The sequence below is a fragment of the Schistocerca americana genome, chromosome 1 (assembly GCF_021461395.2).
Source record: "Schistocerca americana isolate TAMUIC-IGC-003095 chromosome 1, iqSchAmer2.1, whole genome shotgun sequence".
NCBI lineage: Eukaryota > Metazoa > Arthropoda > Insecta > Orthoptera > Acrididae > Schistocerca > Schistocerca americana.
This window is the reverse complement of record NC_060119.1, coordinates 204,272,804-204,344,892: the sequence shown is the minus strand read 5'-3', so window position 1 is coordinate 204,344,892 and position 72,089 is coordinate 204,272,804.

Sequence of the window (72,089 nt, the reverse complement as noted above, 5' to 3'; positions counted from 1 at the left end):
GACTGTGAGAAAATTTTAGCTTTTGACCAACATTGTATCAATAAGTGTGTGCATTTGATATCTTTGTTATTGTAATTATGAAAAATTTTATCGAATCATTATTGGCCACTGCCCAAAACAATTTGTAAAATTTTTGCAGGGAGCATGGGGGCTATGTAAGTAGGCTGTTTAGCTGTTTATGTTGGTAACGCCACGTAGCGCTCTGTATGAAAATCACTGGCTGTGCTGTGTGCAGTCTGTGGCTGGTTTGCATTGTTGTTCGCTATTGTAGTGTTGGGCAGTTGGATGTTAACAGTGCGTAGCGTTGCGCAGTTGGAGGTGAGCCGCGAGCAGTGGTGGATGTGGGGAAGTGAGATGGCGGATTTTTGAGAGCGGATGACCTGGACGTGTGTCCATCAGAAACAGTACATTTGTAAGAATGGATGTCATGAACTGCTATATATATTATGACTTTTGAACACTATTAAGGTAAATACATTGTTTGTTCCCTATCAAGATCTTTCATTTGCTAACTATGCCCATCAGTAGTTAATGCCTTCAGTAGTTTGAATCTTTTATTTAGCTGGCAGTATTGGCGCTCGCTGTATTGCAGTAGTTCGAGTAACAAAGATTTTTGTGAGGTAAGTGACTTGTGAAAGGTATAGGTTAATGTTAGTCAGAGCCATTCTTTTGTAGGGATCATTGAAAGTCAGATTGCGTTGCGCTAAAAAATATTGTGTGTCAGTTTAGTGTTGATCAGAATAGGTAAAGAGCGAAATGTCTGAGTACGTTCAGTTTTGCTCAGCTGTTTGAAAATCATATAACGTAAGGGGTTTACCAGCACAGTAATTCACTGATTTTTCTAAGGGGACGTTTCAAGGTCTTCAAAAGGTATAAATAAAGAATATAGAAATATAAAAACTGAAAATATGGAACACTATCGGATTTACTTACTTTGGAATACTTGGTTGGTGAAAATGCATCCCTGTGAATGGCGGTAATCCACTTACGACGAAGGTTTTCGTCGTTAGGAAACGAAAACACATGAACCTTAGGTCCATTTTGATAATTCCCGTTACAGCGAGGAACACAGCACTTTGACAGCATGGTGAAAACTCTCACTATAACTGCTGTAGTGGAAAAAACACAATAAGTAACACAAAAGGAACGGCACTGCACAACCAACACTCACGATCGTACGCCACGTGGCATACCTACCCGTTGTGAGGTCACTAACGACTGATGACGTAGCGCCAAGGCCTTCCTTTGAGTCGGTGTTGGCACGAGGCAGGCGAGATCGTCCGTCGACTTGGCGCCTACATGTATCTCATTTCAGGTCCAGAATGGTTGCAGCGTCGACATCACAATCGACATCACCACTGTCATGTGCGCCGTAATCTTTCTGTGTCTCTTACCCCCGATTCACGGATCCAGAGGACAGTGCGGCCACAGCAGCCGCCAGAGGGTGTCATCACGGCACCGCGGTACAATCCCATGGAGACGGAGCCTTCACCTCCTCCACCTCCTCTTGTCCTCCTGATGGAGCTGGACCTGCCCACGTCATACCGACCGATGCCGTTTAGATCTTGTTATGGGCCTCAGCAGGTGGACACGTACCCTTCTGAGCGTTTTCTGAGAGACGTTTCCACCAGAGCGATGGCTGGATGGCACAGCGACATCTTCTGGTCCATCAGAACGTCCACACTTCTGCCTCCTCACTCCTCGTTTTCGTGCTCCATATACGACGACGATCCATCACTTTGGGGGGGGGGGGGGGATGAATGAGCGGACCCTAGGTGAAGACGACGTAAGCGCGGCTCCCGACTGGTGGCTGCCCACTTCGATAGCAACTTCAAAGTTAGTCAAATCGTTAGCCGATGCTTCATAGCGTCTTCACTATCAATCTATACGTAGCAGTGTTAGAGATCAGCAGTCACTGCAGTTCAGCTGACGGACTTTTCTTAGAAGCCGTCGCTAGGACCAGAAGTGTTACTGGTGTTTGTCTATTCTGAAGACGACTTTTCTTGCGACACATCTGTGTAATTGCACTTGTGGGTTATCATATATAAAGGACTACAAGAATTCTAAGATCAAAGTTTAGTATTTGTTCTTTTCATGTTGTAATAGAACTCATTAATACGAATTGTTTGATTGCTTGTCTTGCGAACCGAGTATGCAGGTCTCCTAGACACAACATCAAGGAACACTCTGATACCTCTTGTAAGGAGAGGGTGGACCCCATGGAGAAACAAGGTATGACCGAAGGCCCAGCTTACTGCACTTCCATGTACAGACTTTGTTGCTGGCGTAAAGAAAAAGTTCCATCAAGAATGGTGACAGACGTGAGAGATCTCACAACAGCCCACAGGAAAACAATATGCCGCAATATAGCCGATATTCCGCAAAACACGTGGTCAAGCTATCTAGATGGCTTACTACTACGGCAACGAGCATCCGGCGGAGCACTGCTATTGTCCTTCACATCTGTATAATATGGAAGTTTAGCCATCTCCGTACTGAGACTTCAGACCTCCAAGATGCGATACTAGGGGTGGTCACGCTATGACGGACGGTGCGGCAAATTTCTTAAGGCCTTCACAGAGCAGGAGTTCCCCATGCCACATCTATGACTGACCGGATTCTGGAAGAAGCAGATATCCATTTATAAGGCAGACACAATGGAGCCAGCTTGAGACGTTTTGATATATGAACAGTGTTGAGCGTATGAGTGGACAAAGTGTACCATGAAGTTTACTTGGAATGAATGTAATTTCTAATACTTGTGCTGTATGTATAATACTGCATACCAAGCCTGTAGTTACTTCCCTGGCTAAATTGTTAATGACAGCGGCCACAATTAATAAAACCGACAAACTGAATGGACGGATTTCTGACTAGAAATGGTGGGAAAAAGGCGTTGTGAATATGTTTCCACAAATGCATCATTGCCATGGCAGATGGCCCTGACGAATGAAAGTCCCTTTGACCACGTACTGTGTGTTCCTTTCGTGTTGTAAGCTGTGTGATTGACGCAGCGTACCGTAAGCACAGAATGATTCGGTATTAACGTCAGGAACATACCGGTATGGTATTTGTCTACGGCCAAGCAGACGGAAACGGCAGTACAGCTATACCAAAACAAGTACCCTCAAAAACACCAACCACATTACACGCATTTCAAGCAATTTTTGGGCTCTTATGTGATCATGGGTCCTTTCAGACAGACGCACGTGCAGGGAAGTGGCGCACTGCACGTGCACGAGATTTGGAGAACCGGATTCTGCACGATATGCTGCGTCTCGACGGCTTTAATCTGCTTAGCCGTACATAAACATAATTTCGAGTTGTTCCCAAAGTGACTATATAAGACTATAATTTTAAGACTATAATTTCATATATATATATATATATATATATATATATATATATATATATAGAGTCATGCCAGACCTCGATCGTTTCGCTGGCAAATTCCGACTGTTGGAAAATGGCGGATGATGATGATGGTGCTGCTTTGTGGGGCGCTCAACATCGTGGTCATCAGTGCTCATAACAGTTGCAGGCTTTCTATTTCCAGTCTCGCCCCTACGCGAATGATTATGAGATGATGATGAGATGATCAGAGCAACACAAACAGCCAGTCCCCGGGCGGAGAAAATCCCCAGCCCGGGAACCCACGACACAGAAACAGCAACGCTAGCCACTAGACCACGAGCTATGGGCAAAATGGCGCAAAGTGACGATTAGGATGTGGACACAGAGAGAAACCAACCTGAAAGTCCTGAGGAGAGTCAACAGGAGAGAATATTATTAAAGAAAATGGGAAAGCAAAAAAAATAAATAAATAAATAAATAAAAAATAGAAAAAATAAAATAAAAAATAAAAAAATATTATTGGTCACGTCATCAGACACGTCTTTGTTAATAGTCTTGAAGGTAAAGTGCTGGGAGAGAAAGTAAAAAGAAAACGTAGGATAAAGTATCTGAAAGACAATGAGAAGTGGATATGACTGACAATAACATGGAACTGAAAAGAAGAGCCACTGACAGAAGAGAGTGGTTACACTGACAAGGCATTTGATTTTAAAATATGTGTGTTATGTATCCAAGGGAAGCAAATGATAAACTAAACTAAAAACACTTCACTTGAAACTTCTGGGCTGACAGACCGAGGTCGATGTGTACAACATAGCTAAATGAGACGTCTTCAGAGGTAAAGCGTCGAACTGCAGACATAACTTGAGGGTGCGCCGAATATATAGGCGGTATAGAATGCACCACAGTCTGTCACACGCCCCGGCTACGAGATAATCTCTGGTAATGCCAGCATTCTCGACTGAAAAAAACCAATCATCGTTCTAACGATGCAACGTAGACATCCAAATTTTATCTAATTCCACACCTACCTCTTTTCTGTCAAAATTATTGAGGTGTTTATAAACCTCAATAACCACTCTATACATGCGCCGATGACGATGTGATATTTTCGATATGATGCCTGTCTTACTGAATTTTATTTCATAATCACATTATTGGTAAATATGTTCCACTATGGGCGATTGCTCCTAATGTCCCAGGCGGCAGTTCTTCTTGTGTTCAACCAAACAGGTGTTAACATTTCTTTAAGTAGTACCAGTAGTACCAGTTTCAACCAGCCACAACCACAAGGGATTTTATATAAACCCTTTGTAACCAAAGGATGTTCTAACATGTGTTACGCTGGTTCTGATCTATCTTTCTACCAAACTTGCGCAAGGATCTCTGTGAATGTTTTAGGAATTTGCGTTGAACCTATGGCCGACAAGGTAGGAAGATATCAGCTCACCGCGAAGAGTTCAGAAGAGATCAGCAGTACGGATAGTGATGTAATCAGACAATGCTCTCAATGTCAGTTCCACTACACTCCTTGTAAAGGAAACGTTATCACTAACAGAAATTAGTGAATGAGTTTCACGCGCAACTATAACGTAGCAAAAATGAAAATGTTGGATTTTCGTTATTCAGGTTTATATTTTACTTCAAGTATGAATTTATGACATATCAATCATAATTTAAATATGTACAGGACTGTAAAATATTGATAATGGGTGCTCAAAACTGTGAAACATCTGCAGCTCGTGGTCTAGTGCCTAGTGTTACTGCCTCTGGATCTAGGGGTCCCGGGATCAATTCCCGGCCGAGTTGGGGATTTTCTCTGCCTGGGGACTGGGTGTCTGTGTTGTCCTCATTTCACTATCATCATCATCATTCGTGACACAGGCTAGATTGGACTCAGTACAAACTGGATTGTGTAAAAAGTGGGATTTTGTATGGGCGCTGATGACCACGCAGTTGAGTACCCCTCAAACCAAACAACATCATCATCACTACTGTGAAGAGAAATACCTAACCATTCTAAATTTCTTTAATAGTAAGATGGTTGATGACCATGTCTGGGGGCCGGTAACATACAAACAAATTAAATACAGAGGTATCAATTAAACTAAAATGCACAATGAAAATAACCACAAATGGATGGGGGTTGGAAAAGAGCAATCAAAAAGAAGAACACAATTAAAACAATTGAATAACTTCATAATATAAAGCACTCTACAGTTGCTGATCGTCTTTTCATTAAATCGGATATCTCGTGTTACTGTTCCAATTAAGCCTGACAATCGTGAATATGATTAACTACAGATCTTGGTTGAATGTGTGAAAAAAAGAGAGTTGGAGATGACTGCAGTTCATAGCGTCAATTTAATATCACTTGCTGGTGTAGTGGCGGCTGTCGACGCGAGCTGTGAACCTGAGAATCTATTCTAAATCTCTCTTGACTGTTAAACACCAGTGTGGTACATTACCTACGTCTTCGGTGAAGCCGAGACTCCTAATTGTTCCCTATCTAATTTAGTTGCTATGGTACACGCTATTTGCCTGGAATAGTGCGTACCTCTTTGCCCTTAAATCGCTCACAAGCGATAACTGTCGATGCAATTCTCCATACAAGGAGACTTTGCAGTTTAATTTCTTAAGAGTTAAGACGAGCCTGTGAAGAAGTATTCACATAATTACTCTCGCAATTGTCTCATCGTGGCGTAAGTGGCCTTGCTCAAACACTTCTACAAGAGAAGAGGGAATTTCTCTGTCTGCAGTTTGTCTATATCATAGCTGGTGGCCATGCTTTTTCTTTCTGGCCAGTCAGAGCGTTTGTACTTGTTGTAACTCTACCCACTAGAATTTCTGTAGCCTAACATAGATGTCGTTTGTTTCATAGGCCAGAGGTTAACTTGTGCTATGTTATACTGAGATTAACAGCTATTTCTTTCATGCAAGTCTTTACACAGGTGGCTACAGTGAGGCACCAATGCTTTGAGTTGGGTTTCTCCATACGCTTATCTTCCATCGCTGGCCGTGTTCCTGTAGAAAGGCTTTCCCAAGGGTTCCCATTAAAAGCAATGACAAGGGCAGCTTTTACCGGTGGCCTGGCTCCGGCGTTGCAGTGTGCCTGCTAGATATTACGCTATGAAGGTTTTGGCCAACATGGTGTGGGCATTGCTGTCATAAAATTCTTCTTCCCTCAGAAATGCATCTCATAGCTCAGATGTGGGAAATTACTTGCTTGCTTACTAATGTGACTGTTAGTGGTTTATATCTATGAAATTCCAGCTTGTTTATTCGATCTGCATGTCAATAAAATCTCCGCATTTTCATGTAACTATATCGTGTGACCTATCAATTTAACTGAAATTGTTTCCTTAATTCTATGTAAGGTGTTATTTGTTTGACAGCTTACAATGTCATATATCTTTTGCTGATCTGAAACATTCTTTTATCTTCCTGGTGAGACTGAAGATGTTCACGCACCTCTTGCTCAACATTTTCCACATGTGATCTGTAATCTTACTAACGGACGGACCAAAACTTTCCCACTGGATGGCTGTTGTTCTTCGTTGATCCTGATTCTCTCAATAGGGCGAAGTGCTGGATCTATCTCCCTGTTAGAATATACATTCTTCTTGAATGTCAGTCATAAATGTTCCAATCAGATGTTTTAAAAAAGTTTGTTCAGAACTTTTGTGCACTCTGGCTACCAAGATTTTAACCACTCCTCTTTTTTCTGAGGTGGGGGTTAAAATCTTAATGGATGTGCAATTAGTATGCGTAGCTTCTATATATACTCCATGGTCCAACGTCCTATTGTCTCGTTTGATCACAAATACATCTAAAAATTTAAGTTGACCAGTATTCTCCTTCTCCCAGTAAATGGGATTTTCAGACTGCTACTGTAGGGATGTGTCAGGAAAGCATCCAACTCCTCTGCAGCGTGTGTCCATACTAAGAAAGTGCCACCAAAATATTGGTACCACCTGACTGGTCCTTTACTGGCAGTCTGCAACGCCCGTTGTTCAAAGGTCTCCATAAAGAAATTGGCCACAAGTGTAGTAAGGGAACGCCCAAGGCTTTAACTGTCGGTGTAAATCTCCATACAAGGAGACGCTGTTAATCTCTTGATAAAAATCATTACTGTATTGCAAAATGGTTGTGGTGAGGCAGTGCCTAAATAATTCCCTGCTACTGGAAATATATCCATTATGGATGAGACAGCTTCGTTCACTGGAATCATGGTAAATAACGATACAGCACCAAAAGTGACACTATAGCACAAGTGCATTTCTTTGTCAGTGAAGTGATATGAATATTAATATGGTTGTCTGTTCCAGCAAAATAAGGTTGCAGCAACAAAGCAAGGTGTCTAGCAAACTAGTGGGTGGGAGACCCAACAGCATTAAGCTAAAAACGGTGTCAAACGCAATCATGTGAAGGTTCTAAAGGCAAAATTTTTACTGGAAAATATTCTACCACTCTGTTAAAAAAAAAAAAGCACTGTATTCTACGGTAGTGGAATGTGGCTGGTACATCATACACATTTACACTGAAAAGTAATACGCTCCAAGACACGTCATGTTATTTTTCCTAATGAAAGAGTGACTGTAGCAGAATTTTTACTGCAGTTTGGCTATGTATAAGAGAAATATGAAACGGAATTACATTAATGGTGTATATCAGTGGCGAAGTTGCCTGAAATTTCGGTGAAGGAAAAAGTAATAGCTCTTTCGTATGTAGCTAGTTTTATTCGCTGCAGCATTTCTAAGGACAGATTCTGACGCATTTCGACGGCGCCAGCGACGAAATACATGGAATTCCTTGGCTACGCAAGGGGTTCGCCTCGTGAATGGCTGCGGGGTGTGGCGCCGCCTTTCCATCAGCTGAGTGGCCTCCCGTGTTCCTTCCGCGCTCCCGGCACCTCGCCACCGGCGAATGGGTTCTTCCCGCAGGCGGGGCTTCGTCTGGTACATTCGCCCTCTGGCTGTCTGGAGCTACCGCCTGCTTCAACATACCTGCCGTTAGAATAAACTAGAAAATCTCTGGAGTCACAGTCCTCCCTGTCTCAAGAAAATAAAATACACTACTGGCCATTAAAATTGCTATATCACGAAGATGACATGCTGCAGACGCGAAATTTAACCGGCAGGGAGAAGATGCTGTGATATGCAAATGATTAGCTTTTCTGACCATTCACACAAGGTTGGCGCCGTTGGCGACACCTACAACGTGCTGACATGAGTAAAGTTTCCAACCGATTTCTCATTCACAAACAGCAGTTGACCGGCGTTGCCTGGTGAAACGTTGTTGTGATGCCTCGTGTAAGGAGGAAAAATTCATAGCATGTTCTGTTTACTGCATCAAGATGGTCGCATCCGTGTTTGGCGACATCGCGGTGAACGCACATTGGAAGCGTGTATTCGTCATCGCCATACTGGCGTATCACCCGGCGTGATGGTATAGGGTTTCATTGGTTACACGTCTCGGTCACCTCTTGTTCGCATTGACGGCACTTTGAACAGTGGACGCTACATTTCAGATGTGTTACGACCCATGGCTCTACGCTTCATTCGATCCCTGCGAAACACTGCATTTCAGCAGGATAATGCACGACCGCATGTTGCAGGTCCTGTTCGGGCCTTTGTGGATACAGAAAATGTTCGTCTGCTGCCTGGCCAGCACATTCTCCAGATCTCTGACCAATTGAAAACGTCTTGTCAATGGTGGCCGAGAAACTGGCTCGTCACAATACGCCAGTCACTACTCTTGATGAACTGTGGTATCGTGTTGAAGCTGCATGGGCAGCTGTACCTGTACAAGCCATACGAGCACTGTTTGACTCAATGCCCAGCCGTATCTAGGCCGTTATTACGGCCAGAGGTGGTTATTCTGGGAACTGATTTTTCAGGATCTATGCACCCGATTTGCGGGGAAATGTAATCATGTGTCAGTGCTAGTATAATATATTTGTCCAATGAATACCCGTTTATCATCTGCATTTCTTCTTGGTGTAGCAATTTTAGTGGGCAGTAGTGTAGGTTTCTATCAGAAAAATAAATAAACGCAAGCTGACATTCTGAGACATCCATCACTTTGACTATTCATAGACTGTTATGTAAAGAAGTTAAGAGGACGCAATGCAGGCTATTTTTTTTTTTTTTTCGTGGTAAGCTCCTATGGTACCAAACTGCTCAGGTCACCGGTCCCTATACTTACACACTACTTAATCTAACTTAAACTTACACTAAGGGCAACTCACACACCATGCCCGAGGGAGGACTCGAACCTCCGCCGGGGGAGAGACGCGAACTTTTTTTTGAAAGGCGTCGAGAAGGAATTGTTGACTAATTGTTCGAGGGTATAACGCTCGAAAATATTACGTGTGCTCTTCTTATTTATACTGTACCACTAAGCAAAACCTCTATGTGACTGATTTTCCGATCATTCCACTTACTTCATTGAGTATATATGTAAGAATCTTGTTAGATTGATCGGTAATTTGTCTTCAATCAATGACGTCTGAATCGCTTCTCTGGATTGACGTAGCATGCCTAGCCAAAATCAACAGGCGGGAACCTGAAACATTATGTGCATTCATAATTATCGCCTTTTAACAGCAATCATTAATGAAATTTACTTACAAATTTGGATCGGGATTGCCTCTTTGGATGCTTCTCTCGCTGGTCGCTGTATTAGAATATAACAAATATTTTAATATTCACACTTTATCCTTGTGGTGATTTACTGGAACAATTCTTATTTAAAATAGCTCAAGCTCGTTCTTGTTGTACGTTCAAGAAGGAAATTACTCAGTAATGTCCACAATTTCCCGGTACACTCGCTACGTCTCTTCATCGTCTGCTTGTGATGCTGGTGTATGTTCTTGAACTGCTACTATTCGTTGCCTTAGTGCACATGGTGATGAGAATAATCCTATCGCTGACCTGTTCACAGTAGTTCACCCTTTTCACTGCCTTCCTATCCATAACGACTCCTACTCTCGTTAAGCAATTTCTTTTTTTTTTTGTTTTCCTGCTGTTGGTGTTAGCCAACCAGATAAGTTGATTTTTTCTCTATTTAACTTTGTGTCCCTAATCAGTTGATGTAATCCCAAGTCTAAGGTAGCAAAAATGAAATTATTTTCTTGTGAACTGCTATACTGACCCTGCGTTCTAACTCAGCCAAAGTAGTTTGTTCCACATAAAAGCAATGATCCAAAAAATTATGAAATTATTCTATAATTGCATGAAAATTAGCTTCCCATAGACAAGGAGTATAAATACTTACCGGTAATACGATTTAATTTGCCTTCAAGGACATTAACTTACGAGAAAACACTACCTAAACCTAATCAAGTTGTTCATACAGGCAAAAGTGCAGCAAAACACATTTCCATCAGCTGTCAAGCCTGAGCGTAGCACCCATTGGTGCTATCAGCCAAAACGACACAAGTCAGAGATCATGATAGCTTTACGCTCGAATTCTACAATGACGAACAGCAGTTTTATTCCCTTTCAATTAATAAATATTTACCACACACAAAACGCAGCCTAGCAGTTTTGAAATCTGTAATCAATTATTTTAGTGCGTGTGTGCGTGTGTGTGTGTGTGTGTGAGAGTGTGTGTGTAGATCTATATCCTTATCACCAAAATTGTATGAAGCTAACGATACAAAATTTAAGTTTGTGTTGGTTTTCTCGGGGTTGTACGTAGTAATAATACCACTTATGACAGTAACCGGAATTAACCAGTAATAGTTTCGCAGTTATCTTTCAAACGAAACGGTTTTTAAATAATCGTTAAAACAATCTAACATTAATTTCAAGTACTTAACGATTTCTGCTATTCGTAGAATTATATACGTTTAACCCATCCCCATTCCTCCAAATTTAACGTTGGTCACTGTTAAATAACGGAAATAAGATAATTTTATTGCTAAACTGGTACTCTAAAAATAAGACAGTTTTATAGTTAAACTGGTACTATAAATTGAATGATTTACTGAAAAATTAGATAGGCTTCAGTAACAATTAATTAGTAAAGATTAAAGGAGGATAAATGATTTTTTTTTACTCACAATTCCAACGCCACTAATTTTAATGTATTACAAAACTGTCATTCAATTTTGAGTAAAGAGAGCATAGTAAGATATTTGCACATATGAAATCTTTCTTTCCTTAACAGTCTCTTGCAAAAGTCTCTGCATTATCCGCATATTACCTTGCCGATATCCTGTGACGACAATGGTTTCCGATCCTAAAATTCAGCGATTTTTAATTGAAGGTAATACCTTGAAATTCCTTACCCGTCTGTATCACATAGATTCCGTGCTCGTGGAAACGACTTGTCCAATCAGTTGGACGCCACAGCGCAAAGTTCGTGACAGTATAGTTCACACATGATTTTCAACAATATTTTCGGTCGCTACACCGAATCCATCATGCGTTCCAGCTCGAACTATCGGTAGCTCGTTCTCTGTTAATGTACAAGCTTTCATTAGAATGATAATTTCGCTATCCACCGAAAATTTATGATATAACGACGCATTTGTGGATAGTTCGAAACAGTGGTGTTCTGGGTACTCATTATAACAGAAAATAACAAACACTAAAAGAAAAAATATTTACGTACATTCCTCATAGCTTTTTCGTTACAAATGCTTCGACCTCGCTGATGGTAGTCCTTAAATATAATTAACCACTACTAATTCAGCTTTTAACTGACCCCTTTGGTTGGTAATGGGCTATGATAGTGTACCACCATTGTATGATTAGCTATGAGACTTACACTACTATTCTCACTGCTGTTCTAATGCGCTTGAACACCTCTGATGTACGCCGGAATACAGCCTGCGACTACTGATAATGACATAAATCACAGTGCCTCTTCTTCACTGTCAATAACAAGCAAAACAAGGAAATATGACTTGCTGTTACCAAATGTTTGTACATGAACACCCAGCAATGCTGTTGTTGAGCAGTCCATGTTGTAAATATCCATTAAAATGGCATGCCTTTAGCTTTCCTCAGTCTGCCAAAATATTTTAATGTTGTTCTCATGCTTCCGTTGGTTCTGTTCGCTACTAGCCTCGTTCCGACCTTGATCTAGTACTGGCGATGTAAGACGCATACACACATGTCCACTTACGTAGAAGACAACAAAAAAATAATATATATATATATATATATATATATATATATATATATATATATATATAAAATTTCTCATGTATATACGTCTACTTGAAAGAGGCAGTTTCTCTAGACAATGCGGAACCATGTTTTCTCTATAAGTTATCTAGTTAGCCTTACACGGTATGATGCGAAAATAGTGTAAAAAATGGAACTACTCATGTATACTGATTAATCCGTATCCTGCATAATATCATGAATGATGATAGTAATAAGAGGTGTGTGTCAAAATATTGGCTATATTTTCACTGGAGAAAAGTTACTGATGTATAAATAAATATGATTTCCTGAAATCTGTAAAACCACTTCCGTGGAAATACAAACATTAAGGCTGAAACAGGACATAGTACTGTAAAAGATTTACTACAAAATTTATATCAGATCCTGTGTTATTGTACAGTTTTAATCCTGTCCTCACTGCGTTAAGTGAACTTGATCTATTGCAAATCAACGTATTTGGAGACAAAACAAACAACGTAATCACAATGTTGTGTGTCGTAGCATCTGTTCATTGCAGTACTTTGCATTTAAGCACTAATGTTTTTGCAGTCAACCTACACCCATTGATTAACTTGATTTGATTCTATCCTTCTTTGGATTTTTTAAGTGCCTACGTGAGAATCCACAATGAGATAACATTTACTTGACTCAGAAACAGTATTTCGCCCTTCGACCATAGATACTAGTAGACTGGCCTTGCTGTGCAGAAGCTATGGGGCTAGTGTGGCTCCAACATAAACCACGTGACTGTTGGCAAAACGTGGCGGGATTTCAAATCAGCGGTCTGCCATCCTATGTTTGTATCGGATTTTCCCCACATTTCTCAATTGACTGCCAAACGCTTCCAACAAAAACTACTTTTTTATTTGTGAAAAATTATGCCAGAACTACATTTGACCTGGATTTGTTCAAAGTACCATTTATAAAATCTAACAAATACATCGAACGCCACTCTGGTGGGCAGCGGGACGAAATTACTATAAACTATCAATTATAGTAAAATATCGTTAAAATTCTTTTAAACAGTAAAAGTGGGCTCGTGTCAAAATTTTAAACATTGTACTCGCCACGTTTCGGGCTCTAGTCAAGTATAAAAGAAAATGGGCTATGGGAATTATGTCAACTATAGGTGTCAAAATTGTTTACTTTAGGAGCAGGTCCATTTTAGAGAATCAATTTTAGGTGCACTTCAAAGGTTCAGTTCCCACTATTTTTACAAAAGTTTAAGCTATCAGTTTAAAAAAAAATGATATTTTGGATGAAAGGTGAGACTTTGCAGTTTCAGAAAATAATTTTGGAGCCTAGGTTTAAAAATGACAGACACTGTAAATACAAATTATAGATATACATTGTAAATAATAACTAACCTATCAAAACACTTCTCCGCGAAGTGCTTCGAGCAAAGGCGCGTACGTGCAAACGGCTTAAAGTTTTTCCGTTTCAGGGCCTGTATCCAAAGCTGCCTTCAGTTTTCATCCTTACGGAACCTATGAGTAGGAACGAGAAACGATAATACTTACTTCTGTAACCGAATTATCACAGATACTTTCCAAAATGTAATATGAGTCTGACTTTACAGGCATCACTTTCAACACTTTAATTTACGTGATACTCTATTTCAAGTGTAAAAAACATATAAAAGTCACTTCAGCAGATTTCAATAAACGCATCTGCACTATAATAGAAACGCTTACACGTGAAATGTAATGCCATTTCCCCGACAAAACGCTGAGTACAGCCATAAGCGCAACACGAAACAACCATGTTTTGGCAATATTCACGTGACTTCAGCCCAGAGATGTTGGAGCCACGTAAATGACGTCAGGTCTAGTCTATTATATTTATGGCCGAAGATTTCGCCCCATAAATAGATCGTTGGAGTGTTCTTTTGTCTCGCCTGTTGCCACTGCTATTGTGGATGATGTCTGGTGCCTTGCAGATGTTTGACGATTCACAGGAACAAAAGAAGATGGCTCGAAGTATCTTGTTAATAAAATCTAATCCAGAAAAAAATACCACATTAATTTGGAGGCAAAGTTCTGATGCACAATCCACTCGAAGAAACTTTCACTGTTAAACGTTAGAACTATTTTAGGGCAGGATATGGGACCAGATTGTCCCGGGGTAACACGCAGACGCAGTTTTATATACGTTTAACAACTGACAGAATATGGGCACGATAATATGCAGACACGGTTTTTTATACGTTCAACAACTGATTGCCGTGTAACGATATATTTGATTGGTGATTCTTCACTTTATTAGCTCAAGTGTCGTACGCTTTGGCCCTCACGCGAATTAGATTAGCTTTAGCAAATTTACTCACAATTCAGTACATGGAACAATAGGCAACAGTCGCCCTTCACAACACAGTCCTTATTGCTGGTGTAATTCACCGTCTCTCCTCAAACTAAGCCAAACCGATAGCTGTTCGGTACCCTGCCACAGTGAAACTGCAACGTACAATGCCCAACAAAAATAAAGGATCACTTTCCCAAAAAACTGTAACTGTCGCCCATTGCGGTGCAAAAGGGTGTCGTCTTGCAACGCCATCCTCGAACTCGACGACGCTTTAATCAGCAATGTGCCGACACATGCGGAAAAAAAAGACCAGAGCTCAGAAATTCATGCGGCGTAATGCGGGTTGTTCATGATGTCCCAGTGGTTCCAAATCTGACCACAACTCTTCTCAGCGACGTTGTCGACGTGTCAGTCCATGAGAAGGTCGTCATACCCCAATTTTACGCACATTTCACCCCTTCCTTTGACTCCTCTACGATGGGGTTAGAGGCCGGCCGCTGTGGTCGTGCGGTTCTAGCCGCTACAGTCTGGAACCGCGCGGCCTCTACGGTCGCAGGTTCGAATCCTGCCTCGGGCGTGGGTGTGTGTGATGTCCTTAGGTTAGTTAGGTTTAAGTAGTTCTAAGTTCTAGGGGACTGGTAACCTAAGATGTTGAGTCTCATAGTGCTCAGAGCCATTTGAACCATTTGATGGGGTTAGAACGGTGACGACCAGCCTTGAAGTAACGCAGTTTTCTTATGAGCGGCCGAGGAGTATACAGTATTTCAAAAACATCACCGCTCACAATCAGCATGAATAATCCTTACGATGTGAACGAAACCACCCCTTTCTTTGGCACATTGATTCCCACACGTTTCACGCAGTTTTATTATGAGCGGCCGAGGAATATACGGTATTTCAGAAATATCACCGCTCCCAATAAACATGAATAGTCTTTACGATGGGAATGAAACCATCCCTTTCCTTGGGACATTGATTCCCACATGTTTCGCGGTCGAAAACGACAGTCTGGAATGTCATGAGTAACAAGACGTTCTTGACAATCTTTGATACTGCTGACGTCTCCTTGAGACTGGAACCCTTTTCTATGGACATTGTGGGCTAGCAACCCCTTTAGAGTCTAGTTCGACGACAATTCTTGTCTGGTGTGGGAATCAACGTCCCAAGGAAAGTGGTGCTTTCATTGACGCACTTTTGCCACCACTTGAGGCCTTCCCGCATCAGTAGTGAGCAGCAGTGCGTCTGAAATGTTTTCCTCGGCTACTCATGAGAAAATTGCGTGATTCCGGCTCTTGACGTCGCGGTTCTGAGCTCCGTCGTTGGGGCGTCAAACGAAGGAGCGTAAGAGGGGTTGCTACGACCTTTTCATCATATGGGACATCATTAGCCCACCTTACACGCCTCATGAACTTCTGAGCTCTGGCCATTTTTCCGCATGTGTCGACATATTAATGTTTGAAGCGCCGTCGAGCTCGAGGGTGACGTCACAGGACGCCACGTTTTTTTTACCGTTACAGGGAAGTTGTAGGCAGCTTTGAGCCAAATTTCAAATTTATGCGACGCAACGGGAGACAGTTACGCATTTTGGAAAAAGTGATCTTTTAATTCTATTGCGCCGTGTAATTGTATTTTAAATGAACCTACCTCTGAAACGTCCTGGCAGATTAAAACTTTGTGCCGGACCGAGACTCGAACTCGGGATGTTAGCCTTTCGCGGTCAAGTGCTCTACCATCTGAGCTACCCAAGCACGACTCACGTCCCGTCCTTACAGCTGTATTTCTGCCAGTATCTCGTCTCCTACCTTCCAAACTTCACAGAAGCTCTCCTGTGAACCTTGCAGAACTAGCGCTCCCGAAAGAATGTTTATAGCGGAGACATGGCTTAGCCACAGTCTGGGGGATCTTTACAGAATGAGATTTTCATTCTGCAGCGAAGTATGCGCTGATATGAAACTTCCTGGCAGATTAGAACTGCGTGTCGGACCGAGACTCGAACTCGGGACCTTTGCATTTCGCAGGCAAGGTAGGAGACGAGATACTGGCAGAAGTAAAGCTGTGAGGACGGGGCGTTAGTCGTGCTTGCGTTGCTCAGATGGTAGAGCACTTGCCCGCGAAAGGCAAAAGTCCCGAGTACGAGTCTCGGTCCGGCACACAGTTTTAATCTGCGAGGAAGTTTCATATCAGCGCACACTCCACCGCAGAGTGAAAATCTCATTCTGGAAACTACTCCTGGTTTTCTGCTTCTAGACATATTGTTGTCTTCTACGCTGATTTCTTGATATGTCTTCTGTCTTGGAAATTTTTTCTTACTATTCTTCTTTACTCCAAATCTATCCCTCTTGCGACTCCTCTCCTTCGACGAATTTGTAGAATCATATCTCTTCTCGAAAATTTCGTGTTTTATTGCAACAATGTCGAGGCAACAGTTTTCTGAAAACCTCTCGGTTCCGCCCATCTACACACGCATATACTGTCCTTCGTCGCAGTAAAATACTTCTCTTTTTCTCTAAAAGTCCTTATACTGCCACCACTACTCCTGCAAAATTATTGTCTACCGATTAATTAACGCCACATTCGTATCTCATCTGCCACCACGCGTTCCCTTCTCTGCATTACTCCTTCCATTCGTTACTACTAGTAAAACTCTTCTTCTTGTGAAAATACAACAGATTTTTCTGTTAACAATCGTACTGCTCCCTTCCGTCCACCTTCACACTTCTGAGCCTAGAGTGAGCTGTCCATATTCATTTGTCTTTCCCTTTCGCAAAATTATACAAATATAATGTTTCCTAGCGGACTAAAGCATTTTTAGATGAAGTATGTACAATGACATGAATTTAATACAACAAATTCATATTATCTAATATATTTCATTCACATTATAACTGTTTGACCAATGTATAATACCTTGCAGGTGAATGAAGTTCATCTTCTGGTTTCTTTGCCTGGCGGTAGAATTCATAGCAACTTACAGGCATATGAAATGGAACTTTGTGACAACAAACAAGTAAGATGAATCTTGGTTTAGCATTTGAAAAATGCTTCATGTTTCAGAAATAATAATCTTCTTCATAATTTGCGTTTTCTATCAGTAGCCTGAAGTGATTCCTGTCGCGTATTACAGAAGAAATAATACGTGACAGGAATCACTTCAGGCTACTGATAGAAAACACAAACTATGAAGAAGATGAGCCAAAAGCTCGATCCAAGAGAGTGTGGACAGATGAGCAGAGACGAGCAGTTGGCGAGAAAATTAAGAAGTATTGGGAAGAACGGAATAAAAAGAAACACCATAAGTCTTAAGTTGTATGCGGTCCACAGCTGGCCAAATTCATAAATAAATTATTCCCACTTTCTACGAAAGAGGTAGAAAGAGAGTAAAGAGAGAGAAAGAATGCGAGCATGAGAGAACAAGAAACTAAGAAGTGGAGTGAGGGAGTCAGAAAACGAAGGAGAAAAGGAGAGAAGCGAAAGGATTCACTAATTATCTTACTAGACTCGTGCAGTAACATGGATAAATGATTCTTGAAACACTGGCTCCTCGATTAGTAAAGGACAGTGGGGTCGCAAAGGGGAATTGAGCGTGGACTCGATAGCGGTGCAGTCTGCGTACAGCGTCGCATCTGCGAGCATGGAAGGAGTTCGCGAAGCGCGAATGCGCCCAACAACTTCACAGCTACAGTTTACAAGTAAGAGTTTTGTTAACAGTTTGACGTTCATCAGCAATTAAAACTCGCGAGAACTGTGCCGCGAGTAGAGCAGTTGTGGCGATAAAACAAATGTTGTCGGCTAACGAAGCTACTAAAAAAGAGACTTTTTTTACCACGGCAAGTTGACAATGGCCTGCAGGAACTTGAAGTTCCCGCTGTTTGTTTTACTTTTTTATTCTCTCACCACGACCAGCCCTCTCCGTTTTCATGTCACGCCTTATTTATCCCGAGCACGAGTCGGTGTGTGGTTCCATTCCAGAGAGACAACCGCCAAAATTTCCATCACATTCATGCTTCACTTTTGTTTATTTCTTTGGTTTTTACGTTGACTTTTTGTGTTTGGCTGAGCGATCGTAACATAACCCAGAGATGTCGTATTATCTTACGTAATGGATAAACGAAATTAGATGTATACACAGACGCAGTTGTCACGTACTAATAACCAGTTAATTAATGGGATTTCAAAAGTAAATATATTTCTTAACCTCTTTCATTTAGTCTTGGTAGAATCCGGTTGTTTGCACTGCGGTGACAAAATTTCCTACCAACGTGTTAAATTACACCAATTTCCGATTCTTCCCTCAGCTTCGTCGCTGTGTCTTCGTCTTTTGTTATTCTAAGAACATTATTTCTCTTTTCGTGTTGGCCTGAATTACAGCCTTCTCACACGGAGATTTATCAGTGACGCTGCTAAATAATTTGGTTTGTTTATTAAACATCGTAGCGATCTGAAAATAGACTTCAGAAACAAAGTGTGAGTTCACACCTTTAGTGCCCTAAAGATCGATTGGCTGGTCCTCAATTAGGTTTTAAATGTTTATATTAGTCATGCGTAAATCTCTCGGCTGGATCGATAATGAAATAGTCGAAAGTAGCGAAATGCAGATGACTGTTGTTTGGACACTTAATACTGGCCAGAGTAGGGTACTTTACGTACTTGAAAGCGATGGGCGATAATTTCAGAATTTGGTGTGGAGCTTAACCCCATTTCTGTTTTCAGTCCAGGACACTGAGATACATTTGCACGTATTTTCATAGATTAACCTGTACCTGTAATTGTAGAATAGAGCGAACCTGTTCTAAGTACAGGCCGTGTGGTGTGTCCGCGTGGTTTGAGGCACCATGTCACGGATTGCCCGGCCCCTCTCACCGGAGATTCGAGTCCTCCCTCGGGCATAGGTTTCTGAGTGTTGTTTTTAGCTTATGTTAGTTTAAGTTAGTGTAAGTAGTGTGTAAGTCTAGGGACCGATGACCTCAGCAGTTCGGTCCCTTAGGAATTCACACACATCTGAACATTTTTGAACACTTTTCAGAGTACGAGCATCGAAACTATACATTCTTTGGAAAGTATCCTGTATTGAACTAATTTGCTGTTATCTTGCCTGTGGTGATTTAATTTCGTAAGAGGCTCTAACTGTCACTATGATCTTCATACACTTATTACGGTACATCTAAAAAAGATAGAATTTGCGAGGGCTGTTCAGAAAGTAACAAACGTTTTGATTTATCGCGGAGGTGGGCGGAGCTACAGCCGCCATCTTGGAGCTGTGAGGTGCGTTCTGTGATTAGGTTTTCATTGACAAAATAACTGCAAACCACTTGAAATTCATCACGACCTTTGCATTATGTACGGAAAAGGAACAGTGAGTGAAAAACGAGTGAGACAACAATGCATTGATTGGCTGTACCAGGGTTTACAATGAGGACAGCCGTGGCAGGCCTAGCATTGTGGCTGACGATCCGGCGCTGAAAATCAACGACAAATTTCCTGAAAATTGTCATTTAAAGCTTACGGAACATTTTACCCAAATTACACGCAATTTGGTACACGAAACTGTGATGAAGATGCTTGGTTACAATAAATTTGATGCTAGGTGGGTTCCCAAAATCCTAACGGAAGGCCACAAAACAAGGGAGACTAGCTGCAGCATTAACTTTCCTCGAAAATAACGAGAAAAACGGTAGCAAAATTGTCGATCGTATCTTAATTGGGGACACGACTTGGCTGAAGCGTGTTAATTGTGAAACAAAGAGTCAATCGATTGGATAGGGACACAGAAATTCTCCCAAAAAACCATGGAAGTGTTTGGAAATTCTGTCAGCAAGAAACATCATGGCTGCCGTGGTTTCACCTCTTCCCAGCAATTAAGACATGGCTCGTTACACGACGCTTTGATACCGACACCCAACTGCATGCCGGTGTACACCAAGGGTTGCAATCATAGGCAACAGATTTCTACAGAGACGATATTGAAAAACTTGTGCCACGGCAAGATAAATGACCTAAAGAGTGCACCTTTAAAACGTATATTCGTCGATCAACAGGTACAGAGTTCGTTTAAATGTGCAAATGAAATTACAAGCACATGCACATACAGTGTTTCTGACATTTGTATTAAAATATTATATATTTGGCAATTTTAATAAATTTCAATCAACGTGCTTTGAAGGGCGTTAGTAACATGTCCGAAACAAAATCTTGTCAGAATTGAAATCAGGCGACCTAGAGTGTCACAAAAGCAAAATTACGTATGCGGATTTCTTTTTAAACCAATCTGACACAGACCAGCAGTGACAGGTAGCCTATATTGAGGCCCGCGTCGAGTGAGGGCGGAGAAGGTAATGAAACAGATGCACATGATCAGGCGGTAGGTTCCAGTTTTACTAGCTCTTGAGAGACAACGGTGAACGAATCACAGGATCCATATCATTCCTTATAAATAACCCAATCACTTACTTTCATGATGTTCTACTGGTAAATGGCATGCGTCACAGCAAGTAGTTCTAGAGGTACTTGATACCCTCTCCTGTCGCATAACAGGTGTAGGACGGTTCGTTTCAAAATGGTTCAAATGGCTCTGAGCACTATGGGACTTAAACTTCTGAGGTCATCAGTCCCCTAGAACTTAGAACTACTTAAACCTAACTAACCTAAGGACATCACTCACATCCATGCCCGAGGCAGGATTCGAACCTGCGACCGTAGCGGTCGCGCGGCCCCACACTGTAGCGCCTAGAACCGCTCGACCACCCCGGGCCGGCACGGTGCGTTTCTTCAGGTGACCCGTTTTCATAGTCACAGCGTCAAATAGTTTAATGCGTATTGACAAGACGTCAGTTTTGTTCCTTATAGCGAAGAGGAGGTCTTGGGATGTTATCTGCTTATCCAACACACAATTGGCGAATGATTTTCTGCACAATATCCCGTCCATCTACTGCCTGTGTCCGCGATCGTCTTCGGCGGCTCGTGTCGTTATCGCTTCTCGGCTTTTTTGGATAATATCCAAGTGCAAAGTGTTTTTCCTTCGGCAGACGACTGGTGTCTGCACTTGAACCCGCGAATAGAGACACTCGCGGTACGCCCTTGACAAATATTCTTGGTTGGTGTGTCCCATGGGTCAAGCATGGGTTTCTTGTTGACTGTTTTCAACAATCTTGACCACTTTCACAGCGAGTACGAGTGACAAGATCGCATCAGCACGGCTGGGAGGGCAGAGAGAGCACCTGCTGAATGACATTTGAAACAAGAAACACACATTAAATATTTATCACTATGATCGACAAAAAGGCTCAATATTTTCAAGGTTGTTGCTTGTCTGAGTGTGTCATTCACTTCAGAATGAGAACGAGTTAACTGACAGATGAGTAGGGTCTATTTCCAATGGCACCACAGCATCTGGTGTACTTGCGCTGTGTCCAATGGGTAATCGCTGAGCTTGTTGAGAATTTACGATTAACAAAGTGTAATTAGGGTTCTATTGCTGTTGGCTAAAGCAATTACGCTGTCCAGTCACATTAATGCGACCACCCGTCAAAAGCCTGAATAATCACGTTTTGCAACGCGGACTGCTGAGAGACTCGCAGTAATAGAGTCGATGAGGCTCTCGAAGGTACCAAGCCGGATGTGGAGCCATGCCGACCCCAGTGCCGTGACCAGCTGCGTGAGGTTCCATCGTGCGAACAGCCTGGCCGAGGTGGTAGCAAATTTTTAAGGAACACTATGAGGTGCGTGACAATTGGCACTGTCTTCCTGGCAGATCAATCGTGCCGAGGAAAAACGACCTGTATATGGCAGACATGTTCCCCACAGATAGATACATACTTGTGTTGATCCACTGTGCCATACGTAATGACGAGATCACCCAGAAAATGACGCGAAAACATTCCACAGACCACAACGCTCCCTCCTTCGGGCTGGACCTTTCGACTTTTCGACTGTTGCTGCAGAGTGTTTGTTTTCAGTCCGATGGAATACAAACCGTGATTAATCTAGGAAGACGCATGTTGCACCCGGTTGACGTCCAATTGCTGGTGTGCAATTTCCAGCCTTTACAGCCGATGAACACGGGAGGCCAAACACAGTAACGTTCGAGAAATGATCGTTGACAAGACACTGCTGGTAGTCGCTTGCTTCAACTTTGTTGTCAGACACTCAAGAGTGGCATGCCTATCGCCCGTACACACCTCCGCATCCATCATTCGCTCCTGTCATCTATGGAAGCGTACACCACGGTTGCCTCGGCTCCAGTTATTGGTAGCACCATTTTGCCGTGCACGATATACTTCGACAACAGTGACACATGAACGTTTTATAAAATCAGCCGTTTTGCAAATGCTCCCAGCCTCTGCCATAAAATGCAATGGTCATGCCGTTTTGGACGTTAGATAAATCGCTCCGTTTCCCCATTGCGACAATGACTATACTGTTTTCCGCGTCCCTTTGGCACGTTTTATATACCTTACACTATTAGTGCTGCCACCTACCATCTATGAGTGGTTATTGGGCGTCGGCGACGAGCATAGGCGGTGATCACGTTAAGGGGGGTAGGACGTCAAACGGGCCGACTTGGAGCGGGAGAGGCACCACAGGACATTTTAATTTCTACTGTCTATACTTTTACAAATAAATTCATAAAACTTTGACTGCATGACTAGGAAGGATTCAGAATTCACACTCTTAGCAGTGGAACTTCGGAAATAATGACGAAATAATTTTTTTTTTTTTACATGTGAAATTTCATCATATTTTTCACTTATTAATGGCAGCATTTGTTGCTATAGGTACACTTTTCTACATAAGTAAGAGAGATCCTTCGATGAATTTTGCACAGCATACAAACCATACTTAAAGGTCTATGAAACTCTAGAATTTTCCAAATCTATTAAAAACTGTGGTAATAATTGAGGTAAAAACTATAAAATTTGTTCTTTTTTTCTAATCATGAAGTTGAAATATAACAGCTCATTCGTTTTTCATAAATTAAATAAATTCTAGAGTTTCATTCACCTATAAGTATGGTATGTATGCTGTGCAAAATTCATAGAAGAATCTAACTTATGAACAAAAGTGTACCTATAGCAACAAATGCTTCCATTAGTAAGTGAGAAAAATGATGAAATTTCACACGTAAAAAAATTTGCTTTGTTATGTTTTCGAACTTCCACTGCAATGAGTGTGAATCCTGAATCCTTTCTGGTGATGCTGACAAAGTTTTATGAATTTATTTGTAAATGTATAGACACTGGTTATTAAAATGTTCTGTGATGCCTCTCCTGCTCCAAGTCGGCCCGTTTGACGTCCTACCCCTCCCCCCCCCCCCCCCCCCCCATAATGTGACAGGACCGTGTATAACGGTGATTACTGTTGATGATTTGTATTTTCGTACATAACATCATGCAGGCCGTTTTACGAGTAATGTGTCTACGGTTTCTCTGATTCTACTCAGCGAGCTCTCATGTTTTCTTTCGATATTTCTCCTTTCAGTGAGTAAAATACAAATCTAAATCATCTGTGAACGATCACAGAGTCAATTAGTTATTAACATTGCACATGTTTGTGATAGTTTCGATAAAAGGGACACTAATTCTTCCTCTGAATTTAAGAATATAGTAAGCTATCATCAACTGATAAACACACAATTAAATAATTACGTTTTTGTATTGTTATGCGACGTTCATTGGCGCGTGGAAGTAAAAGGAAAATGAAATAGAAACCCCCTCCTCATACAGTAAATCTCAGTACATGCTACTGGTAGCATGAATGTTCTCTTATTTGCAATACTTCAGTTTTGCCAATAACACACACTTTTACAGTTGTGACCAAGGTTTGCCAAAAGAATGATTTCAGTTTCTAGATATACAGCGCAATCAAAACAAACAAATATTGCAATCAGGGCACCTGTCACTTACTCGTATGTTCAAACGTGTGTGCATTCCTAAGGGATGTAACTGCCGAAGTCATCTGTCCCTAGACTTACACACTACTTAAACTAACTTATGATAAGAACAACAGACACACCCCTGCCCGAGGGTGGACTCGAACCTCCGGCCGATGGGGTTGCGCAATCCGTGACATGGCGCCTCAAACCGCGCGGTCACTACGAGCGGCTCACTTTCTCAATACAATTACTCTCACTCGGACTACAATCAAAGTAACTGCGTTTTAATTTAATTTGTACTAGCGTTGTTAAGTAGAACAATAGATGATCAAAAAACGGACTCCATGTGATCACAACCACAGTATACGGAGTAAAGCGAAATTCGATCACTCGGGGTTCGCAGCGCGACTCCTCAGACGCTAGTGGTAAAAAAATGTCTGTCACAAAATTTCGTCCTGCGAGTACAACCGACAAAAGAGGACGTTAAAGAGTGGCAATCTGGCAACACTGTTACCACATGTATGGTAACTACCTCTGTTAGCACATGTTAGTTATACTGCACAGCTGGTGCGGTTCATAGAGTTTTGGGTTAGCATGCAGGAGGGCCTATGGTTCGATCCTGGATTCAGGCGTATGCTTTTTATTTGGTAAATATAGTTTAGGTGGTACGGTATCTGGTATCTTAGTCGTCAACAGCAATTGCAGCGGATCCCTAGAAAACATTTGCACTTACATACTACAATCGTAGTAATGGAAGATTGGTCACCTTTGAAAGAAGCCCTTTCCACGTCGTGGGGGTGAGTTTATTCTCACCACTTTATCTAACAGATACGAAACCTGTTCTCTTGGTACCCTCCTCCAATGGTCCAATAGATTAGTACCAACTATTATTCTTGCTTCGTTCAGGTCCATTACAGGCCTTACATTACCAGCAGCGCTAGCAATTTGCTTTGCGAATAATGCCAAAATTCGATTACTATTTGTATGTGTTATCACCATGGTCCCAGTAATTATGCCTTTCAAAATTTAGTCTGGTAACCACATGCTGCTTAGTACGTATCTCAATGCATTATTATTATTATTCTGTCAATGGAATTGTGGAAAGATCACCTCTATTACCGTTAGGGAAACAGTGTAATTCGAATCCAGTATTTCACAATTAGCGGTGTCGGGATGAAGGAAGTAGAATAATATCTGTCAGAGGGGTAATGTCCGTTATGTGGAACAGCGCACAGAACTGATGGCGTGTTTATAGTGCTTGCGCTGTCCACCAGACAGGGAGTGGTTGCGAGCAGAGTAATGCACCCGTGACAGTGTACATGTGTACACGTATCGAATTTTCTCATTGTAAACCTCTAAACCAGTGTGGAAGACGTATGGCATACATAAACAATGAATATGCTTCTGTTCCTTGGTGCATCTGATAACCCGGCTGGTGTTGCCGCTCGTGAATATACTGCTAGATATCCTCATTGATGCAATCCAGATAAAAATGTGTTTTGTCGTCTGGAGCTGCGCCTTCGGGAGTCAGGTTCTCTCCTTCCACCGTAGCGTGACAGAGGTCGTCCACGGACTCGCCGTACTCCAGTTACTGAGGAAGCTATTCTGGAGGTCATACACCAAGAACCTCAGCGAAGTGCACGTAGCGGAGCAAGGCACCTCCGTGTCTCGCAATGTACAGTCGTTAACGTGCTGCACGAGCATGGGCTGCATCCCTACCATTATGCTTTCACGCAACACCTGCATTCCGCAGATCGCCATCCGTGGATGCAATTATGTGAATGGTTCTAACAACGACAGGAAGCCAAAGATGACTCCGTGAACACCATAATAGGGTCGGGTAAATAAGCATTCACTCAGGAGGATGTCTTCAATATGCACAATGCCCACCACTGGTGTGAGGTTAACCCGCACATCACCCGCGACTGTGGACAAGTTCGATTTGCGATCAACGTCTGGTCCAGAATATTGGGCTACAGGTGTTTGGGCCCCTATATGTTGCCTGACCGGTTGACTGCATGAGGGTATCATGCATTTCTCTCAAACTATATACCTGATGCGCTGGAAGATTTTCCATTACATGTTCGGCAGAGAATATGGTTCTAACATGATGGTGCACCTCGACACTCTGGCATTAATGTGCGACACTATTTGGACAGAACATTTCCAGGTAAATAACTCAGACGTTGATGTCCAGGTGCATGACCACTGCGTTCATCTGACCTAAATCTCCTGGTTATCTTCCTGTGGGGACACCTGAAGGAGCATGTGTACTCTGCTCCGCCGACGGATGTGGAAGAATTGGTAGTGGGTGTTCATGCGGCTTTTGTTCCTGTGTACGCAGCTTTGCTGTGAAAGATCCAGAGCTGTATGATCTGGCACGTTGCGTAATGTCTGGACGTGCACGGAGATCACTTTGAACATCTGTTGTTCTGAGGACATCGTATTCTGTTGTCAAAGTCGTGCGGTCATTAATATGGACGTTATTATTGTCACTGGTTGTAATGTGAGACATCTAATTACATGTAGTATAAATGACAAGTAGAAGTTGTGCTATTGTACTCGCTATCATATTTAGCATCTCGAAATTGATATGGTTTTTGTAGTTATTCTGACCTATGACAGGTCATTTGTTTCAACTGTCTATTTCTTGTTGGTCTAACCACGTATTTGTTATGTTCAGCGTTACAAAATGTTGTAAATTTAGCATACATGTGACCTACGAAACGGTCTATATTACAGTATGAAATGTCAGAAAAAATTATCAAATAAAAAAAATGCACCCTAACCCTGGATCGAACGATGGACCTCCTTCATGCTAACCCAAAACTTTATCCACTACACCAACTGTGCAGCTGGAGCAATATGTACTGACAGAGGGAGTTACCAGACACATGGTTACAGTGTTGCCAGATTGCCGCTGTTTGATGTCCCTTTTTCTGCTGGATGTACTCGCCGTGAGAAACTTTTTTAATGTCTGAGAGACATTTTTTTATCGCTGGCGTGTGAGGAGTTGCGCTGCGAAGCCCGAGTGAGCGAATTTCGCTTCGCCCTGTATACGCTAATCACAATCATAGATGTTCCCTTACAAAGAGCAAACAGCTAATTTTATAACAAAGAGATGGGTTACAAAGTACTACTAAAATTTTCGCCACTCAGACTGCAAGAAATTGCTAGTGTCTATCGTTAACAAAACAAAGTAAGACGACCATAAGTATATCAACCGTGCTGCGGCTCGCGTTGGTGCTGTGTGTAGGTTTCTGCTAGACCGTATCGTTTAGCTGGCATGGTTGCGTTGTTTTTCTTCTTCTCGTGTTCACTGGCGCCACTCGGTTTCGTAACCACTACCTGTCTTCTAGTGGCAGCAGCAGCGCTTATCGATATGTAGTTCTGCTACCCTATGTTTGGGGTGACCTCGTTCTTATTCCGTGTGGTGTGAGAGTGGAAGTTCGGTTGGGGACGCAGGAGAAGCGACGTCCGCGCAGAGGGACAACACGCCGAGACCGCTGGTGGCGTGTATGGACTACCGAATCGATTGGCAGTGGTCACCAGGGTGCACGACCTCGTCAAAACCGGATCCTGCATCTTTAAGTTGAGTGCATTGCAATTCGGGTAGAGAAACCTCCACCACTGTGAAATCTCGCGATTCTCCACTGACTTGGGTTCTTATTGCTGCTCGTAGTGTCTTCTATCTCTGTTTGCAATGTAAACAAAGATATCTGTAACTTGTACAACTTCTTTGAAGCGACACAGAAAATATGACGTGCAGTGTAGAGGACATACGTCAGGCAACAGTATGCTGACCTTTTACAACTCTGCTGTCCCTGTAAGGACAATTCACTGCCAGAAATTCATGTTTTTTAACCTATAAAGTGCCTTTTCTAAATCAAGAATTTCATCACTAGCAAAAGACGCGCAATAACCTTCACTACTCTTGCTGAAAAGACGTCTGTACTCTTCAGCAACACTAGCTATGTAAATAAATATTCTTCACCTGAAGATGATGGCGTGAACCATCGAAACGTGTAGTGGTAAAATAAAACAATTGACTGACGCAGAAATTGTTTTATTTGCATTGATCAACAGTCACAGACCTCATATTGCCTTCCCTTACGGAATAGACATTCATTATCAGCTGTTCTTTCGTATACTGTGGAAATTTCCCTGCGAGTTTTCCCCAGCACTTGTCCTCGTTTCAGGGGTTTGGTATTTGCTTTCTGCACGCGCCTCCTCACCTCCGTTATTGTCTTTGCCAAATTGCGAACTGATAAGGTAGAAGCTACTGAACTGCTAAGGCTCGGCTGCTAGTTTCTGCAGTAATGCTAAAAAAATTGTGGTATCTCTACAGTTTATATCTTTTCATTCTGAATTTTAACGCCACTATTGGTGTTTTTCCGTAGTTAATTCATTGTTTCTTCGGTGTATAAACAGTAGGGACAAAAGACTACACCCCTGTCTAACATACTTTTTAATCGAAAAACTTCGTTCTTATTTTTCCATTCTTATTGTTCCCTCTTGATTCTTGTATGCTATGACGACGCTACACCAGATTATCATATAAATCTTGAAAAGTATAAGTGGGCTCTGTACTCCACATCTCTACTACCCATGAAGTCACAACACATGTAGCTGACACCCTAGAACCTGATACCCACTGCACACAAACTATCAGCAACAAATGTTACAAATAGTCTTATGATGCACGACGTGATAGCTACTGTCTGGTTATGGCATGTAGACTGTCAGATTCTGATTGTCTATTTATTTGTGTCAACTATCACTTCCTTTGCTGTTTAGGATTATCACCAGAAGACAATAAACATTTTGTACTACAAAATAAAATTATATCCTAGCCTGACTTCGTTATAGGGTTTGGGTGACATTGTAGGAGGTAGGTGCAAATTATACTCCTTACGTATCTACACGAACGTATATTATTGCGTTTAAACTTATAATTTCATCGAACTATCATGTAATTTTCGTCGTGTGACAACAGAAGATGACAACGTTTTTAACTGATGATGGAGTTATTAACTAGGCATAAGCTTCCTTTCATGTCGGTTTCAGAGACGGGTTTTTGGCGATTTTGGACATGTTTTCGTAATTCAGCAAGCGAACCTTAAAATATAAATTAAATTGACAGTGGTGCTCATGTGCTTTCTTCAGTGCTACTAGTGATAATTTAAAGTGTCGTACAAAGACGCTATGATCGTCAGCTACTGAGATAAATACACATTCGTGGTAAGGACAGTACCCATGGCAACAGATCATCATTACCCCGCCCAATAGTATCAAAAATGGTTGCGCTGGGAAGTGCAGACATGGTGACTGTCGTTATCCTACACATGCATTTATCTCGACTTGGCAAAATATAACATACGTGGAGACTTTGTTAATGCTGCAAGCCCCACCTTCCACCCTGTAACAGGCTGCCCATTTTACTGTGAAACTGTACTAAATTGCCCATAACCTCTGACTAATTTCAGCCATGCCAATAAGTGATCACGAGTAATTCAACAATTAATATAGAAATCTGAAAAGTGAGAATATGTGATTTGTAGGTTTGGTAAAACAGACTAACTCTGGTAATCAACAACTGTTGAGTAACTTTTAAGTTTTGTTAGTAGTGTCAGTATGCAAGCCAAGAATCTTTTTTCGTCTTATAAAACAGTTAACTTATGGAAGTACTGCCACAGGTGCTTCGCGCTGAAAATCTTACATATTTTGAGAAACAATACTATTTTTTGGTGCAAGTTTTGAATCTTAATTTGTGGTCAATTATGTGAAACTATACTTCAATATTATGATAAGTGACCTGTGTGTGCCTGTGTGTTTGTGTATGTGTGTGTGTGTGTGTGTGAGATTTGGTAGCCTTTGCCGTATGAGCACAAAGGTGACCGCGACTCAGAATATGTCCGAGATGACCAGTCTTATTCCAAAGTAACGGGTATACCGACTATTGGGACCACTTACTTGGCCACTCATACGTTGCCCGTGGTTCATGAACTAGGACATGACAACAGGGACCCACACCATGAACCACAGAAATATTTAATTTGAGAATTTATTATGCCATACACCAAGTGTTGGCCTAATAGTGGAATTCTTCCAGTAGCAGTAATTCAGACTGCCTCTTTGTTTGTATGCTTCCTGCTTTGTATAATATTTAGGCAGCATATCGTTTCTGCAGTCATAAGCTTGATTAAGTAAGTTTTGTTACATCACCTCATTAGGCCTAATATGAAATGTCAGTTCGCCATGCAGCATTTTTTAAAGGGTAGGTGTTTCGTTACTGTTTAGACATGAAAATAGAATTGAGGCACTTAATATGAGTGTTCACGATCATGTTTTCGGCAGCAGTTGTGACTGAGATATCTGTGTGTGTGTAAATAACATTGTGACACAGAATATAACAACTGCGTTCTTTGTATTTCTCACATATTTTTGCAAATATTGTAGATGATAAAAGAATTTTGTGACGCTTGACAGAAACCGTAGAACAATTTGGATGTGGTAAATATAAATTTGTGGGTTCCCTGTTCCTTACATCAAGCGAAATGCAATAATGGAACTTTGGACAACTACAAATGCTTCTCCATCTGTAAGTACATGACATAAACGTTGTGTCACCACTTACATAATTTAGAGGCAAATATCCTCCAACGTAATATCATTTTTCGCAGTTCAAATGAAATTAACTTTTTTTTTTTAAATACTCCAATGTTGGCAAATGTCTTTGATCTTGTCGCCATTCTTATGCATTCAGGTGCAGCCTGTGTAACCCCACATCTACTTTGTGATTAGCTGCCTCATTTTAACACCCTTTACTGCTGCGCTATTGTACACCGAAGAGGGATTGGGGAAGGGGAGGGCAGGATGGGATAATGCGTTCAACGTCATGGATAACGTCATGACGTCAAGTTCATAGCTCACTGCCTCTCATATGTGGGCAATGCAAAGGTCGAAGATCAGTTTTGGTCTGGAGTCGCCCCTGCTTTCCTACCGTGTACATATTTCATACTACTTGTCTTTCGATACAGCTTCCTCTTGTTTTTTTTATAATCTGGAACATCTTGCTTTATTTTACTCTGTCAAAGGATTTTTATTTCTCGAGAAATTCTACGAACCTGCCTTACTGCAATTATCAAGTGCAACGTCACAACAGCCTCTCTCAAATGGTTCAAATGGCTCTGAGCACTATGGGATTTAACATCTGAGGTCACCAGTCTCCTTGAACTTAGAACTACTTAAACCTAACTAACCTAAGGACATCACACACATCCACGCCCGAGGCAGGATTCGTAGCGCCTAGAACCGCTTGGCCACTGCAGCCGGCCAGCCTCTCTCCTACCTTTACATTTCCGAAAGAAATGTTGGTCATCTCTTCTGCCACATGTTATTACAAGTCTTCAAAGCAATTTTTTAATTCTGACTCTAATATCGGATTCCATATCCACTCCCATTTCTTCTTCTATCGCGTCATGATACAAATCCTCTCCTTCATAGACATGTTCAACGCATATTTTCACAGTTTTCAGCTCTCTTTAGCATTTAAATGTGGAATTTCCATTCAACTGTTAATGCTGACGCCTTTGCTTTTATTTTCATCCTCCTTTGTTTAAATTTTTCTACGTATATGATGAACTGGTCTTTTGGGCGGCCAATTCCTTTTTTTTCACTATGCTAGTTCCTTATACACCGATTCCTCTGTCCTCTCTTCATGATTAGTTATTTCCGAGTTCTTATTTGAGCCTATACCTGCTGTTGGATACGTCTTGCAATCCAATATCAAAATTCGGAATCTCTGTCTGACCACGATGTTCCTTCCACTTGGGATTTTCCAATGTCTCCTGACATCTTCCAACTATATCTCCTCTTAATTTTTGAGCTGTGGATTTGGTTACCAGCCGAAAATTTATTACAGGACTCAATAAGTCTTTCTCCTCTCTCACCGTTATTACCAAGTCCATATTGTCCCGCAGCTCTTGCTTCAGTTCTTTCCCCTACTACCGCTTTTCAGTCCCCTAGGATTATTAGATTATCATGTTTTACATGCTGAATTATGCAGTATTCTCGTTTTTCTTGTGCTCGTGACGTCAGCATGCGTACCTGAACTATTGTTGTTAAAGATGTTTTGCTGTAGATGCTGTTGGGAATAACCTTATCACTCAACTGTCCACAGTAATTCATTCACTGCCCTACCTTCCTATACATCGTGAATTCACCCCCGTCACACCAATTCTGATGCTGTTACCAACCTATATTTGTATGACCACAAATCTTTATGTCATTTACATTTCATTTCACTGACCCCCTTTATATGTAGACTGAACCCTTTCCTTTCCATTTTCAGATTTTCTAGCTTCCATACTACTTTCAAGATTCCAACATTCTGTCGTTGGAGTCGTACAATGATAGCCCTTCGTTGGGTATTCAACGTTTTTCTCATGGTAACCCATCACTTGGTAGTCCGCTCCCGGCTATCCTAATGCAGGAGTAACCCGAAATCTTTTGTCAATGGAGAGGTCATAACGACGTTTTTGAATTACAAGCCACATATCCGGTGGATATTCTTTAAAGCGGTGGTTTTGATAGCCTTCTAAATCTTCATGCCATTGATAATTGCTGATTCTTCCATCGTTTAGGAGCAGTTTCCTTGAAACTCTGCCTGCTTCTCTGCTGTCTTTGACAAGGCCATTGGCGGAACGAGGGTGAATCCTTGTACCAGAAATCTTTGTCCGCCATTGGTGAGGATTTTATCAAAATCTAAGGAATGCCTCCGCTAGAACACGGCACCCCGGACGCTTTGATTACTATTTGAAGACGTTACCCCCGGACCGCATTATATTAAAATATTACTAACGAAACATGGAGGAAATTAACTCAAATTTCGGTTTTGTTTGTTTCGTATGACGATATCTGACGGGTAGCCACTAAAATACACCACTAGTTAACAGAACTGCGATCTGTTAACATTATGCAGAAACCAGCGAAAGGGTAAAAGTTAGTTAGTGGACTCCCTCTTGGATTTTTCGTAGCTTATTTGCGATGTGTGAACATAATATAAATCAAAATACTCGGTCATTTGTTCATTATCTAATACACGTCTTTCGAATTTACCTTGCAGCTTCAGTTTTTATGACGAAATATGCGTTAAATATGGCGAAGTGTATAAAAACGTGATACGAAAGTAATCATTAGGGTACTCTACAGATCAGTATGCCTGCTACAGCCTTTATTTGCCATTCATCTTCGTCCTTTACCTAAGGTGCAAATAAGTATGTCACGACAACCAAGATTGCAGGAGGGGAGGGGTGGGGGTTCACTAGCACATGAAACGAATGTATCGCCAGTATCGCCAGTGAGTCAGTGGTCTATAAAGATAAGGAACATAGAATTGTTAAGTACAGAACTAACTTTTGTTCACGTTTTAAAGGCAGTATATTGCCTAAGGTTATGAATGTAAATAATAGGATAACTGTGAACTGCTAAACGATCTTTTTATAATAATGTTTCGTGTTGTTTACCTCTATTTCATCTTCGATATGGGATAGCTATGACGGAGACAAATGTATTAAAACACGTAGAATGGTATACTATATGGACAAAAGGAGGAATACTGTAAAAGAGAATAGCTAATATTATAAAGGTTGTAAGTAAACAGAATTGCTGTGCATATCAATAATATTTTCCTGTATTTGTCCTTTATGTAACATGTTTTCTTTCCTTGTTGTTTTGTACACTTCACAATAACAGACTTGGCGTACCGTTTGAAATGAATAATTATTGAGTATTAGTAATATACGTATTTCTGTTACACAATAGTAAAACACGAATTCGTGATTTAAAGGAAAAGAGAAACGTAACGGAAAATGTGTGCAGATCGACATTTGTTTCGCCCGGAGTGGGGGACCAACTATTTGCGTGCATCCAGATTCTATTAAAATTGAAGTACGATGGAACAAAGAAGTAATTACATGTCAAAAACGAAAATAATTATATCTGTATTTTTTTCTAGCAGGTAGTTTCGACGTTGTGTAAGTTTGGCTTTGTAGGAAGAGACCCAGTTGTTTCAACAACATTACACAGTCGCAATATGTCCTACGACAATGCTGAACATTACATTTTTACTGAAAGTATTGCGATATTGTAGTTATTACAACATAGTAAGACAAATATTATTTTACTGATATGTTTTTCAGCAATGGAACTGAGACGTGGAGATGCTGCTGCTGCTCTATCGCTACCCATGGGCAGCATGCGCTGCCAGTACTTTCCGAAATGCCGCTCATAATAACGGGGTTCTTCTGGGGCTCATAAACCGGGCTCTGTTGGTGACAGACACGTAGGGTGAAGTGTTTTGGATATCTCTTGGGCTAGGCACCATTTCTATACACGACAGAAGAATCGTCTTACTGTAGCTATCCCACAGCTTAGGATCAACGTTTGAATATTACAAACTTCCTGCACCTTAGGCAAAAGGAGTAAATCTGTTGGTTGTTTTTGCTTTTGATGTGCTCTGCGGTGCGCGTTAAGGGGATTATGTAGGCACCATTTAGTTCGCGGTCGATTGCTGCGAAAACCGGAAAAAAGTGTTTTTCACCTTTTCCCCCTACCGTTAGCAGCGGATTTCTAAATAACTAACAGCAGAAAATTGCTCAAATTTTAACAATATATTCCATAAGCATTTATCTGAAATTGTCATTTTTAGTTCTCAAAAATCTTTATCTGTTATCCAGAAACACCTTAATTTTTTTAATTTTATTTTTTTACCAAATCCGAGCTACAGTTTCGAAGACGGCTTTGTACAGCAAATGGCTGGAATTTTTGCGATAAAAAGACGAATATACCCCATTTATTAAAAAACTCTGACTCAAAAGTGGGGTAACGCTGTCTCATTCTACATTGCTCAGCACCGTCAAAAATTGTGAACATATTCCTTTTTTTTACGCTGAGAGGAAAAGAGACAGTCGCAGCGGGTAAGAGACAGAAAGGTAATAAATACTGGAAGATAGTAGAAAGTGGATTGTGGTATAGAAAGAATGAGGTAGAGAATCGCAGTGTGCGAGAAAGGGAGGACCAAGTGACAGTAGAACATACGCTACAGTTACAGAACAATACCAGGAAAAGAGTGAAGGAGTCAGTGTCAGTGGGAGAGGTGTAATGAGAAGGAGAGAGTGCAGGTGAGTGATAGCCAATGATAATGAAAACGAGGAAGAGAGAGACACTGATAGTGAGAAGAGACAGGAACTATGGGAAGAAATGAATAAGGTAGTAGAAGTAAGAGAGTGCAAGGAAGCAGTACGTGAAACAGTAGAAGTAGTAAGGAACGAAGGAGACTGTGGGTGTGAGACAAGAGAGTCAGTGACAATAAAAAAAATGAAGAGATAATGATACTGAATTGGGCTGAATGAGTGAGAATGGCCAAGTGGGAGTGGTTAAGTATGAGCGACTTATGTCGATGGACTAGTGGATATCAGTGAGTTACAGTTAGGGGACCTTGTAAAAAAATGGCTCTGAGCACTATGGGTCTTAACTTCTAAGGTCATCAGTCCCCTAGAACTTAGAACTACTTAAACCTAACTAACCTAAGGACATCACACACATCCATGCCCGAGGCAGGATTCGAACCTGCGACCGTAGCGGTCGTGCGGTTCCAGGCTGTAGCGCCTAGAACCGCTCGGTCACTCCGGCCGGCGCGGACCTTGTAGGAGTCAGAGGTAAGTTACATGTTACAAAGAGATCGACTGTGTTGGCAAGCCAAAATTTTTTGGGAAAAGTTTTAAAGGTGCTGAGGAAGGTAGAATGAGGCAGCTGGTACCCCATATTTCAGAGTCTTTTATGAAGCAGAACGCATTTGCCTTTTTGTGTTCTGATAAGAGCATTTTGCTTCTGGTTAACTTACACGAATAATAATGCGGCGAACAGTCATTAGTCACATCTTCTATACAACATACGAGTAGAACCACTGTTTAGAGAGATCATCCCATTATGAATACTAAGACACAATTCCACAATCGTAGTCACAAAAATGGTTCAAATGGTTCTGAGCACTATGGGACTTAACTTCTGTGGTCATGAGTCGCCTAGAACTTAGAACTACTTAAACATAACCAACGTGAGGACATCACACACATCCATGCTCGAGGCAGGATTCGAACCTGCGATCGTAGCGGTCGCGCGGTTCTATACTGTAGCACCCAGAACAACTCGGCCACCTCGGCCGGCAATCGTAGTCACAAATATACTGGATTTTGAAAAAGTAATTCTCTCAAAATGAGGTGGCAGTGTGGACTAAAACTAGAGAAAATTTCCAGTAAACATGGACTCTAAAATACATGCCTTAAGAACTATGAGCACCTGGTCGTCTTCGGTACTGTGTAACAAGCATCTGCTCTGAGCTCAGTTTACTGAATATCTTTTTTTTTGTTTTGATCTGTACTACACCCTCTCAAAATGTGGAATACATTCTTTTAACATGCTGTGTAATTTAACCCAACTTTTTATAGCGACACCTGTTTAGTTAGCTGCGCTCATTAAAACGCCCACCTCCACGACACCGGCAAGCGCGCAGGTTATGGTTCCAATCCTCTGGGCGGATTAGGGACGAGGCAAACTTAGATGTGGTTTTTAGGCGGTTTTCCACATTCACTAGGTGGAAAACGAGCTGCTATCCACGCCCCGTCTCAGATATACGCTACACTTTCCCAAAACTTTCTCACCCTTTCACACCGAATTCAGTCTAGATGCAGACATGTGGGGTACACTGCTTCCGTCCTACAGGGAGGGGAGGGGATGATGGCTGGTGACCTTAGATGTTAAGTCTCCTTTCAACCATAATCAGCAGCAGCTGTTGTTTAATGACGAGAAGTCACTGGTTTCATATATCGCTGCAGTTCAATCGCCAGTTTCAGTTCACATTTTTTTAGGTGTGACATTCTGTCTTCTTTGGTAGCGTCGGGACGTGGTACATCTCGATCTCATAAATAGTGTGATACATTCCTGATTATAACGAGTACAGACATCAGACTTAGAGAAAAGACAGGCAAATGTATGTGTGTAACAAATGTACCATCAACGTGGATAAGAAAGAGCTGGAAGTAAATGACTTTGAGTATACATTGCACATCGTAGAGAGTGGGCGTTACAACGTTCCTTGGGCCCGGGCTGGAGGACTGCTATAATGTGTGCGTATGTGTGTGTAAGTGCGTGTGTTTGTGTGTGCGCGCGCAGGTTCTTGTGGGCCGCCTTGGGTGTAGAGAGCGGATGTCGATGTAGTACTAGCGATGTACAGTAACTAAGTAAAGCATAGTTAACTTAGGGGCCCCTCTTCCATATTATTATGTTATAACTAAATTGATGGAAAACGATGAGTCTGTCGCCTGCGGAATTTCCGTTAGATGAAGGGCGCTCTTGGTGCTAAATTGGATTTATTATGCTACAAAGTTTCTTAATTACTTTACTGATACGCTCGTGGAAGGACGTGCTCCTTATATTCAATATTGAAAGGAGTCACTTACTTCAAAGGATATCGAATACAAAGCGGACGTCACTGGACACAGATCTACTACTTACACAACTGGACTAGTGGACTTCATTTCCAAATCTGAAGTCCATTTTCTAAATATTGAATGTACTTAAAATAAGCTATTTAAATTTTTCCTGACAGGTAAGAACACATACTGAATCAAATTTTTTTCAGTGCCATAATGGGTGCTACTCACATTTTGAAGGAAATTTTCTTGCATAACGAAGTTAAATGGAAGTGGCTACTCTTTTCGGATCATTGCGGCGTCAAAATTGAATTTAACATCACGTAAATGTAATGAGACTGATAGTACATCATTTGTGATAACTGTTGTGTCGTTTCAGCCACCGTCGCTATTCAGAAAACGTTATGACAGAAACATTTTACAGATGCAACGGATGTCCATGCTTGGAATGGATTCACTGTCAGCGCTCTTCTTCCATACCGTCCCGACATGGATACAACCGATTTTCATCTGTTCATAACTTAAAGATCACCTTCGAGAACTTGTGATGAGTAGTGCAAGCCGAAGTGAGGTCATGGTTCCGTCGCCAGAATGACTGTGTTAAGAAATAAATAGGTAAACATGAAGAATGAAGATATAGAATGTTAATAAACCTTGTCTGATTAAAAAAGCTTTAAGAGTTTTCACATACAAAATTCGGAGGCGTTACTTTCCGGCACGGCTTCGTAACCTGCACGTCATAATAATTGCAACACTAGGAAAGGTAGAAAATAACGGAATTTTACTTATTGTGTTTGTATAGTATAGTGGAAAGAATACGTTATTAAATTTGTAAGGAAACTGGGGGCGGTGAAAATGTGAAATTTAGTACACAGAACCGCCATGCCTGTCAACAGAAATGGGTCTAACCGATTGACCATAGGGTCGAACTGAGCTTGGTTCACAAATAAGGATACGTCATTTATTGCTGCATCAACTCGACGCGGATTTCGTCAGTCGTGGTGGGTGACGGTTACTGGCGTGTCGGCCTGGTGGCAACCCATGATCCATGGTGAGAGAGCTGCTTAGCTGAGCAACAGTGGAACGCCCTCGGCACAGAGGCAGGGGAAGACCAGCAAGACATGATGCTGTCTTGCCCTAACGTGTTGAAAGACGGTGTCACCGTGAGCTGTAGCGGCTCCCGTGAGGGCGCGCTCGTGATCCTACTGGCACCACATGGGCGCGCGTCCGATCGCCTCTGGCCATCGTCGTATCATCTTTGCTGGGTTGTGTTTTTCCGCTGGGGCTGTGTGGTGGCGAGTGGTGTGTCGGGCACGGAGCTAGACGGTTGTGTGGCTCAGTACTCGGCGTCCTGGGGATTGCAGTTGACCGTTGGGCTATGGGGGCCCGCGGTTTCCTACAGCGTTGAGAAGTTTAATGGGTAAGGAGCGGCTCTCGTTGCGTGCAATTTGGTTAAGATGTGCATCGGTCAATCGTGGTATGCTAAATACGCCGAGATGTATGGAACAACTTGGTAGCAGCCACGGCCAGCAGGGCAGTACCATCTGGTGCCTAACTGGAGTCCTCAACTTACTGGCCTCCTTGGCATTTGTTTGGACTTACCTATGTAGACTGCTTATTAAGCACAATACTTAAAGACTGTTAATTTTACCAGACGTGGGCTGGCCAGGAATCCAGTTTCTTTATGCCTTTTGGTAACCGATCTGGGGCTGTGTTTCTCAATCTGCCAGTATTTTGCAATGTTAATCTTGTACTTTGAGCCGTGCGTAGCTCGTGTTCCCGCTATCATCTATTTTACACACTATTTTTAACGTACTTCCACCTCACTACGTTAAACCGCAACTGTCACTGATTTGCTGCATTGCCTGATCGCGGCCGGCGCTAGCAGCGCGTATCGATATATCCCCTCCCGTAGTATCTTTGATCGAACCCCTCCCATCAACTTTGATCCTCCCCCCCTCTTCCTGTGTCCTTTCCTTTAGGCACCCACCCTTCTTTCTCTTTCCTTTTCCCCAATCCCCTCCCTCCTTCCCTCTTCCCCCGGGCTTCCCCTCCACCTTCCTCCCTTCCCCCTATCTCCACTGCCCGTGGCATCTGCTCTCCCCTCTCCCTCTCCCCCCCCCTCCTCCTCTCTTGGCAGGTCCCCGGACTCGTACACGGTTAGTGAACATTAGCGCGCCGGAGATCAACGCCTCGTGTTCTGTGTGTGCCGTCGTTTTGTGCTTCAGTGCTTCAGTGTTATTCGCTTTGTGCACCTACGTTCACGTGTGACAATTTTCGTCTCTGTCTGTGTCCAAGTGTATGCACAATTTTATCTTGGACTCTACGTCCGTGAACGGCACCTTGTCTTTTAAAAAGTGTTTGTCTCCGTTTATATGTCCACCCTGTTTATTCGCGAAATGTCTTCATTTGTCTATTTGTGTTTCTCTGCGGCCCAAGAGCGGCATAGTGTGCTGCTGCAGACCTGCCTGTAATACAAGATTCAAAATGACAATAAAGGAAAAAAAAAAAACAATCTTTGATCGACTGCTTTTACTTCCCGGTCGTTGTCTGTCGTAAGCCAGTTCGGGTTGCGAGTTCAGGTCTGCCAGTCAGTTGGGACGTGTCTGGAGTGCAGTCCGGAACTGCCAGTCGGGGAGATGCAATGCGGCACTAGTGCTGTAGGGTTGGAGCAGTGAGATCTGCGTCGACATGGCTCGCCCGACCATTGCCGCCACGCATCACTTGAGCCGGGCCACGGTCTTGGTGGATCGTCGGTCGGTCGTCCTACCGGACGACGCGTTTTGGCTCGCTGATCGATCATGAGTCTGCTGTATGTGTAAATATCAACTCTCGATGTGTCTTCGTGTGTGCTTAGTTACTGTTCAGTATCGTTTGGTCTTCGTGCAAGTGTTTGTCAGGTTGTGTTTGTACTATTTTAGGCGTTGTCGGCATTCTTCTGCGAGTCGGTCGGGTGCTGCGGACCAGGGAAGTTATCTCCACGCGGTGCAGTCGGCTGGGTCCTCGGGCGGTCCCTGCGCAGTGTCGGAGCGTGTGTGGAGCTGTCCGATCGCTACGAGCTTCGTAGTTTACCGACCCAGGACGTCAAAGTTAAGTAGGGGTTTCAATTACCCAAGTCACGTCCATTCATGTTGTGGTGGTTCGTTCCGGTGGTTCGCGATTGGGGAGGTTTTCCTGTGAGCAACAGTGAGTGTTTCTATTGCTGAAATTTAGCCGCCATGCGGTACAATTAACTACACTCCTGGAAATGGAAAAAAGAACACATTGACACCGGTGTGTCAGACCCACCATACTTGCTCCGGACACTGCGAGAGGGCTGTACAAGCAATGATCACACGCACGGCACAGCGGACACACCAGGAACCGCGGTGTTCGCCGTCGAATGGCGCTAGCTGCGCAGCATTTGTGCACCGCCGCCGTCAGTGTCAGCCAGTTTGCCGTGGCATACGGAGCTCCATCGCAGTCTTTAACACTGGTAGCATGCCGCGACAGCGTGGACGTGAACCGTATGTGCAGTTGACGGACTTTGAGCGAGGGCGTATAGTGGGCATGCGGGAGGCCGGGTGGACGTACCGCCGAATTGCTCAACATGTGGGGCGTGAGGTCTCCACAGTACATCGATGTTGTCGCCAGTGGTCGGCGGAAGGTGCACGTGCCCGTCGACCTGGGACCGGACCGCAGCGACGCACGGATGCACGCCAAGACCGTAGGATCCTACGCAGTGCCGTAGGGGACCGCACCGCCACTTCCCAGCAAATTAGGGACACTGTTGCTCCTGGGGTATCGGCGAGGATCATCCGCAACCGTCTCCATGAAGCTGGGCTACGGTCCCGCACACCGTTAGGCCGTCTTCCGCTCACGCCCCAACATCGTGCAGCCCGCCTCCAGTGGTGTCGCGACAGGCGTGAATGGAGGGACGAATGGAGACGTGTCGTCTTCAGCGATGAGAGTCGCTTCTGCCTTGGTGCCAATGATGGTCGTATGCGTGTTTGGCGCCGTGCAGGTGAGCGCCGCAATCAGGACTGCATACGACCGAGGCACACAGGGCCAACACCCGGCATCATGGTGTGGGGAGCGATCTCCTACACTGGCCGTACACCACTGGTGATCGTCGAGGGGACACTGAATAGTGCACGGTACATCCAAACCGTCATCGAATCCATCGTTCTACCATTCCTAGACCGGCAAGGGAACTTGCTGTTCCAACAGGACAATGCACGTCCGCATGTATCCCGTGCCACCCAACGTGCTCTAGAAGGTGTAAGTCAACTACCCTGGCCAGCAAGATCTCCGGATCTGTCCCCCATTGAGCATGTTTGGGACTGGATGAAGCGTCGTCTCACGCGGTCTGCACGTCCAGCACGAACGCTGGTCCAACTGAGGCGCCAGGTGGAAATGGCATGGCAAGCCGTTCCACAGGACTACATCCAGCATCTCTGCGATCGTCTCCATGGGAGAATAGCAGCCTGCATTGCTGCGAAAGGTGGATATACACTGTACTAGTGCCGACATTGTGCATGCTCTGTTGCCTGTGTCTATGTGCCTGTGGTTCTGTCAGTGTGATCATGTGATGTATCTGACCCCAGGAATGTGTCAATAAAGTTTCCCCTTCCTGGGTCAATGAATTCACGGTGTTCTTATTTCAATTTCCAGGAGTGTATATTGTTTGACTACAATTCGAGTGCACCAGCGGAATTTTCTGCCTTGTGGCCCTTAGCGTTCCGGTTACCCGCCCTGGCCACTTACGTAATTTCGGCAGCGTCCTTTCCTCACCTGTTGTCGCCGTCCAACATGGTGTGTAATTTTGACAGCTAATACATACATCATTGTGGAATATGACGTTCGTAACCTTTTGTGTTTGAGTTCTCATGTACTGATTGATGGCAAACAAGTCGTTTTGTCGGTCGGGCCATGGCTGTCCCCTGGTTGGGTTCCGACGGATCAAATGCAGTTGGGCTCACCACCTGCCTAGCCTAATTGAACGAGGGCAGACCGACCTCCCTGGAGACTTCTGAGTGCCATTGTCTTTATTGTCTTTCCCACCGGTGTTTAATTATGTTTTCAGCCACTGAAAATCTAAGGCTTATGGTTATTTTTTCTTTTTCCTTAAAAATTTTTCAAAATTAATTGTGAGCTTTCAGTCTTGTAACCTTATTCTAAAAATTATCTTTCGAGCTTGAACATCACGACCTTCTGCCTTTAAAAGATTATGGTAATATACACTACTGGCAATTAAAATTGCTACACCATGAAGATGACGTGCTACAGACGCGAAATTTAACAGACAGGAAGAAGATGCTGTGATATGCAATTGATTAACTTTTCAGAGCATTCACACAAGGTTGGCGCCGGTGGCGACAACTACAACGTGCCGACATGAGGGAAGTTTCCAACCGATTTCTCATAAACAAACAGCAGTTGACCGGCGTTGCATGGTGAAACGTTGTTGATGCCTCGTGTAAGGAGGAGAACCGCGTAACATCATGTTTCCGACTTTGATAAAGGTCGGATTGTAGCCTATCGCGATTGCGGTTTGTCGTATCGCGACATTGCTGCTCGCGTTGGTCGAGATCCAATGACTATTAGCAGAATATTGAATCGGTGGGTTCAGGAGGGTAATACGCAAAGCCGTGCTGGATCCCGACGGCCTCGTGCTACTAGCAGTCGAGATGACAGGCATCTTATCTGCATGGCTGTACCTGACCGTGCAGACGCGTCTCGATCCCTGAGTCAACAGATGGGGACGTTTGCAAGACAACAAGCATCTGCACGAACAGTTCGACGACGTTTGTAGCAGCATGGACTATCAGCTCGGAGACCACGGCTGCGGTTACCCTTGACGCTGCATCACAGATAGGAGTGAATGCGATGGTGTACTCAACGGCGAACCTGGTTGCACGAATGGAAAAAAACGTCATTGTTTCGGATGAATCCTGCTTCTGCAGCATCACAATTGTCACATCCGTGTTTGGCGACATCGCGGTGAACGTACATTGGAAGCGTGTATTCGTCATCGCCATACTGGCGTCTCACCTGGCGTGATGGTATGGGGTGCCATCGGTTACAGGTCTCGGTCACCTCTTGTTCGCATTGACGGCTCTTTCAACAGTGGACGTTACATTTCAGATGTGTTACTACCCGTGGCTCTACCCTTCATTTGATCCCTGCGAAACCCTACATTTCAGCAGGATAATGCACGACCGCATGTTGCAGATCCTGTACGGGCCTTTCTGGATACAGAAAATGCTCGATTGCTGTCCTGGACAGCACATTCTCCAGATCTCTCACCAATTGAAAACGCCTGGTCAATGGTGGCCGATTAACTGGCTCGTCACGATACGCCAATCACAACTCTTGATTACTGTAGTATCGTGTTGAAGCTGCATGGGCAACTGTACCTGTACACGACATCCAGACTCTGTTTGACTCAATGCCCAAGCGTATCACTTCCGTTATTACGGCCAGAGGTGGTTGTTTTGCTACTGATTTCTCAGGATCTATGTACCCAAATTGCGTGAAAATGTAATTACATGTCAGTTCTAGTATAATATATTTGTCCAATGAATACCCGTTTATCACATGTGTTTCTTCTTGGTGCAGGAATTTTAATGGCCAGTAGTGTATTTTAAAATTTTTAAATTTAATTGTGGCCTTTAGCCATTGGTATTGAACCTTGCATATGTTTGTTCTATATGCTTTCCTCTGTAGCTGTGCACCTAGGTGTGATAGATGTTTTTCAACTCTTTTATCGCTGTTTTAATTGGCATTTTTATCTTGTTGATTTTTATGATTTGCTGTTTCGAGGCCTTCTGCCGTGAAAGAGTAGCATTTGGTAAAATGGTCGGCTACGTGCCGCTTTGGTTGCAAATGTGTTATTAAATTACAGTTAGGTGATACTGACCCCAACTTTATTTGGCCCTTTCTACAATCCGAATTACCTGTTCTGCCCAGTGGGTTTAGGGGGCGTTTCATACTTGAAATAATGGTTTGTTATTATTGAGTATTTGATACTACTGATTGTAATTTCTGTTTGTTGTAGTCCTTATGGCCCTTCGTGGGGGGAGTTATTGAATTTGACCTGTAACTAAAGTTGCGTACGTTTATCCTAAAGATATGCACGTGTGGGTCATGTGTATGTGCATGCTTGCATTTGCACACTCTTACTCCGTGTTGATGGTTCAAATGGCTCTGAGCACTATGGGACTTAACTACTTTGGTCATCAGTCCCCTAGAACTTATAACTACTTAAACCTAACTAACCTAAGGATATCACACATATCCATGCCCAAGGTACTCCGTGTTGAGGAGCCCTTGGTGTTATAGGGTACAGTTTAATCGGCCATCTGCCATTTGATGCGTATCTCATTTACAGTGTCTATTAACCCTAAGAGGACGCAGTTAAGGTACACCTCGTTTTTTTAAATCTTGTTTGAATTATTATGTAATATTTAAGTAATCTTTACATGGTTTCTTGTTATTGCTGGAAAGGTTAGTTTGCAATGTTATGAGCGGACCGCTACGATATTGAAGCTATAATAGTTGAATTTTTAATTGCCCGGTTAAATATTACTGTGTATGTTAATTTTTATCAAATTTGTTTTGCTGTTTGTTGTTTGATGTATGTTGACAGCCTTGTATCGGCAGCGGTTGACGCATTGCTTTTCTGTTGGTCTGGAGCAGGGACGGGTTTTCCTTCTGCTTCGGTTGACTTTCCGTTATCTCATGAGGCCTGGGTGTCGGCGTGTCACAGGCGATTCTGCCTCAAGTTCAGTAGTTTGTTGTTCTTTTGGGATGGTCCCTCGGCGGGGATGTCGCCTTATTAGGAAGTAATGAATCAGTAGGTCTGTCATTATAAGGTCATTGTGGGCGTGTGATGAGTATCTTTGGGCAAACTGAGCACTGAATTTCTTGATTTATTTAAAAAATTAAGTGTTTGATTGCCATTATAATTTTAATCGTGTTCAATGGGTCCAGTAGTATATTTAAGTACTTGGCGTGATTTATGTGCAACAGGCTTGTGGCCAGTCAGTGAAGTACTACTGTTTTTCAGTTTAACGTGTGGATAGCCTTTGGGCAGCTTGCACGTATCTTGTCTATACGAGATCAGAGTAACAAGTGGAGATGTGTGCATTTTAATATCTTTTATCTAATGTTTGTTGAACTTATACCCTGTTGTAGGATTAGCCACAGTTGTGATCTAGTTGCCGGGACAGAGTCCTGCCGCGAGGTTATTTAATTGTTTGTAGTCAATATTGTGTTCACAGTTGACATTTTTGAGTACTATTTGTAACGCAGTCCGTGGGGTCTCGCTTTAACATTCCCGCTTCCCGAGCACGGGGTCTCGGTTTCGATTCCCGTCGTGGTCAGGGATTTTCTCCAGCCCCGAGATGACTGGGTGTTGTTGTGTCGTCATCATCATCATTCACCCCCATTACAGTTGGAGGAAGGTAACGGCAAACCACTTCCACTAGAACATTGCCTAGTACGGGTGTGTGGGTCTCCCGCATCGTTCCCCTGTGCTCTCTCAAGAAGCGTCGGACTTCATTTTCATTTGTAATGCAAATGTCCGTATACATGGTGAACTTGCAGAATGAGATTTTCACTCTAAAGCGGGGTGTGCGCTGATATGAAACTTCCTGGCTGATTAAAACTGTGTGCCAGACAGAGACTCGAACTCGGGACCTTTGCCTTTCGCGGGCAAGTGCTCTACCATCTGAGCTACCGAACCACGACTCACGCCCGGTCCTCACAGCTTTACTTCTGCCAGTATCTCGTCTCCTACCTTCCAAACTTTACAGAAGCTCTCCTGCGAACGTTGCAGAACTAGCACTCCTGAAAGAAAGGATATTGCGGAGACATGGCTTAGCCACAGCCTGGGGGATGTTTCCAGAATGAGATTTTCACTCTGCAGCGCAGTGTGTGCTGATATGAAACTTCCTGGCAGCTTAAAACTGTGTGCCCGACAGACTACTGGCAGAAGCAAAGCTGTGAGAACCGGGCGTGAGTCGTGTTTCGGTAGCTCAGATGGTAGAGCACTTGTCCGCGAAAGGCAAAGGTCCCGAGTTCGAGTCTCGGTCGGGCACACAGTTTTAATCTGCCAGGAAGTTTCATGGTGAACTTGATTTAAAAGTGTGGCCGTGCACAGCTCGTGTTCATCCCATTAATAGCTTGTCTTCTATTACGGTAGTGCCGCTTCTTTTTCTTATTCCATTTACTGGTGTCACTAACTTCCTGCCCTACTTGCCCGTGAGTGGCAGCAGCAGCGCGTATCGACAAGCGCACTGTTGTACCATCTCTGGAACGACCGATAGTATTTCCAGGTCGTCGTGTGTTGGGTGTTCGGTGGTGAGTGGGAGACGCACCGTAAGTGCAGTCGCGACGGAGCAGCAGTCGCGGACGGACCAGCAGTCCAGTCGGTCGGTTGGCGTCGTGGAGCGGCAAGCAAGCCCCCGTCGCGTGGAGTCGGGCTGGAGCCGCTGGCTGCGTGCACGCGCGGTTGGAGGATGAGGTGCTCCTTGCGAGTGCTACGAAGTTCGTCGCCCACTGAGCTTGGACATGAAAGTTGACTCCCCACTTAACTTACTATCGAGCCTCAACTGTTTTCATTTCTTCGTTTGATCCTGGTTGTCGCTTTTAGGACATTCCAGCGAGCAACGACGTGTGTGTATTTAAGTCGGCTAAGATTCCAGCCATCTTCCCGTGAAATTTAACTTTATTTATTCCCTGTTATGAAAGTTCACCAGCGTTATCTTCTGTCTTGTGGCCGTTGACGTTCCGGTTACCTGCCCTCGTCCTTGACGTAATTTTAGGCAGTGTATTTTCCTCGTCGTGTTGCTACTGTCCGGAGCGGAAGTTAGTCCGACAGCTGAGGTGTTGTTGGTCGTTGTGGGCGCCAATATTCTGTGTGTCGTGTATTGGAATCTTGTGGTCGCTTTGCTGGTTGCGTGGAGCAGAACTGATTTGGTTGATTGGTCGGTCGGCTGTCTGTTGGTTGGGTTGCCTCCAGATTAAGAAGTCGTTGCCCAGGCTACCTGTCTCACGTAAACAGGCTTTAGTGTTACAATTCCAGACCGACCCGTGGAAACTTCTGAGCGCCGTTCCTTGTGTGTTACGTAGTAATTTCCCTGTTTGGATTTTAGTTATTTGGTTGATGTGTGCCTTTCAGCCGAGTATCAATATCTCTTAAATTAATGTTCTTGTCTTGCCCTTAAGGCATGAGATTGTTATTCTTTACTTTATATGAAATGTTTTAAAATACCGCCTTCTGCCCCTTAAAATTGAAACTCTTCTTCTAGGGCTTAAGACGTCAAATTATTTGTTAGCGAGCGGCCTTCAGCCGAGTTTTAATATATCTTAAATTAATCTTCTTCTCTTGCCCTTAAGGCAAGAGATTTTTATGCCTTTTTATGGGATCTTCACCCCAATTTGCATGAAATGTTTTAACATAAAGCCTTCTGCCTATTGATGTCTTATTGCTTAATATGCGACCTCCAGCCTAGTTCCATTAAAATTAAATTGCTAAGGCCTTCAGCCGATTAGATTGAAGATTTAGAAAATATTCTTTGGTGAAACCTCCAGAAGAACCTTGTGTTTCAATTTTGCTTAGGCCTTGTGTCTGGGATCTTGAATGTGGCCTTCAGCCGACCTAAAGTTAATCAAAGGAGGTCGATTAAGGTTTTGAGTGTTTTGCATCCTTGTTGTAATATTGTGTGTTGATAAATAAAGTTTGTATATTAAGTGCAACTGACAGGAACTCTTTTTGGTCCTTTCAACAACCTAACCCGCTCTGTCCTGCTAGCCCAGGCATTTCAAAAGTCTTAACTTTTTGTACGTTTTTCGCAAGAATCTTGGTAACTGTTAACTGGTTCATGTCTGAATTGTTATAAAACAAAAATAATTGTTTGGGAATGATAAATGGCGCTTCCACTATTTTCCTCACGTTATTCCCAATCCTTATTCTCGGCCTCACACCGACTCTTAAGACACAACATAGCTACCTGCCTTAACAAGTCAGAGATGCAACACCTGCTGTCGAACTTACAGCTATGGGAACCTCAGATCATCGCGTTGCAAATCCAGATAACCCCGTCACGTCAGGTGAGATGCTGTGCCCGTGTGACAATGATCAATGCAATCTGGCAATGTTTATCCTTCCACCGTGACGACTGCTGTGTCCAGTGGTGTGGTAGGGCGCTCCAGCGCCTGCGCGACATTCTCCGCTCACTTGTCAAGGATAGCCGCAACGGTCATCGCTGTGCTGTCAGCCTGTGGTATCGCAGACTTCGTCGCACTACCCGTGCTACAGAGAAGCTCTCTGTCTGATTCACGTTACATGATGTGCCTGTACGACCCTGCAAATCCCAGAGAACACTACGACCGTCCTGTCGTTCGCTAGGCGCTTGCATGGAACGTTTGAAATCCAGCAAGTGTGGCGGATGAGCCTTTTGATGCCACTGATTCCCTGTTGTCAGGGCAGTCATAGGGTTCCAACCGACTTGAGAAGGAATATTGCGGAATGATGAATCACTGTCTCCATAGGCAACGATTCTGCCGCTATCGATTTGCAACACACGCTGGTCGGCGTATATCTTCTTCCACAAGTCCTAACACGATGTTCTTGTAAAATGTCAAAATTCAACTGTGCTGTAAGAAGCCGTGGCGGCTCGTTTTCCGAGCTGTTACATCGTTGCTTACTGGCGCCGTCCGTTTTCCTGTCACGACACCGGGTGGCGCTTTGGTCGTCTTATGTACTGAAGCGCCAAAGAAACTCGTATAGCCACGCGTATTCGCATACAGAGATATGTAAACAGACGGAACAGCGCTGCGGTCGGCCACATCTATATAAGACAACAAGTGTCTGGCACGGTTGTTAAATCGGTTACTGCTGCTACAATCACATGTCATAGAAATTTAAGTGAATTTGAATGTGGTGTTGTAGTCGGCGCATGAGCGATGGGGCACATCTCCGAGGTAGAGATGAAATGGGGATTTTCCCTACGACCATTTCGTGAGTGCGCCGTGAATATCAGGAATCCGGTAAAACATCAAATCTCTCACATCGCTGCAGACAGATAAAGATCCCTCAAGAACGGGACCAACGACGACTGGAGTAAGCCGTTCAACGTGACAGAAGTGCAAGCCTTCCGTAAATTTCTGTAGATTTCAATGGTGGGCCATCAGTAAGTGTCAGGGTGCGAACCATTCAACGAAACATCTTTCAACCAAGAACCACTCATGTACCGTAGATGACTGCACCACAGAGAGCGTCTCGCCTGGTCCTGTCATCTTGTCAACACCGACATTTGACTGTTGGTGAGTAGAAACATCTTGCCTGATCGGATGACTCTCGTCTTAAATTGAATCGAGCCCTTGGACGTGTACGGGTATGGAGACAACCTCTTGAATCCATGGACCCCGTGTGATAGCAGGGGACTGTTGAAGCTGATGGAGGCTCTGTAATGGTGTGGGGCGTGTGCAGTTGGAGTGAAATGGAACTCCTGATACGTCTAGATACGATTCTGACAGGTGACACGCACGCATACATCCAGTCATGTCCATTGTGCGTTCCGACGGACTTCGGAAATTGCAGCTAGATAATGCGACACCCCACACGTCCAAAACTGCTACAGAGTGGCTCAGCGTGCGGCATCTTGTACGGGACTGCATTTGTGTGGAGTGTTGGGCTCTACGCTGCTGACTGTTGCTGATGTGGGCGTCGTAAAACGCCTACAAAAATGGTTCAAATGGCTCTGAGCACTATCGGACTTAACATCTGAGTCCCCTAGAACTTAGAGCCACTTAAACCTAACTAACCGAAGGACATCACACACATCCGTGCCCGATGCAGGATTCGAACCTGCGACCGTAGCGATAGGGAGATTCCAGACTGAAGCGCCTAGAACCGCTCGGCCACAACGGCAGGCGGTAACCTCCTGCCTCCCTTCATGTGTAAGTAGCGTGAAGCGCACTTTTAATGTATCCTGATGACTAAAAATGGTTCAAATGGCTCTGAGCACTATGCGACTTCACTGCTGAGGTCATCAGTCCCCTAGAACTTAGAACTACTTAAACCTAACTAACCTAAGGACATCACCGCCGTTCCAGACTGTAGCGCCTAGAACCGCTCGGCCACTACGGTTGGCCTTCGAAGAGACTTCGGCTGCAGACCCTCGGCGAGCTGGAAGCAGACTGACCGTCCCACACACTGCAACGTCTCCCACGCTAACCCGTGGCGAGGAAAACCCAGAGATGGGGCTTCCGCCACCAACCTTGGGTAAGGTACTTCTGTTCGTGGATCTTGGCACCTGTGCTCCAGAGCTGGTCTTGCTCCCTTTACGCTAGTTTGCCCGCTATTCTCCGTCACTCCGTACTCAAGCTACTAAATTTGCCCTCCTCTCTTCTGTGTGAACTCCACTTATGGGTCACGTATTAGAGTGTATTTAAATTGTGATTTCCTTTCATTGCAATTTGTTCAGCATTTCGCTGACCTCGTGATTATTGCTTGGCTGCCAAATTAATTTGGCTATTATATGTTCGAGGGCATATATTTGTGACCACTGAGGTGGAATATTCAGCGTGACTTTTTAAGGTGGGAAGTTCTTGCTCGCCCAACTTGTGCGTAAATTGTAACACCTTACATGGTCGTGACAAGCAAACAATTCAAGCGGCCCGATGAATGTTGTCTCGTTTCCTGTGGTCACGTTTGAAGATCTTGGTGAGATGGAGCGCTGCTCTTAAAAGAAGGAATTTAGTGTTTTACTGTTGTATATTTTATTACTGTTGTGATCGCGTCCTTAGGTATTAGCTCTTAAGCATTTATTCGTAGTTTTACGCTTACCTAACTGAATTTGTTTCCTGGAGGGTCCTCTTAACAGTTGGTTGTTTAATGAATCTAATTCCTGTGCTTGGTCATTACTGTTAACCGATTAATCTTTGTTTTAGTTATGCAGTGATTACAACAGTCAGATTTTGCTAGGTGTCTGGGTCGTGGTTTGCGTTTAGTAATCTTGTGTCGGGTCGTGGGAGTTTATTTCTTTGATGCTCAAGTCTTGGGTAAAATAGGGTGTATATGTCTGTTTGTTTGCCATCGGCTTACCCGTTTGGTCGTAGCGTTGGAGCCGTTGGACCCTGCGTGTTATCGACTAGCCGCCGATTCACCGGGCGTGGCTAGTCCACGCCGGCTGTGTACGTGTGTGGGACGAGGTGTACCGCCTACTGTCTTGTAGCCACTAAGGCGGCTCACCGCCGCACTTACCACGGCACCTCTCTGTAAGTTAAGTTCTTAATCTTCTCTCATTCGGACATAAGTTTAAAATCAAGGCCTCCGATACTCCAAGACATCCTAGACAAGCCTTGTCTCCGCCAGCCGGCCTGTGTGGCCGTGCGGTTCTAGGAGCTTGAGTCTGGAAGCGCGTGACCGCTACGGTCGCAGGTTCGAATCCTGCCTCGGGCATAGATGTGTGTGACGTCCTTAGGTTAGTTACGTTTAAGTTGGTCTAAGATCTAGGGGACTGATGACCTCAGATGTTAAGTCCCATAGTGCTCAGAGCCACTTAAACCGTTTGTCTCCGGCAGCCTGACCTTGCCTTGTATTTTGTTATTTTGAAGATATGTTACTTGTCATGAAAGAAGAAAAGACATTATTGTAAGGTTGCACCTTTCGGTTCGCTGTCCTGAAATATATCTGTCAGTTATTAGTGACTTATATGTTATTGTTGGTTTTAAGAACATGTTATAAAATAGAGGATTTGATCAGTGCGCGGCTCCTGTTCGTGCTGTTATTGCTTGACATCTTGTCTTGGCGGTACACCCGTCTCGTTTCCTATTCGATTTACTGGCGTCACTAAGTTGCTGGCTTGTCTGCCCGTGAGTGGCAGCAGCAGCGCTTATCGATAAGAACACTGTTGTACTATCTTTGGAACGACCGCTACTATTTCCGGTCATCGTGTGTCGGGAGTTCAGGGGGGGGGGGGGGGGGGACAGAGCAGCAGTGAGTTCTGGACAGCCATGACTCGCCCGATTGTTACCGGCACACATGATTTCAGTGGGGGCGACCTTGGTTGGCCGTTTCATCGGAGAATGTGTATTTGGTCGCCAACCGCTTACGGGTTCTCTGTGTGTACCGACTTGTGATTCCTCCTAGTTGTTCCACAGTGAGTGGTTTTAGTATCGTTAGAGTTGTTTGTGGAAGTGTTTTGCGGAACCGTATGGAGCTTGTGTGGTTTTGACTAAGCAGCTATTTTAATGTTCTCCGCGTGCTGCATGTGGTCGTTCGGTTGGGGCAGAGCAGCGAGGATGTCTCCATGTCGCAAGGCCAGGCCGGGACCGCTGGTGGCGTGCACGCGCTGTCCATCGTGAGGCGCTAGCTGCGAGAGCGACCATGTTCGTTGCCCACGGAATCTGGACGCTGAAGTTCAGTGATCAGTTAACCGATGAAGCCTCAACTATGCCTTTCCTTGTCATATTGAGGCTGTCCGGCATGGCGTGTAGTTAGACAGCCTATAAGTTGTTTGGTTAAGATTTGTCTTAGAGTGGTTATTGTTCCCTTGGCTGTTTTTAGACGCCAATTTCTGAAGACACAGTGCTGTTCGTATCCTCGTCCTCGGCCGATATTTTCTATCGTTGTGCCGTTGGTCAGACGGAAGGGAATTGGTTAAATTGTTGGTTGGTCCTTGCGCGATTGCCGTCCGATTATTTAACTTCATCACTTGGCTGCCTGTCTCAACTCACGTTCGAGCTACCTTCTCATGGCCCACCCTTTGAACACACCTGACAACCACTTCTTCTGTGATCGTGATTTTCATTTTAGTTTGAAGTATTGTGCAAGGCCTTGCGCCGTGTATTAATTCAGTTCTTTTAAATGTTACATAAAGGCCTTCAGCCGTGTTAAATTAAAATTTGAACATTGATTTTATTTTAAAAAATATTTTTTCCTTAAAATTTGGTCTACCTGAAATTGTTTGTAATCCAGGCCCGAAGCCATTAGTTGTTCAATGTGGCCTTCAGCCAAGGATTTACATGAACCCTTTTTTAATAAGGCCTTCAGCCGTGTGTATTCTTTAAAGGAAAAATTTTTTATGAGAAGGAAGGGGTTTATTTTAAATTGTTTGTCTGACTTCCTGTGCAGGCCATCAGCTGTTGTTTCCAATTTGTTTGTGGCCTTAGCCGTGCAATAAGTTAGTATTTCTTTAATTAGGTTTTTGGTCATTCTGTTGTAAGTTTAAAAAAGAAATTTCTAGGTTAAAAATATTTATTAATGTGTTTTAATTATAGTTGTCCTTCAGATGTGTAGTGTAGGCCTTCAGCCGCTAATTGTTTTGAATTGCATGTTTTTGTTTTATTTTTTAAATTTTACCTTCTATTTTTAATTGCTTTTGATTTCTAAGCGAGGCCTTCAGCCATTCTTGCTTTTGGTGTGGTTTTGGGCCTTCAACCAAGAAAGCATCTCAAGTTTTCTTTAACTAGGCCTTCAGCAGTATTGATCTTAGAACTTCAGCCGTATTTTTTATTTGTGTAATGTGTAAATAAGTGGTTCTTGGAGAAATAAAGTTGTGTGTTTGATTGTGCAACTCACAGTAACTGTTTACGGCACCATCCACAATCTTAATCTTATCCTGTGCGGTCTCTGAGTACCTACCAACCAGGTTTCAGGATTACCAGCTATTTATGAAGCAATAAATGGCCTTTGGTAAACTTAGCCTGCACCTTTCTTCTGCCCGTTAAGTTGTTGTTGTATCCTGAGGCATCCACTGAGATTTTAAAACCCTCTGCGTAAAATTTTCATATACACAGAATGTCGTGTGTGTCAGTTTCACCAGTATACAGAATGATTTGTGTTAAAGCTTACAAACCTCCGAAGCAACATAGATGACGCTGAGACAAGTAATACGATATATGACAAATGCGGCCGCAAATGTCGCGAAATACCCAAAAATTAGATGACAAATGTTGAATGCGTGACGTCTCCAGATGATGTACCTCCCCACACGTGGAGCGGTTGAACCTCTCGGCCTGTCGCAGGTGATCATCCCAACCCAAGTAGAGTGAGCACTCACTTTGTGTGGCTCCCGGGCTACATGCGCCACTTTAACGCGTCATCTTCAGGGATCGAGGCCTGCGTCTGACAGGCAGTATTTTTTTTTTCATTGCCTTAGACAAATGTGTGGTTACAATGAGACAAGATTTACGGTCTCGCGGTCGCCGCTGATTTATTTCAAAGTACAGTGAAACAAAAACCCACCATATTGTATCTCAAGTTAATGACTATAAGCTTCCGAATTGCCATGTTCGCTCGTTATCCGGGATCAGTTCGAAGTGCGACTTGTCACTGAAGACAGTTATACTCCAGTCAATGAGATTCCAGACCGAAGACGTATCTGGAGATGTCCCGGAGCGCGATGGGATACCAACCTGACTGCCAACCGCCACACGGCCACTACAACCATGAGTGAGTCTGGATACATCTGATTCAAATAATTTCTTGTTTTGATGGCGCAGGGTGATGCAGATGCATCTTGCTGTTGCCACATCTTTGCTCTTATTTCCAGAGATACGTCTTCAAGTGACTCTTACAACCTCCTTCAAAAAGGCTGAGTAATTACGGCCATTTAAATTATCAGGTAAAAGGTAGAGTTCTGTTATTTAGTTGCCTAAAATTCTCCCCCACAGATTAACTCTGAATTGATCTTGATGGTCATAGTCGTACATACGATATAGAGTAATATTGGACTAATAAATGTTGTTTTTGCTGTTGAAGATTCCTTCTTCATTAAATATAGCTTAGTAAGTATACGTAACAACGCAAGAAGAATTAGGATTCCGTTGCTATCGCGCACAAAACAGTTCGAAAGGTAACCCTAGTGAGGACTGATTATATAATCTGATTGAGAAAGTTGGGGTAATTTTAGTCTTTTTACAACATTTATTTCTTTAAAAGAACAGAAACAAATTATGCTAAACAAGTTATTGATAGAATACCGTAAACAACTAACAGGTGATTACACTGAACAAGGATCCTGGGTGGCAGAGACCTTATAACTAGTGGAGTGAATCAATTACTGAATTGATGTGCGCTGAGGAGACTTTAATTGATCAAATCTACTGCAGTTTCTCTACATAGGTGCAGTTAAGAGCAAGTGGCGATTGAGATCTGTACGCCCTGACAATGCTGGAGTTGCAGTACGTTAACCTGTTTGCTTCGTGCGGCGAAGTAACTTCAGCTGGCGCGACGTGTGCGGCGGAGATGAGACGTGGAGGCGGCACCTGTGAATCGACTGCGGCCACGAAATAAATGCAAAAATCTCACTGTCTAGCGATCAGGCAGTCTCAGGACAGGTCCCAAGTACCAACCGCAAATGCCAGAGCTTCGACCAGCAGTGCTTGCCAGACAAAAGTGCCGCACTTCTGTATTTCACAGAGCTCTAAATCTCCCCTCCCACACGACAGTACAAACTCATATCGAATCAGGGCAAGAGTTAAGAAACCTGCATCTCTGGAAAAAAAGAAGCCGCCTTTTCTGGCTTTTTTAAAGTTTTTGCAAAGGGAAAGATGATTTCCTCTGAAGTCATGTCACTTCCCACACTAACACTTGAACAGATACAATCTTACAGATTTTTTTTAATCTCCATGTGCCTTAGAGCTTGTTAGTCCTAGCTATGAGGTGAGATAAAGATTCTGTCTCCAACCGTTTATCAGCTACCATATTTTTCTTATACAACTGAGGCGGCTGGTGGAAGTGGTTCACAGGCCTACTTGCAGAATCAGTGAACAGAAAAACAGGTCAATTTTTATTATGTATGGCTCTTCACACAATGCCCAGTTTATGATTCTATTGTGTGGATGCACTCCTGGAGACCATTGGCCCCAGCCCAGGCTTCTTCTGGCGCCATGACAGGTATCACGGTATTGTTCTGCCGGTTACCTGTCTCGACAAGGGACTATCCTGCCTGCCTTGTAGAGCTGTGGCCTGCCTGGCAAGATTTACTAAGGGACAGGCTCGCCACCAATTGCTTTCAGCTCCCAAAAAGCCGTTTCTAAGAGCTCAGAACCATAAAAATACAGCATGATTCAGCGCCCTACCAGACTTTATCATCTGCTCGGGCTGTGAACTTTGTAGTGTCTTGCTCAAGTTGTATCAGGTTTCAATAAAATCTTTAACAATTTTCTGTATGCGGAAAGTAGGCGAGAGTGTAACTTGTCCTCTCTCAAGTTCAGAAAATTCTTATACGAGGCGCATGTTCCCATCCGTCCAATTTGTTTACTTTAGCTTTGTGGTACGCTTTCAAACGTTCTCCATTCCACACAGGCCATACCGTTGACTGCGGAACACCCTATTGGCCCACGAGTAGTCGTGTAGCCATTTCACACTCCTACCATATTCGCACTAAAGTAGATTCCTCGTTTTAGTCTCTTACACGACCCTGGAAAATTAAAATTCACCGAGCGAGGTGGCGCAGTGGTTAGACACTGGACTCGCATTCGGGAGGACGACGGTTCAATCCCGCGTCCGGCCGTCCTGATTTAGGTTTTCCGTGATTTCCCTAAATCACTCCAGGCAAATGCCGGGATGGTTCCTCCGAAAGGGCACGGCCGTCTTCCTTCCCCATCCTTCCCTAATCCGATGAGACCGATGACCACGCTGTCTGGTCTCCTTCCCCAAACCAACCAACCAACCAATTAAAATTAATAATAAACATACACATGCGATAGAAACATCTTCAAATACAGTATGAGTGCAGAAATTTTAGTGACATTTTGGAAATAAAAATAATGTTTTAAGTTACTATACGAATTTGCAAAACATACTTTTTATGCGTTCACATAAAAACCAATAAAACAAGAAGCAACAAAGTAGAAATAATTATAAATGTTAGATATTGTATGATAATTAACCTTGATTTCAGAACTCAGAATGTCTTACGACTGTGTTTCCCTACCTCTATACATGTTTTTTTCCCTTCAGTGTTTACCATATCACGCATTCGACGACCCACAGTAGCAAAAGCTACGCCGGGTGAAACATTCTTCGTAAATACGTCTTGCTGCAAGCTAAATGAAACTAGCAGCACTACAATAAATGTGCATGCCTACGAGCTCATTAAATGTAAGTCGATTCATCATATTCTTTTGTTACCATTACCTCAAGCACGATCGTATTACATCGGCTAATGCAACATCGCACACAAAGTAGGCCTAGTGAAGCGATGTGTAGCGTTGCTCCTTACCAGCAAGGATAGGATCGACAAGCTGTACAGGAACATGATGAAAGACCCCCAAGGATGCCACTGGTTGCACCAAGCGGTGAATTGGTCAAGGTGGGTTTGGAGGGTACGTTGGGACCGTTGAAGGGTAGGATAAAAGGCTAGGAAGGCGGTGTCATCAGCGAACTGGAGAAGATGAACAGGAGGGGGAGGTTTGGGCATATCAACAGTGTACAGGAGATAGAGGAGAGGGGAAAGGACAGAACCTTGGGGCACACCGGCAGAGGGGTAGAAAGTACAGGAGTTGGAATTGTGTATAGTCACATAGGAGGGACGATGGGAGGGGAAGGAAGCAACGAGACAGACGAAGTTGATGGGGAGAGCATAGGCCTGAAGTTTGAAGAGGAGCCCGGGATGCCAGACACGGTCATAGGTGTTCTGGAGATCAAGGGAAACAAAGATAGCAGAGCGACAGGAGTTAAGTTGGAGGGAAAGAAGATTGGTAAGGTTAAGGAGCTGGTCGTCGGCAGAGAAGGAAGGCCAGAAGCCACATTGGGTAAGTGGAAGGAGGCGGTGCTGGTTAAGGTGGCGGAGAATACGGCAAGAGAGGATGGCCTCGAAGACCTTACTGAACACGGAGGTGAGGCAGATTGGACGATAGGAAGAGGTATCAGAGGGGGGTTTGTTAGGTTTAGGGAACAGCAGGAAACGGTAAATCTTCCACAGGTTGGGGTAAAATCCAGTGGAGGACATTGTACAGGGTACCAAGGACAGACAGGAAGGATGGAGGGGATTCCTTGAGGTGACGGTAGGTGACACCATCATGACCAGGGGTGGTGTTGCGTTTGGAGTGGAGGACGAGTGTGATGTCTTGTGCGGTGATGGGAGTGTTGATGTCTGAGGGGGGGTAACCGATCCAAGTACTGGAAGCTAGGGGCGAGCGGGGGGACAGAGGTGTCAGTGCGGTCAAGGATGGTGGGGAAGAGGGAGTAATCAAAATGAGGATCGTCAGGAATGGAGAAGACCTCGGATAGATGGGAAGCAAAATGGTTAGCCTTACTGAGGTTGTCAGGAAAGGGTCGATCGTCATGGAGGATGTGGTAATGTGGGGTGGGATGGCTACCAGTAAGGCGGTGGAAGGCTGACCAGTACTTGGAGGAGTTGACAGGGTGGGTGGAGTTGAGGCGTGTGCATGTCTGGCGCCAGTCCTGGCCTTTCTTTGCTGTAAGGAGGTTCCAGATATGTCACTGTAATTGCCAGTGGTGGGTGAGAGTATCCCGGTCACGAATGCGGAGGAAGGAGCGGTAGAGCCTGCGGGATTCACGCAGGACGACGGCCTGTGGAGGAAGCGTAGGGCGATGAGGGTGGATAAGTTTAGTAGGGACATGAGCCTCCGCAGCGTCAGTGATGGTCTTCTCAAGCAACGAAGATGCATGGGTGATTTTCATCAGGGTGGTGAAAGGAGTGGGGGTGGCTTTCGACCTGTAAGGCAATGGATTCCCAGTAGGCATCCCAATTGGCATGGTGGTAGTCATGGACAGACTTTGGAGGGGCAGCTAGGCGGGTGGCGGCAGTGGCGGGACGGGTAGAGGAGATGGTGAGAAGGACAGGAAGATGGTCACTACCGACAGGATCGAGGACATCAATGGCGATGCGACCAAGGAGGTTGGGGGAAGTGAGGATAACATCGGGGGTGGAGTTACTTTCAGGACGGGTGTGCTGTGGGAGAGGAACATGGTAACCATGGAGGGTGGCAAGGAACTGATGCCACCGCCGAAGGGTGGCAGGGTCACGGCTGTGGATGTTGAGGTCAGCGGCGATCACATAGGTGGAGAAGGTATGGTCAACATGGGAAATGAAGTCAAAGGGGAGAGGAGCTGCGGGGCGGATATAGTGGCACAGGTGACGGTGAGGGAGGGAAAAAATAGGCTGAGGAGAATGTGTTCGGTTGGGTCATTGAGGAGGGGTTGTGGCTGGACACGGAGATGCCTGAGGTGGCCTACAGCAACCCCGCCTTGGGCTAGGGGAAGGGGATTGTCAGTGCAGTGAAGGAGATAAGGGGAGGTGCAGACAACATGGTGGGGTTGGAGGAAGGTTTCATTAAGGATGAAGGAGTCAACCTGGTGCTGGGAGAGGGCATGCATGAAGAGGTATTTGTTTGCAGGGAGGGAGCGAATGTTGAGGTAGAGGAGACAATACTGTTGACGTGCCAGGAGGTTGGAGGTGGGAAGTGTGCGGGAAGGGGAGAGAGGGGCTTAAATGAGGGTGTATAGGTGGGTGAAGGTAAAGTGGGCCTGGTTGTGGGAGCATGTGGCATAGGTGCTTAAGTGGAAAACAGAGCAGGCAGCAAGGGAAATCTGCTGGAGTGTGTGGGGGCGCTGGAAGGGGTGGCTGTTCTGCAGGATGATAGTGAGGAACCAGATGATGTCTTCTGCTGTAGGGGGAGGGCGGAGGGAATTGTTAGGGTGGATGGGTGTGTCAATGGGGCGAATGGGGACAGTGAGTTCAGGGTTGGTGGGAGGGGGCTTGGCTTTGCATTTAGAGGAATAGGTGGGGTGAGGTTCATTGCAGGTGTTGCAGGACAGGGGGGAGGCGAGGTTGGGACACTGTTTATGGAAGTGGGAGGCTTTACAATGGGGGCAGGTGGGTGGGTACTTGCAGTTTTGGCTGAAGTGGTCGTTGTACAGAAGACAGTGCTGGCAGCGGTAGGATTGACGAGGGGAACAGGACGGGTTAACAGGGTGGCGGCGGTTGAAAATCAGGGCTCCCAGCATGAGGAGGTGGTCGATGGAGGAGGCGGACTCTGTAAAGATACACATGAGGAAAGTAGGGCCAGAGGAGTTGTAAATACGGTGGGCAGAGCGGACTTCCAGGGCGGGGTGGGCATTCAGTACCGCCAACACCTCAGCCTCTGTGACCACAGGGCTGAGTTTTGTGATGACGGTGGTGAGGGTCGTCGGACGACGAGGCGGTTGGGGCTGACGAGGAGAGGAGGATGTAAGGAATGGGGCGAGGGATGTGTGGGGCCCAAAGGTGATGCGGAGAAGGCGCCGGAGGAGATCAGTATGGAAGGATGGAGAGGGAGATTTGATGAGAACAGAGTCTCTGCGAGGGATAAGTTGGGTGATGGGTGCACTGGGGATGTACTTCGGGATTTCAAGGGTGAGGGTGTGGGCATCCAGGAATTTCAGATCAGGGTTGGCTAGGTCAAAGGTATACAGGGAGAGGGCTGGAGAGGAGGGAGGTGGGGTGGTATCCATAGTGAGAGGTGGGGTGGGCAGTGGCTTTTTGGATGAGGGAGTAGAGGAGAGGTCGCTACTAGGCCGTTCGGAAGATTGTTTGGTGGGTGTTGCCTGGGAGGAGGGATGAGGGACTGGATGGATGGGGAGGTGGTGGGAGGCAGGGCCCTCCTGTGAGGCAGTAGCACCGGATGAGAGGGTAGGGTGCTCTGTGGCGGCGACTGTGGTGCGGCGGGCGGTGACTCGGGCAGGGGAAGCAGTGGTAGTTGTAGGGGGAGAGGGGGAAAGTCGTCTCGGCGAGCGACAGGAGCTGGAGGTGGGGTGGGAGCAGGAGCAGAGGCAGGAGCAGGAGCAGCAGCAGGGGCAGTAGCAGGGGTAGGAGCAGGAGTGAGATTCAGGTGGGGATACAGTGATGGAGAGGAGATAGATGGGGAGGAGACTGTGAGTAGGGGAGGTGGATGAGACGGGTTAATCCCAGAGGAAGCACTCCATGACGTTACAGTGGGGGCAGGTGAAGGGGAGGCGTAGATGATGGTGGTAGTTGGGGCGTCCATGATTGCATGCGGCAGCGAACACCGAGATACGGCGGCAGCGGCGGCGGCAGAAGCGGCGAGCACCGAGAGACGGCGGCAGAAGAAGCGGTGACCAGGCGGCGGCGGCGGCGGCGGCGGCGGCGGCGGCGGCAAGCACCGGGCGACGGCGACCAGGCGGCGGCGGCGGCGGCGGCGGCGGGCAGCAGTGACGGCGTGCAGACGGGCAGCAACGCGACAGGCACGGTTGGGCTCTTCCACGTCGAAGATACACCCTGAGAGTAGCCCAGGCAGTGCGAATCCTCGATGAGGAAGTGAGGGAATCCAACCCTCGAATGCTGGACTAGGGCAGAGCGGGTCCCTGTATACGAAACCGGAGGGAGCGGCTATTGGCCGCTGTCTGCACGTGGCTTAGCGGTGGCGCCCTCGCTGCGCGAGAGCCGCTGAGTGGAATAGCCGCCGCGGAGGCGGAGCCCTCTATGGGCTGACCACGTCCATTTGTTGTGCCGCGTGTTCGACTTCCGCGGCGGAAGGTACTAGAGTTACCATCGAGCGGCTCTTTTAACAAACTGTTAGCTAAAGCTGTAACATAAGCCTATTTGTACTTCTCAGCCTAAGAGGATTTCTCATTTACAAACGGCCCCCAGCTGGAGGCTTCCTAGGAATTGAAATATTTTTACTCCACGCCTGTAAGGGCAGCAATAGTTCATTGCTAGAGCTGTTTAAGAGGACGAAATATATACATATCAAGTTATGCTGTGGAACTGCCTTACCGAAGAAGACTAATAAAAGGGAAAGACAAATTAGTTAAATATTCTCACTAACGTCTATCATCCTATTTTCTGTTAATTATTTTTCATTAAGTTGCAGATCCTGCCTGCTTGTAAATTATATTGTGTGTAACAAACAGGACTGACGGAAGCAAATAAACATCATTCCCTCGTACTACGCAAGGGAGGGAAAAGGAAGAAGTAATAGAGTTTAACGTCCCGTCGGCATTGAGGTTATAGGCGGAGAACAAGTTCGGAATTTTTCAAAGATGGCGAAAGAACTTGTCTGTGACATTTCAAGGGAGCCATGCCGGCATTTGCTTCGAGCGTTTTATGTGAATTACGGAATACCGAAATCCGGACAGCAGGACGCGGATTTCAACGGTCGTCCCCCCAATCAGAGTTGAGTGCGCTAACCACAGCGCAACTTCACTCGGTATTTCTCAGATGGAAACAATACCAATATTTTTACTCGTGCGTCCACACTGCAATACACTTAGACACCCCAAATACACTGAACGCGCCCAGCCCAGAAAACCTGCGCTATGTTGTAAAGAACCCGGCCACAAACGCTTGTACGTCAGCTTAAGTATTTGAATAGAACGCCTGATATCGTTCTGGATCAATCAGAACAAAAAAAAAAAAAAAAAAAAAAAAAAAAAAAAAAAAAAAAAAAAAAAAACCGTGAATGATAGGTTTCTGCGCAAGCTGTGTAATGGCTGTACGTAAATTTTTAAATTCAAAATTTAAATTATTTATTATGTGAGAAATCAGAAACTGCGGAACATGGCAAATGTACTGATCGAAGCAGAGAATTTGTAACTACTATGTTACAAATATTTGCTATTAAAAACAGTCTTGATCACGATTTATTTATTAAGGCGACCTGTTTCGACCACTACTGTAGTCATCTTCAGACCATTGGGTGGGAACCTCTTTCTGCTGGAGAATCACTACTCTCCAGCAGAAAGAGGTTCCTACTCAATGGTCTGAAGATGACGACAGTAGTGGTCGAAACCGCTCACTTTAATAAATAAACCGTGATCATGACCGTTTTTAATAGTAAATATTTGTTACACATTGATCACTGTCACTCTCATAACGTATTCAAAAGTAATTACTATGTTACAAATTAACTGAAAAATTATTGGGCGGGATGAGTATCAAACACTTTATTTGTGTTTTATTACTGTTTTGGTAATAATGGTGTCGATCTAAGACAGTATTCAAAGTATAAAGGCAGTTTGTTTGAAAGAGAAACACTTAATACATGAATTTTGCAACTGAGAGCATTATTCTATTTAACAGGCTGTATCCAAAAATCTATACTTTGGCTGCACCTTATCTCGTTGCAATACTATAAGATTGTGTGACGACGATGAGGCGAGATGTTAGTATATGACGATTGTTCTTGATGTCTTAGGATTGCAGTTTCAGGGTGTAAACTGTTTGAAACAAGTGGAATTGTATTTTCAGAATATTTTTGGCTACATGATGTCCTAGTCTTTGGCAGTGACACTAAATAATTAAAGTGACACTAAAAAATTAAAGAAATGATAGCACAGACGTAAAATATTCAAATCTGATATCGCACACACACATTACCTCATCGACAAATGTTCCTTGCACAGACAAAAACTGTCGTTCAGGAATGAAAGCATACTGCAGAGTCCACAACTCACGTGGCAGTAATCACTGTCTTGCTGCACGATGATGGGTGTACGTAAGTAAATGTTTAATCTGGATACTTACACACAAATGCCAGTCATGCTGTGACATCAACATTCATCGCTTCCAAGTCAACGACTCCACTTCTCCACTGTTCAGTTTCTATAGTGGAAGAAATTCTGTTACATCAAAGATACATATAGATACTTTCAAACATTTATGTTCAGGTAAATGTATTTGTAATATTTGAATCTAATGACGTCTATTACTTAGGGTATTGAAGGAAACAAAATAATTAAGGAAAAAAAATATTTACGTTAATACAGTAAAGCTATACCAATAATAGCTTGACACATTTGTTTAATCACTGTACAAACAAACAATGGCCGTGAGTCTTGTTTAGTCGTTATAATGTAGTGAATTTTTTATACTACTCACTTACTTAGCAACTGATTACTAGCTCCCTCCACAGTCAATAATTCAATGTCCATACAAGTAAGTGTGGGACACTCTTAGCGCAGTATAGCTGCTTTTTTTGTGGTCCCTGTGTGCCAATGACAGCGTAATTCTATCAGAGACGGCACACTGGAAAACAAGATAAATGGAAAGGACTGTGCCCTGAAAGGACGTTACGAGAAGAATAGCAACATAAATAAACAAGGGTAGCTAATGTAACCGAATTCAATGAAGTATCGAAGAGGGAATTTGATGACGAAATGACACTAAAGGTATGATGTTTGTAATTTGAGCAGTAAAATAGCTGACGACGGCAGAAGTTTAGGAGATAGAAAATCTATCTGTGCAGTATTCAGGAAATCTTTCCTGAAGAGTTAAATATGTTAACATCGAATACAAATTTAAGTGTTACCTAGTCTTTTCACAAATTGTCTAAAAGCTGTATTGCTATAGTATCTAGGAAGGCTTTTCAAAATGTTAATGTTAGTCTTCTTGTGATCTTCCGTGATTTATTTTGAGATCTACAAAGTAAAAATATTTCAGTTATACTGCTAAAAAACGGTTTGAAATCGTCTGCTCGGTCAATGAGTCAAATGTGATCGTCAGATTTTAAATATTGAAAATATATGACCTGTTGAGCACTGTTCGTGTGTGCAATATTCGACCAATTATCAAAACTTATGAATGAATTCCACGTCTATTTCTACCAGAAAATATAAAGTAATATTGAATTACTCATTTGACTCGCCGCATGAAATGAATAAACTGTCAGGATACACTGAATTATACATACATTGTCTTATCAGAATAAAACACCCTAAAGCAGCGTTTTATTAAACACATATTTGAGGCACTTCATACAGTTATTGTGAAACGTAAATTATACAATAAAAGTAATTGTTTTATTTTCAACCATGTGCATACATTCACTTATTACTAATAATTCTTCCAGCAAATTGAGGACATCTTGCAGAAAAGAACAATTTGAGATTAGCTATGGAATGATCTTCGATACATATCAAAAATTTTATGTTAGTCGGTAAATCATTACAGGTAGGTGTAAAAATATAATGTAACTCATTTCCAGATAGAATTGTTGAGGACTAACAAGAATCTAGTCATTACAATGTTGTTCTAATTATTTTCCACTGTTGTCTGGACCAATTTAGTTCTATTTGATACAGTCTTTGTCTGTTAAACCATTACTGACCATAACTTATGTTATGCTCCTTGGACACATTCAACATCACTCCAAATAACCAATTAAAGGTGCCAGATTATGATACTCGTTTGGTTTTCGAGGGTTGTAATAATTTCTGAGTAAATGCATATTGGATTTTCTAGTTGACCGATCCCTCTGAACTCAAACTGTAATATTGTGTATTGTGTATTAAACTCGGGACCTAGAAACGACAGAGGCTGCGTCCCGCCGTAGCTCTCAGTGTTTCACAACCCCGCAACAGGCCACGGTAGTCCAGCCACCCCGCCACCTCCCCACACTTAACCCAGTGTTTTGTGCGGTTCGGCCTCCAGTGAAACCCACACCCCCCCCCCCCCCCCCCCCCCCACCCCTGGCAATGTCTCATACCAAGCAAGTATAACCCCAATCCAAATGTTTGCCTCGTAGAGTAATTATGGTGTACGCATACGTGGAGACAGACACAGCAATCGCCGACATAGTGTAACTGAGGCGGAATAAAGGGAACCAGCGCGCAGTCGCCGAGATGGATGTAAAACCGCCTTACAAACCATCCACAGACTGGCTAGCACACCGGACCTCGACACTAATCCGCTCAGGAAGCAGCAGGTTAGCCCGCGCGGCTATCCGAGCGAGGAAACTGTAATATACTAAATACACTAATATTAAGCGACTACTGTCATGGAAATTCACTGCTAGTCCATTTGATATATTACGAATATCATTCTTAACTCCCCTGCTACCTATTTGACTGTGGATACACTGCTAGAATCACCGCATTTAAGACTATATATGCAACCCTTTTTTACAAAGTGATTCTGCTCTCGCATAAGCAATAAATATTATCACTTCTTTATCTGTAACATTTCCTTTCTGACCACAAACATTACAGAGTGATAAAATATTGATCATGTGGAGCACTTTCACTTTTGTGCTTTGATGTATCTGTCATTTAACATATAGTATGGAAGGTGTCTGTGCCAAGCGTTATCAGGCGCAGTTTCTCCTGTGTTCCATTAGATATTTTGATTTTGTTTTTGCTTTGTGCAGGTGGAGCTAGCTGAAACAATCACTGGTCGTCCCATTGTAAACATAAAGCTACAGGTTGCTTCCCGTTTGGAGCAACATCTTTTTATATCAGAATTTTGTATGACCATTCTATCGTCTGCTGCCAAATTATTCTAGTCAGATATTCGTTTTATCGACATGTATTTACAGGGATCGTAAATCACGACGAATAAATGCCGGTTCGCTACTCAGTAGCGCTGCATGCTTGGCGGTGGCAGCGAGCGAGGGCCAAGGCAGTGCCGTCGCTCCCAGAGTACTGTTTACTCTTGGAGTTATACTGTTCCTGCTAATACCTGTCGGTAGAGCAAATATCGCAGTAGACGTATCTGGGACCATTTCATCGAATGTGCACGTAAATACCGCTTTAAAAATCACTTTGTTTGCAACAGGAAACAGTCCGACGCTTCCTGTCGACACTGGACGGCACGTGGAAGACGAGATGCGCACTATTTGTTTGCTCTGACTCCAGCTGCACAAAGCAGAAAAAACATGCAGTGGAGAAACAAAATTGCAAATATCTGCTCAAAAACCAGAGAAAATATGCCTGATTGCTCTTAGGAGAAACATACTGTATATCACAGTCAATGACGAAAACTGACACGGGTGACATAATCCGACAACTGGAAGGAAAACGTAAGCATGGGTCTGAAAACGAATCATCGAGAGATAACTGCGAATGCGTAGAGCAGCCATTGACTTCAGTATGAAATATTGCCCTAGCTAGAACAAATGTATGTTCTTCTTTTCTTCTGCTGCTCTAGTGCTAGGTTTAAGGCCTGTTCCGGTGTCACCCCTTCCTCAGTCTTCACACACTTCTCTTGCCGTATAGATTTGTTCCTTTGCTAGCTTACGATGTATTTGTGATGGCACACAAAGCACACGTTCTCTCCACTTTTCTTAGTATCGGGTTCCTTTTTGGGGTATTGGTTGTGACACTAATTCTTCTCTTATTACTTCATTTTTAATTTTGCCTTTTCTAGGGCAGCCATTCACAGATATTAGGTATTTCATTTCTGATGCTTCTGGTTGTCGTAAACCTTTGTTTCTCAGCGTCCAACTTCCTACGCTATATAATAAAGTGGATACTGCGATATCTTTGTAAAATTTCAGTTGCATTTCTTTCCTTTTTCTACCCTTAAGGGTTTCCCCTTATTGTATCTGACATAGAAATATTATTTTTTCCTGTACATCAGTATCTTGCTCATATGATGTCTCTCAGGAAGTATTAGACCGTGTCACTGGATTTATAATTGAGGACTGTTTTTGTTCACCCAAAAACGTCATCGTTTTCTTGTAATTATAGATATAGTCTGATTGTAGCTTGCAGTTATTTAATTTCGTAATGTAGTTCCATTGGAAATTTTTTCTTGCTATTTTTAATGGTAACTCAATCATATAACAGTGTTTTGATATGTTTATTCATCCCAATACTTATGCCTAATGGTGTTCTATCTCTTTCGATTCTTTGATCACGCCATTTATGTAGATACTGAACCATGTTGCTGACAACCAACATACTTGATTGTATGTATTACAGGTGTTCCCATATCAGTTCCAATTATGATGTACAGGCATTTAGAGACTTGGATTGAATGTTTCAGTTTACATTAGAGCCCATAGACAACGTCTGTGAATTCAGAGGCGTGCGGTGGAGGCAAACCGGGGTGTGTGTCCCAGGCGGCATTTTAGTTTTAGGGGACAGCAAATTCGTATTCTTGAAGAAAACAACCTTGCTTTACAAAGCTCCTAGCATCCAGCGTACATTCGTCTGTCGATTATTCACATGATTTTGAAACGTGTCTCTGTTGGTTTTTCAACATTTTTGAACACATTCTAAGTTGATTTCTGAACGAGTCATAAGCTGATTTTTGAATGCGTGCTTAGTGTATGTGATGTCTCTGCTAGGGTAATCCCCGTTGCTCCTAGAAATAAACTTTCCCACAGACAAAAGAGGACGGGGGTATTTTAGATGGTCCGAATAAACCTGAAGGGTGAATGCCAGTCACTGTGTGGTTGACTGTATGTGTGAATGACGTGCGTTGTTATAATTAGCGAAATCCGCAGAGTCAGACTACCAGGGTGGAAATGAAAGACGAACGGGTAAGAAAGGTCATATTATCTTCTCGATGTATCCAAGAAAAAAAATTTTTATAGAACGTTTTTTCCGGAAGGTTACACTACTAAGAGTCAATTGTAAAATGAACACAGCCGATTGGGAGCAGGAAAGACACCACAGAACATTTTAACTTTCATTGTCCTGGGTATGGGTTTGATGGCCTCCCTTACAATATGTACTCGTTTGGATTCCACAGGGCGAAATAAAGTGACCTGTGATAGAATAATGCTTTGTGAAGAAGTGTGGCACTGCATTTTGCACATTTGAGAGCAAATAACGTCTTATATTCCATCGAACATATATGTTTTTTATATCAAATTCTTTAGAAAGATGTGCGCTACGAAATAAAGTTACTCCTGAACAATCGTTCTTTTTAAATTTTGACGTCCCATCTCAGACACTCGAGGGGGAGCAGGGGGTGCCACTATAAAGTTTTTTCCCGGTTCACAAATATCATAGATCCGGCTGTGTGTGAAATCTGTCAAATATTTTTTCATAGTCCACAATTGCTAGGTAAGGTACAGATTAAATTCTGTACTCTTTTGTATGATGTTTCAATGTACTGCAATATTTTCCCTTAAGGAAATATGTTTGTCCATTAAAATTAAATCCGAGGTATTTCGAAGCTTTTCATCTATATTTTACTGTAGATTTTTGAAGCGTTATTCACAATGCTCATCCCGTTCAAGTTGTACGCATTACTTCTTTCGCTTTTCTTATGTAATGAAATGATCTTAGGTATTTTCCATTTCATTGGTATCTGCTATCTTACGCAGCACAAGCTAAAGAGATGTAGTTAATTACTTCTAGGAAAATTCCCCATGTTTTGTCAGTTTGGAATTTATTCCATCTAGTCCTGGTGATTTTAAGTTTTTAATTTTTCTTTAGATTTTCAGTTCTAAAGATCTGTAGAACATATTCCTTGCAGTTGTTCTTTACCTGCTTCTCTGATTTCAAGATTGTGCCACAGTTGTTTATAATGTGTAATTCAGATAGGTTTCACTGTTACGTTTACATATATCGTATCTCTTTCCTTCTTTGCTTGAGTATTTCACTAATTTTTATGCTATTTATTATCTTTCATGAATATCGTGTTTGCAGCTCTGCTTATAAATGTGTCCCAGATTGTCCAGTATACTGATCTTACTGGTTCGTTATTTCTATTTGAACTGCAATTTCCTTAACCTTTAATATAAAGGGAGTGGAAGGACTTGACCCACACAGTGACCATTTCATATTTATTTGCATCATAGATAAATCATTAAGAGAATCACAATCATAAATCAGATAATTTCTTTAACAAACGCCATTCCGACAAACTTTACGAACTGCTTGTTATATAAAACCACGAATGAATTAATCTCTTTAAAAATATTTTTAAAAAACCACTTTAGCCAAGTAAATCATTTGAAATAAACTTTACATCAAATAACCAAGAAATCAATTATTATTTCCACATAGACTGAAAACTGCCCCTTCCGGGCGAGATATTACCACACCACTAAGGCTGAATTGCACCGGAATTTTAGTAAACAGTTTCAATTAAGACACATTCTTCTAGAAATCCCTCAAAATTCTTAAGACAAATATTTAAAACATTTAACCCGGCAACCTTGCAGGGCCACCACATGTTTTAGAAAACTGCAGCTTGTACAATAACTGAGGCCCGAGATTGTGAGGCCGAGACTTGGCCACGAACGGTGGAGGCAACTGAGTAGTTATCTCCGAATTAAGATGTGGACTCCGTTTGTACTTCCACCCCGTTCAGAACACCGAAATCGGAACCAAACAGCACACGCGAGCTCAGGCGAAGTCCACCGCCCGTGCGCCCGCTAGTAACTTAAAAGGGGAGGCTCTGCGCTTCGGTGTCCCACTGCTACCGATCTCTCAAACATAAATCAGGAGCGACAACAGGGAACCAAACAACCCCTACTTCATCTTAATACTCAAAGTTACACAAAAAACTACTTCGATACAATTGACAATAATAAAACTGATTTCATTCCTTTAAGCAGAACCACGTACACGAACGATGCAAACGGAACTGGCTCATTAAAACCCAAGCATCACATGGAGCACCTTATGTGGGCCTGTAAGGTACCACACGGCAATCTTTAGACACGGAATATAGATCATTCGGTAAGGCTGCGCACACGTACCAATGTTTTAGACACTTGCCAGCTGAAGTAAGAACAATACTATTAAGGAGCGAAGCACACACTTAATAAGAGGCATGAAATATCACATCACAGTCCTTGCAACGCTTTGCTGCCTCAAGAGCAATCATCATTATATTTCACTAATCGTTGGTAGGACTTGAATTACTTAACTTGATGCCAGCTGCTGGATCGATGTGGCGAAGACACCAGACGTTGCTTAGTCCGACAGTAACAGCGTGTTCCTTCACGGAAGCGAGCACACGCATAGCTACGCAGCGCCGGCCGCTGTTACTGACCCCAGTACAATCAAACGCTAACTGCCGCCCGTACTCGGGCACACCGCGCTCGCTGTCGTCTCCCCAACGTCTCGCTAATGCGCGCACTTCCGCGTGCCATGCCCAACGTTGTTGTCCCTTTCCACTCTGTACTGCCCGCTATATCCTGAGCCGGCCCTGGCTCCAAAGACAAACTTCTGCCAGAGGGAATCGA